This window comes from Pleuronectes platessa, chromosome 1 (assembly GCF_947347685.1).
Source record: "Pleuronectes platessa chromosome 1, fPlePla1.1, whole genome shotgun sequence".
In the NCBI taxonomy this organism is placed as follows: domain Eukaryota; kingdom Metazoa; phylum Chordata; class Actinopteri; order Pleuronectiformes; family Pleuronectidae; genus Pleuronectes; species Pleuronectes platessa.
The window spans coordinates 1291796-1344885 of record NC_070626.1 but is presented as its reverse complement, the minus strand read 5'-3'; the positions used below and the strand labels follow the sequence as shown (position 1 = coordinate 1344885).

At 42.5% G+C, this 53090-nt stretch overlaps 1 protein-coding gene across 1 annotated transcript; it reads left to right on the top strand.

The window, feature by feature from the left end:
* The first annotated feature begins 8229 nt into the window (after nucleotides 1-8229).
* Nucleotides 8230-41389, top strand: pdcd7 (programmed cell death 7). Its single transcript, XM_053418376.1, has 5 exons — nucleotides 8230-9317; nucleotides 12840-12978; nucleotides 13230-13460; nucleotides 13541-13625; nucleotides 39533-41389. Exons 1-5 carry the CDS (start codon nucleotides 8346-8348, stop codon nucleotides 40197-40199), a joined length of 2094 nt encoding a protein of 697 aa, XP_053274351.1. The 5' UTR covers nucleotides 8230-8345; the 3' UTR covers nucleotides 40200-41389.
* The last annotated feature ends 11701 nt before the right edge of the window (nucleotides 41390-53090 follow it).

The following is a 53090-nucleotide window of genomic DNA, read 5'->3' as shown; positions in this document are numbered from 1 at the left end:
ACTGACCCACAAGGCGTCAGCTGAGTCAAGGCTGGTTTATGTGAGGATTTGCCCAGCAACTATCAGAGGAGGAGCGAAACGGAGCGGCTCCTCATCATTTCCTGATTCCAGTGCCAAGAGGCTGGGACTACGCGTGCGCACCATCAAGGAAGACCCCCTCTCGTTATTGACCAATCCTGTTCTACCTATCAATCAATCCTTAACCCTCAGCAAGAGTAAGGAAAAACTACTAAAAACCCTTTTAACAGGGTAAAAATATGTAGAAACCTCAGAGAGGTAGTTTTCTTGATGATTGTTTTAACTCATTTGTTTGGGAATTATACCACGGAGCTAATTTACTATGTTTGACATTTTGCTTTTTTAGAGGTGCTATTGAGTCTAATGTTAATTGTAATGAGTCTGCAGAGCTATCGACGAGATGATCGATCTCAATGGAGCTCGGGTTTTTAAAGAATTTGTTGTTTATATCGACGTATAATACGGGTTTAAATGTAATTGGAATTATTTCCTTAAATTTAGCTACAGCATTCTCAGGTAGACATCTAGAAAATGAATTTTTGTATTAGTGGCATATATTCAGTTATTGAAAAATTGAAGGTTATTAAATTATGGTCTGATAGAACTGGATTGCGCGGAAGTACTGTTAAATGTTCAATTCCGACACCGTACGATAATACAAGGTCAAGTGTGTGGTTACAACATTGAGTAGGTTGGGGTACACACTGACTGAAACCAATTGAGTCTAATATCAAAATAAATGCTACGCTAACGCTATCTTTATTAATGTCAACATGAATATTAAAGTTACCAACAATAATAATTGTATTGGTCTTAAAATATGATTTGCTGTTGGTGTTTCCTGGATTGGCATGGAAGACTAAGAACAAGACATTCAAATGAGTTATAGCTGAGTTTAGGTTTAGGATTAATTGATAGACTTGAGTTAAAAATAGCATCAACTCCATCTCCTCGCCTGAATTCTCTGGCAACGTGGGAATTTTTATGACTTGGGGGAATAGATTCATTTAGACTGACATATTCATCAGGATGCAGCCACGTCTCAGTTAGGGACAATAAATCTATGTTGTAATCGGAGACTAGTTCATTAACTAAAATGGCCTTAGTTGACAGTGATCTAATGTTTAAAAGATCACATTTAAAAGTCTTAGTTTCCTGTGTTGTTTCAGAGGTTGTGTTAATTTGTATTAGATTTTTGTATACCTACTGTTATAAAATATTACAACCGCCGTCTGTTCGATGCGACTTGTACCTGCCCCGTGCCGCTAGAGGGCCGAGGGTTGTGCTTTAGGTGCCCATTGCTTTGCTGTAACTTTTCTTCCATTTTCATTGCTCCTTAATAAATACTTGATTGGACCAAAACAAGACCGGCTCTTCTCATATTTGATATAAAAGAACACAGAGACATGCCAGATAAGTGATTTTGAAATGTCCATCACATCATTCCTGTTTTCTATATTAGTGTTTATGTAAATAATGAAATCAATAGTAGTGTAATTATTTTGACAATTTCAAATAAATGTACTCAGGCTTGTTTAATCAAAAACTCTTTAATATAACCTTAACTTCTACTTCTACTAGTCGCCCCTCTGGCTGTGCCACTGCATCCAAGCGCATTCCGCAGCGTCGGGCAATAAGAGATTCTGCTCCTCTGGTTATTTCTAATCACTCACATGTTGCACTTGTCTTTATAAAAACCTGCTGAATTCATGTTTATGTTCATGGGTAACTGGACATCGCTTCTCCTGCAATGATGAAGTTAAACGCTATGTTGCGTCATTATCTGCAGAAAGAACTTCTATCCTGTTTCTGCCAGTCTCAGTCTCTAAAACGATCACAATAATTTAGTAATTAATTGATGATGTTGTACCTGGTATTTGTAAACTATAGTTCGGCCTACATCTTTAACCAAATCTTGACCACATGTTTCTTTGTTTGGCTAAGCTGGAGGAGGTGAGGTCAAGACACCACCTCTAAATTTAAGGTTAAACTTAAAACATTCCTTTTTGGTAAAGCCTATTATTAGGGCTGGATCAGGTGAGTCCTGAACCATCCCTTGGTTATGCAGCTATCGGGCTAAATTGCTGGGGGAATTTCCATCATGTACTGAGCACTTCTCCCTTTTATTTCTGTCTCTGCCCCCACACATCCAGATCTGCAAGATAATGTAACAGTTCTCAGGTTGAGATCCCATAAACAGATAAGATTTCCTGCATAAACAGGAGAAAGAATGAAACAGGGGGCGGGTGCTTCTGTCCAGTGCCACTTCACTCAGTAGAATGTATTCACAAATATTCAAAATAATAATTTACCTTCTTTTGATCATGTTTCTGTATTTTGTTCTATGTATTTAGTTATCTTTGCAATACAAATATCCAAATACATATCTGCATCTTTCTTTACACTTTCTTTCAAACGGCTGACATAAAAACACACATTCTCAATTTCTCTGTTCAGTGAATTCAACGAACTATTGTATTAATGACATTCTCTTTATGTCTATTACCTGAGTTATTCTTTGTGTTCACAGCTATGGACTAATATAACATTACTTGGAAATATTTCCCTTATGTAGTCTCACTTATAAAGTGCAAATAAAACTGTAATACTGAAAATAAAAAATAAAATTAGCACAATGCTACAATATAAATGCATGAGCTGAGCTAGGACTTAAACAACATTTTACAGAGAATATGTATGTATATGACCAACTTGTATAACCAGAAAAAAAAACTTTAATAACATTTTTACACTCTTATTGTTTTCATTATAACTAGTCAGAGCTGAAACCTGAGGGTTCACAAAAGTATTTATGGTCTCTCGTTCCTCTCTCTCCCATTCTCCTTCAAGTCATATTTGAACTGTGGCGCACATGTCAGTTGGCTCCTAAATGGTGGAATGAGCTCCCCAATGACATCAGGACAACAGAAAGTCCAGTCATCTTCCGCTGCAAACTAAAAACACATCTGTAGCGACTTTACCTTGAATTTAAAAAAAAGCACTTACTTATAGCACTTTGTAGTTTGGCTTTCTTGAAGAAATTGTACTTTCTTGATCAGAATCAGAATCAGAATTATTTTTATTTGCCAAGTATGATTGCACATACAGGAAATTGCCTTAGTGTTGTTCGTTGGTGCACTGAACATAAAACAACAATATAGAACAAAATATATACAGTAACAGAGTTATGGGCACGTGCGGTGCTAAGGTGCAGAGATTGGTGATAGTGCCAATAATATATCAAGTATAAATTATGTGCAAGGAGGGGGGGGGCAGAGTCAGTGTGATGCAGGGGGGCTTGTTTGTGAGCGAGGGGTAGGGTCAGAACTGGTCCATTGTCTTTCGAATCTGCAGTAAAACTCATTCAGGTCGTTTGCTAGTTTGAGGTCTTCGACGGAGTGGGGGGATTTGGTCTTGCAGCCGGTGATAACCCGAAGGCCTTTACAGACTGACGAGGAGTCGTTGGCTGCAAACTGTTGTTCCAGCTTCTTTGAATACTGTCGTTTGGCCTCCTTAACCTCCTAGCCAAAAGAATATTTAGCCAGTCTGAAACCATCCATGTCCCCACTCTTGAAGGCCACCTCCTTCTCCAAATGAAGCTGTTTGAGTTTTGCTGTAAACCAGGGCTTGTCGTTGTTATAACTCACCCTGGTGCGTATCGGAATACATCTGTCTTCACAGAAGCTGATGTAGGCCGTCACAGCATCTGTGTATTCGTCCAGGCTGTTAGAAGCAGTTCTAAAAATGTCCCAATCAGTGTTGTCAAGGCAGTCACGCAGCTCCTCCACAGCGTCTCTGCTGCTCCAGTTCTTGGATCTCAGCACAGCAGGTTTAGAAAGTTTTAGTTTCTGTCTGTCACTTTTGTAGTGCTGCTACACGTTAATTTGGGTATCTGGCATGTCTACGACCCCAAAACTCTGGAAAAAAACAACTTACGCGATGTGTTTTGGTTCCTCTGTCAGAAACATCATGCTTGAGTGACTGCGAATGAGCTTCCGTATGCTTCCCTTGTCACAAGCCAAGTGGGATTCTCTCTTACATGGCCTTGCCCCCCCATCTCACCCCCCCCCCCCCCCCGCCCCACTCAGCTGGAATAGTTGGCTAGCAGCATGAAACTAATGAAGCAATCAGGTAAGCTGTTGTCGGCTGCACAGATCTGCACGGATCTGCACAGATCTGTACAGCCGACAGGGTGCAGTAGGGTGAAGCTCAGGTCCTGCACATCTTACATTCAACTGAAAAACAACATTTATAACATGAGTATATAATAAATAAAATGGAAATAGCCCCGCTAATTCACCGTTGGAAGATCCAGAGGGGAAAACACAATTACATACAATGGCGTCATTTTCCACAGTGTAAATCCTGACTTGCATCAAGCGCTTCAGCCTAATGTGCAGTGACTGCCTTGTTGTAGAGGGAGCTCAGGCTGTGAAAACACAATGACGAAATGGATCAAATAAAGTAAACCTAGACAATATATTTTATACAGCACTGCACGTCTCTTCTTTATAATTACCCTTGCTCCGGTTTGTGAAGCCTGCTATTGCCTCAGAGGTGTGAAGAAATCAGGACAAAAAGTCACGTTTATGCAAAAACTTAACAAGAACAAACTCTTAAGTTTAACCAGTTCCTACATATTTAAATATAAACTAGTCGGGCTGAAGCACTCAATGCTCTCTTCTTCTTTTAGCAACTTTCTCTCTAATACCAGTTTTTTCAAGCTACTCAGATCGGCGAGTTACTTAGCTTAGCAGTTAGCAATGGCGTCACTCTGTAGCTTAGCTCTTATCGTAATTATGGAATTGTGCACCCGTCTTTTACGCTTTGACTCCTCCACACTGGGCCTGCGGCTTTACTTTCCAACGCAGTCATCATCTCCTCCATGGAAAACAGTGTAGTTTTCACTTCAGCCAGTTTTTTACACCGAAAACAGCATCATTCATCGAACCAATCAAAACAACAGCCAGGAGTTTCTTGTTCGCAGGAGAAGGACAGTTCATTCATGATGCTGTGATTGGTCTTGATCTTCAGGAATGGACGTATTCACGAGCTGAGTGTGATGTTTTCAGAGTAAACTTCACAAATGACCTTTTCACTTTTGAAGCAGCAGTTATAACAGTTTTAAAATTGTACTTTACATTTATTTAGGATGAATATGTGACTGAGGACCAGTTTATTCTTTCTGGTGTTAAGTTAATGTACTTACATAATTCTTGCTGTTCTGGGTTTTTAGCTTCATAGTTGTTTGCAGTTATTGTCGCTTTGCATAAAAGTTTTGAGTGAACTGGAATACTGAGAAAGTACAACAATAGGACACTTGAAGTTCAAATTATAAGAAAATTATGAGTTTTATTCCAGTAATTTTGGAGGATACATATTTGGGCCTCTGTCACGTGATGACATAGCTGATATGCTTTATGTGAAGCACACTGTTTTGTCTCAGCAGAATAACTGTACAGTTGTGCCGCTCTCTCCATTCCAACAGATTTTCTTGGATGAGCTTGACAGACATGCAATGTTAATAATGTATCATCAGATGTTACCTGAAAATGTTATCACTGATTACACTCATTATAACATACTTACTTAAAGGGGAGAGCGGGGTAATGTGAGACATTGGGTAATGTGAGACAACCCCTGTATCTAGGCAACGGTACACATTATGGTCATGTGACCATTATGTTTCGAAGCCCCTCCCATTCCACCCTTGCCATGAAGGAGAAGTTGGTGCTGGTGCTGTGTTATTATGTTTTTTCACAAAAATGTGTTTTTTGCATGAAAAAGTAAATTTTCTTGCTTTGAACTTAATCAACTGTTGTGTCAAAACAAATTGATTCAGGTAGAAAAATGTATATCATACATGTTGATGAACTTCCAACATATAAAACCATGTGATTGATGCTAGCTGAAGATTAGCCTGAATTGCTAAGAGATGTTGTTTTTTCAAAAATGTTGGCTGTGGGGTAAAGTGAGACAAATGCTGTGGGATAAAGTGAGACATGAAGCACAAGTTAAGTTTAGTCTTAAACATATTTAAGTGTAATATTACATTACATATGTTTTATTTTTTAATGTCATAAACATTGTAGAAAAGCCATCATGGCAAGAAACTACACCAGGAAGACAACCTGGGGCCAAAAAACCCTTGCAGAGATTGAGAGTGCAGCCGCTGAGGTCATGCAAGTCCTTAAGAAAAGCTGGAAGGGATAGAAATATTGACAAGACAACCATCAAAAGATTCATAAAGAAAAAAGAGAAAGGGGATTTAAAATCAGTAGCCTGGGGTGCAGTAGCTGAGGCAAAGAGAATATTTACAGATGAGATGGAGGAGGAGCTTGCCAAACACTTGAAACAACTAGCTGACCAGTTCCATGGTTGCTTCAGTTAAGTCCCGTGAACTGGCATTTGAATACGCAAAGAAAAACAATATCCCTGTCCCTGCCAAATGGATAGAGACACAATGTGCAGGTAAGCTACGGTGTGCAAAAGATCACATGAATCATAATAATCATAAATGTGCTTAATTGACCAATCCCCATGATTCTGTCACTAGTCCGATTTTAGTTTTGGAATGTGTGGTTGTCAATCTAGCAGTCAGGATTTTAACTAATACAACATGTGTTGTTATGGTAGTTATAAAGTGGAAAAAGTAAGTGGATCACTTTACCCCCTTGATTTCTCTGGTCTGTCTCACTTTACCCCTTAGCTGGGGTAAAGTGACAATTTTTTTTAAAACAATCATATAATCACTGCCCTTTGTCCTGAAGACATTCTGATCATTTCCATTGCTAGGAAACATCCTGAATTAATGGGAAATGTGTACATTTTACCGATATATAATTTTTAGCTCCCTTAGGCAAATCTATTCAAGCTACAATTTATGATCTATAATTTTAGTAAGACATACGTATTTATAGGATAGATTTTCTTAAAACGGAGTTAGTACCTTTTAGATGGTGTCACTGTACCATTGAGTGAAACTATCCTGATTTGCATTGCAAAGATCACATTTCTGTAATTTGCATGTGAAATTCCCCTCATAGACCTAGGAGCAGTGGAGGTCAACTGTCAAGCTTCTCAGGCCTGTATAAAGCCGACAGAAACCGGAACCCTACGTCAGAAATTGACAGGTGCAGTAACCGACAAAAACTCTTCTTTTCATGCAGTTTAACTCTCAAACCCAACCGGTCAAGGCAAATGTCCGCCCACATTGAGTCACGCCACGAACCAGTAACAATATTTCACGTTATCCTGGACTGTAAAAGACTTTAAGACTAAAAGACCTTAAAAACAGGGTTTTTAAACTGTAGTGAGAAATGGTCTGAAAGGGCTTTTATTTGTGGTGCTGGTTATAAAGCAGAAATTTGGCCAAAAAAAATGGTATAAATGAATTTGAATTTCATGGTTGGGCTTACGGACACTTGGATGACTCCACAGAGGGAGTATAGAGGCATTTCAAGTTTATTTCTGTTTTTTTTCAAGATTGAAAAATTCATTATTTATTTTAAATGTATTGAATATCGTTTTGTGGACTCAAACACTTCACCGTGCCCTCCATCATCAATCGGTGAGTAGATAATAAGTGATAAAAAATGTTTTTAACTATCCCTTTAAGTAGCGAAAAGGTTTAGCCATTCTCAGACATAACCTGCTGGTGAAATCTGTTCATGCTTTTTGTATCATAACGGGTCAAGTTGACTGTTCAAGGCAGGCCAGAACAACCATCAGGCCACCAGGAAATGTTCCAGTCCTCCCAATGTGCAGTCCGCCACTGTTAATGTATTATAGAGAAGTGCTGCACATAGTTGAATGTGTGTGGGAATGGGTGGATGCAAAACTATACTTTAAAGTGATTTGAGTCGTCATCAAGACATAATAACACTATATATAGAGAAACCATTTACACTATTCAACTTCAGACATTTCGTAAGATTTTGTAAATTGTTTTGGGAAAGATTGAAGAGAAACTCATATGTGGTTATTTGCATTCAGTCTGTCGACATGCTTGTGTTGCATACTGTAGACCTACAATATATTGATTCAGAATAAATTTTATCTATTTGATGTGAGTAGAGGTTAGCTGCATTTTCTTTTCTACTTCTACGTGAGTTTTTGAAATGATGAGACTAGACGTGACAAGCCATTGGCTGCAGTACCAACTTTGGTCACTATAGGTGGTCGGCGATGTAATCCAGTCAAGGGTAGAAGTTGAACTGAAGAAGAAAATTGTTCGGCATAGCTGCCTTGCTAAAGACGTAGATAGGTCAATGGTGAGCGTAGATTGTATATAGTGCAACGCGAGTGTTGCTTAGAAACTCTCAGACATGGACAACCGATGTCTGCACCGGGTTCCGTCAGAAAATCAGGAGCATCCTGTCTATTCTGGCGGCTATCTGGAGAACTCATACGTCGACAACAGGCACCCGTCTGCGGCTCCTGAACCGACTCAGTGTTTTCCTTCGCTGGGACTACAGCCGGATCACGCCGCTCCTCCATGGACTCCTTCACCAGGATTTGTCGCTCGCAATTTCTTTGCGCCGTCTACCAGAGTAGAGGGTTTGGGAGTGTATCGCTTGGACCTTCCATATGCATTTGACCCCTCCGTCCCTCCGCCTTCCTTCGGCTGCCCTCCACCTAGACACTTGGTGAACATAGTACCTTCCGCCACGTTAAACGTGTTTAGCAGCCTCCCGCAGCTTGGAGTTGGACCTCCTGCCAACTCCGATGGTTTCCGGTCAGTGTTAGTTTCCGATGAGAATCGGCAGCAGGAATATGAAGCTTACCGTGAACGGGTACGGGTCGTGGACCTGAGAATGAAAACAAAAACCACCCTTCAGAGGAAGCAGGATACACAGTGGTTCTGGCGGTTCTGTCAGAGCAGGGCTAAACTTTCGAATACCACACAGATCCAGCAGCAGCATCGCCCCCCCCGCTGTGACCATGTCCTGAGAGAGTCTTTGTACGGAGCAGTTCAGCTAGCTTCAGCGATTGAAGAAATGCATCATTTTTTGAAAGATAACGTGGAGAATGACTGTGTATGGACAGAGTCACAATTTACTGTTTTAAAAATGAAACGTGAGTTCCAGGAAATAGTGAAACTGTTCAGTGACAGAGACTGTTTAAAGAAATTTAAAGCTAAACTGAGTCGTGTTGCTCAGAGGAGAGCCCGGAGCCTGAGGGCTAGTAACCTGATGCAGCAGGAGGAGAGAGACCGGTGGGAAGACATTTCTGATAAAGAGGCTGCTATAGACATATGGAGGATGAAGCAGATAAATCAAGTACAGGAAAAGATGAAGGTAAGATAACGTGTCAACATAACATTCAAATATGTAGTAACTTCAACTCCACAGCAAGCTTGTGAGCAAAGATTGTTGAATTATCTTGTGAAGTCAAAGGCGGATATCACCTCTTAATATCATTGTAAATGTATCTTTAATTGTACAAAGTATGATAATATTGTGGCGAGCTTGTGTGAGAATGAAGAGGCTTGCACAGAGAACTTTTTCACAATACTTCACTTACATTCCATACGCTGCACGACAGCAAGCTGAATGGTTCATTCAACATAAATTTGAAGACTTCTCACATGACTGGAACCCATCACAGACACAACATCCCATAGTCCATAGAACACAACACTAACCAACCAACAAACACAAATAGACAAAACCCACATGAACCAATTATGAAAATCAACCAAATATCTGCCAAAACAGCTGCACACCACCAAAACACAGAACAGTCCCGTGAGCCCCTGCAACATGCCTTCAGAGCGACTGGCTCACCGTACGCTCTGATCGTATGAAAGATGTTTAAATATTGAATCCCCCTCTCATAACCCAGTCCAGTGGTGTTGTGGTCCCTGGAGAAGTTGGTATGATCTTAAAGGGGACATATTATGAAAATTCCACTTTTGTAGTGCTTCTACACGTTAGTTTGGGTATCTGGCATGTCTACCGACCCAAACTTGAATGTCTCATACAAACCATAGTACTTTTATTAGAAAAGAGGGCATGTTCCGCCTGTAGTTTATTAAGACAAGGAGTTGACACTACTGTAGGGACAAAAAAAAAAAGATTAGGTCTGGGCGGGGGTTAATTTGGCCTGTTACACCTGTACAGATTCATCAATCAATCAAATTTGATTTGTATAGCCCATATTCACAAATCACAATTTGGATTAAAAGAATTATGAAACTTATTTATGATCCCAGAACCTGAGAGAAGCAACATACACTGACTCTGCTACTTGGTGAGCACATCTCTCTCTCTCTCTCTCTCTCTCTCTCTTTTCACGGTCCAAACGTGTCAAAAGACCCAAATTAACACTGTAAGTGGACTTAGTGCAGCTGTGCACGAGTCCCTGGCACTGCTGACAGGCTGTGACTGTTTATTTATCGGAAGTCATATCGTCAGCTGCATAAAAGCTTATAAGTGATTGACAGAGTGTATCTTATCAACTGTATCTGACACAGCTAATTCAAGTCTATAGCTTATACAGTTTGTGAACCTCTCAGTCAACCTGACAGCTACTCTGGACTTTTTGCCTAACATGACGCTGGCTCAATCAGATACAAATGTCACCCAGTTTTCCTGCAGACATTCTTCTGCAAAGCATTACTAAAACAAGTGAGTAAACCCTTGACAATGCCATCTGCTCTGATTTTCCAGCTCGACAGTTCTCCTTGAATGAATGCATTAATTGAAACTGTCATGACAGCTTTGTGACTTCAAGAAGAGCCCTAATCAATAAGGACAGCTAACTTACCTGATGATGCTATTTTGGTTCTAACTCTTTGTTCTGGCAATGTGTTAAGTTATTTGTGTTGCACTGTACGGTGAATTAAGGGTGGACAATTTAGCCTAAAAATTATATCACTATATTTCAAGGATTTTTACGATAACGATATGTATCATGATAAAGAAAAAACTGTTTTATCTGTGATTGCAGCTTCTTATTGAATTATTGCAATAAAATCAGTTTGAAACCGTTTTACACCACTGATATAATGCTAATCATGCAAATACACCCTTTTAAAAGAGCAATGAACTTAATTCTTAAGAATATTCAGTCTGACATCGAGATTTGAATTATAATTATAAAAACATCCTTAATAAATAAAACATAAATAAAATCAATCCCACGCAACCAAACAATAAATATTTAAAATTTATTGTGGAATTTGTGACTTTAATTATTATATATATATATATATATGTATAAGTGCTGTCAGACGATTAAAATATTTAATCGCGATTAATCACATTTATGTCATAGTTAACTCAAAATTAATCTTGATTAATTGCAAATTTGTATCTATTCTTAATGTCCCTTCATTTTGTTTTCTTCCATAATTGTTTTTATCGTTTTAATGCTCTTATCAACATGGAAAAGTGGATTAGCTTGCTTTATGCAAATGTTTTTATTTTATTGAAAAACAACATTTCCAAACAGGGCGGTACAAAATAAAATTATAAAGTGCACATTTCAGGTAAACAAGGACTCAGCCTATAGTGCAGTTAAACCATGGCTTAATATTTTCTTTTTTTCTAGTTTGCTGTGAACATAGCAGTCAGGCCTCTTATTTTCAGCCAGCTTTCAACCAGCTACTCAAACAGACAAGCAACAAAATAACAAACAAACAAAATACACAGGCAAGTGTCGGCCTACTTTGAAATATATTAAACACAGAACTTTGTAGGGCTATTTGAGTCCTCCCCATATTTGTCGAAAATGTATGAAATAAGAAGTACCCTATTTTTAAATAAATGAAAACATATAGCTGTAGCCTAATAGCTTAAAAATATATATTTTAGTTGGCGAAATATTAAAACAAAAAGCGAGAGCAGGTCAGACTGGAGGCGGTCACAGATAATGAAGCTCGTTAAAAACCAACTGCAGCTTCTGCTCGAATCAAGAAGCTGAGGCGCTGATCTCTGAGCAGCTGAGACCAGAGAAATCTCACTGTGTCTCTCTGAGCGGGGGCAGGGGGCACACACACACACACACACAGACTCAGACTCGCCCGCTCCTGGCCGTTAATAAAGCGTTTAACTGACAGCACTAATATATATATATACTCACATTAGCATTTTAATGCCTCCGTGCCGGCTACAGACAGTGGCCGGAGGCATTACTTCTTCGGATTGTCTGTCCATCCGCACATACGTCGGTCCAATATCTCAAGAATGCCTCGAGTGAATTTCTTCAAATTTGGTTCAAATATTCACTTGGACTCAAGGATGAAGTGATTAGATTTTGGTGGTCAAAGTTCAAGGTTAAGTTGCCTCACAAAGTACATTTTTTGCCTTGTGAACGCCATTATAGTGTCATTTTGGATTCGGCACAAACATTTATTCAATGTTAATTTCATTTAATTTTTTTGAATGCAGTATATCAAGATAACCCAAAGATAAATTATTCACATGTGGCACAAACGTCCACTTGGAATCAAGGATGACCTGATTCGAATTTGGTGATAAAAGACCAATGATCATGGTCATTGCCACCTTACAATGCACATTTTTTACCTTGTTTAAAAAAGTTAAATAAAGAATATATATGTTACTGATCTCCAATCAGTTAAGTATCTGAAGTACAGAACTGAAGTTCTCATTCGGTCTTACAGATAAAGTGATTGCATTTCAGTGGTCAAAGGTAAATGTCACAGTGACCTTATATGAATCTAATAAAAATAAAGCTTGAATATGTACACAGAAACTGCATTGGTTTGCGGGGGCAAACAACCGCTGTGCATTAATTCTAGTTCTGTCACAAAGATGATGAGGAAAATAAAGGTTATTGTGTTTGTGTATCAGGAGCAGGAACTGAAGCTGAATGCAGACCTGGTCCTCTGTGAGGTGAGGAAAAAACAGGCAGATGTCAAGAGGATGCAGGACATTCTGAGATCTCTGGAGAAACTGCGCAGGCTAAGGAAAGAGGCAGCATCCAGGAAAGGTAAGGGGAACGTCTATCCTGTCTTCATCCCCTCCAGTCCCTTCATCAGTCTGTTGTGATGGAGAGACAGAGAGTCGAGGTGTTACTTTTCAGAGTGAGAAAATTGTTTTGTGTCTTCTCAGACTGCATTAAAAATATATTTACTCAGGAAATCTCAAAGATAAAGTTTCTCAAAAGGCAGTCGTCTAATTCCACAGAAAAACAGAGACATCCCTGTGGAGCATCCTGAAAAGTTTGTATGTGTGTTTAAGGTATCATCTCAGAGCAAGAATGTGATAAGGCATTCAGCAGTCGACTGGAGGGGCTGAGGAGTGTGATGAAAAGACGGACAGTGGTTTACTCGGCAGAGGAAAAAGCTCTGATGGTGATGCTGGAAGGAGAGCAGGAGGAGGAGAGGAGGAGAAAGCAGGAGGGACGAGTGAAGGAGGAGAGCGAGACACAGTTAAAGAACAAACAGAGAGTCCATGCCATTCTATTTGGAGGTAATATATTTTACCAACGCCATGATTGAGTCACATGTGTGTGATTATTGTTAATCATTTTTTTATTGTTTGATTCCTAGATGATGATGTTGATGCAGTCCTGCAGCCATTCAGAAAATACTATAACCAGGCTCAACGCTCACTGCACGCTTTAATACAAGTCAGGTGAGGCACATTAAGTCACTTATATATATATTATTAGTCACTTATATTCCGAGACTGACTTACAAGTAAAGAACATACATTTCTGTCAATGACCATTTTTCTATGATTAAGAGCAGCAACACAACATGAACACACTGACAACAATGTTAGACATAACCTAGCTAACACGGGCTGTAAGAGCTCAGAAAACAAAGACAGAATGGAAAAATGCAACAACTTTGGTCCTAATTTAATTATAAGGACAGGAACTTGATTGTGTAGTTTTGTCAGAAGAAAAACCCTGAAGCAACAAAATCATTAGGAAACAAAACCTAAAGAAACACCATAAAAGGATTGTTCACCGAAAATTATAAGTCACTCATTATCCACTCACCACTATGGTGATGGAGGGGTGGGTGAAGTGTTGGAATCCACAAAACACTTGGAGTATTACGCCGGGTTCTCACCCGGGGCGGAAGCGACGCGGAAGCGGGGAGCCAAGACAGGAAAGCCAGCTGCCTCCCATCCACCCCCCTGTTAAACCTTTGTGCTGTTCACACCGGACGCTGAAGCGCCGCACTGTGCCAAGTTTGCCTCGCGCAGTGCAGTGATCGTTTTGGCTTCGAGTCAATTTTTTACGCTCGCAGCGAGCGTATCGCGCCAGGAAACACACTGAAAATGATTTTAAACGATATTGATGACATATTTTATATGATATAAATGATCAAATATGCATCCCATACTTTGTATTCCCCTTCTGTTGTCCTGGAGTTTTAATTTGACCAATTTTACCAATCAATCAATCAAATTTTATTTGTATAGCCCGTATTCACAAATTACAATTCATCTCATAGGGCTTTAACAGGGTGTGACATCCTCTGTCCTTAACCCTCAGCAAGAGTAAGGAAAAACTACTAAAAACCCTTTTAACAGGGTAAAAATACGTAGAAACCTCAGAGAGAGCCACATGTGAGGGATCCCTCTCCCAGGACGGACAGAAGTGCAATAGATGCCACGTGCAGGAAAACATCATCAAGATTAAAGTCTTCAAGATTAAAGATTAAAGTCTCTAGCAGCATTTCATGAGGGTAGACATCCCGAAGGAACCCCAACATGACATGCCAAGCAGTCCCGCTTCAATCACAGTCCATGATCAGCAACCATCCAGACCACGATCCACCATCCAGACAAGACACCACTCCAGTCCTCAGTCACTGTCCACCGCCGCCCACCAGGACCCATCACGAGCCACCACCGCGGTCCTGGTCCACCGCCCATGCCCAATGCCAACGCGACACAGGGTCCGCCACCAGCACCACGATCAGCCCACATAACTCAGAATCCGCCACACTGGATCCAACACTGCGACCCCCGGTGCGCGATCCACAAACCGCAATCCATGGTGCGGCCACAGAGGCCCTAGATCTGCGGGTGATAAAGCAAAGGGATTCCGGGGAAGGGGGATAGGGATGGAGAAGAGGAAGGAGAAGCTGGAAAGAGAAGCTCCGTGTGTCATGTGTCATAAAATAGAAAAAGTTACGTTCTTCCGCACTAATTAGCTCTAACTATAAGCTTTATCAAAAAGGAAGGTTTTGAGCCTACTCTTAAACGAACAGATGGTGTCTGCCTCCCGAACTGAAAGTGGTAGATGATTCCACAGCCGAGGGGCTTGATGGCTGAAAGCTCTGGCTCCTACTCTACTTTTAGAGACTTTAGGGACGACAAGTAGGCTTGAATTCTGGGAGCGGAGTGCTCTAGTGGGTTTATAAGGTACTAACAGCTCTTTAAGGTAAAAAGGCGCTATATTATTAAGGGCCTTGAAGGTGAGGAGAAGAATTTTAAATTCTATTCTAGATTTAACTGGAAGCCAGTGTAGCGATGCTAATACTGGAGAAATGTGCTCTCTTCTCTTTGTTCTCGTCAGGACACGTGCTGCGGCATTTTGGACAAGCTGTAGAGTCTTTAACGACTTACTGCTGGAGCCTGATAATAATGAATTACAATAGTCCAGTCTCGATGTAACAAAGGCATGGACTAGTTTTTCTGCATCTTTTTGTGAAAGGACATGTCTAATTTTTGAAATATTACGCAAGTGGAAAAAAGCGGTCCTAGAAATTTGTTTTAAGTGACTATTAAAGGATAAATCAGGATCGAAGATCACTCCCAAGTTCCTGACTGTTTCATTGGAAGCAAGGGCAATGTCGTCTAGCGCAGCTATATCATTAGATAATGTATCTCTAAGGTGTTTGGGGCCAAGTATTATAACCTCTGTTTTGTCTGAGTTTAATAAGAGAAAATTGCGGGTCATCCAGGTTTTTATGTCCTTGAGACATGTTCGAAGTTTAGTTAATTGATTACTTTGCTCAGGTTTTATTGACAAATATAACATTATTACATGTCCCCCTCTGCCCAGCCACATACAGTGGATATAAAAAGTCTACACACCCCTGTTAAAATGCAAGGTTTCTGTGATGTAACCAAATGAGACAAAGATAAATCCTGTCCGAACTTTTTCCACCTTTAATGCGACCTTTAACATGAACAATTCAGTTGAAAAAAGAAAATCTTTTAGGCGGAAAAATAAAAAACTTACACTAACCTGCATGCATAAGTGTGCATGCATTATTTTATTTTTTTATTTTTATTTTTTCCTTCTAAAAGATTTCAGTTTGTTTTTCAATTGAATTGTTCACGTTATAAGTCACTCTAAAGGTGGAAAAAGTTTGGACAGGATTTATCTCTCATTTGTTTATATATTTTATATCCACTGTACAGCCACACAAGCAGCCATATTGATAACAAGAGAGAGGGGGGATGCCTACGTACGCTCCACATAGGCTTGAGTGGAGAATACGTAATTTACCTTCGACACCCGACATTGAATGGAGCAAACAGCGGAGAAGTTCTTGAAAATGGCTGACATTTAATTAATAATTGAAGTAGAGAAGTACAGTTGGTGGACTAGTGGCAGAAAGTTGGACTATGGGCAGAAAATCCGACGGTGGTCTCTGGTTCGACTCCAAGGAGTGACAACAAAACAACATACCTGGATAGACAACACCTGGATCTGTTCCCCACTGTCAAAGTGCCTACCCCACCCCACTGTCTAAGTGCCCCTGAGCAAGGCACCTTACTCCCCCAACACCTGCTCCCCGGGGCGCTGTGCATGGCTGCCCACTGCTCTGTGTGTCCTCCTGTGTTCACCAGATGGGTCATAGCAGAGAAAAAATACCCCCTTGCATGACGTGTGTGTGTGAGCATGTGTGTGGGACCAATAAATATGCTTGAAAAAATTATGTGATATTATTAGCGCGGCGCATCGCTTCAGCGTCCGGTGTGAACCCGCCGTTGTGGGTAAATGGCGCTGTAGCCAAATCCAATACAATTGAAGTAACTGGTGAGTGAAAAATAACATAAAATAAACATAAAATCCTCACATACAGACACCACACACACTGCATACAAGCGCTCGCCCAAGGGTATGCGGTAGCATCGCTACTTCCACTAGAGGGTCATTTAGCCGTAAACATGGTAGTTTTGAGTCAAATCTGAATGTCTGGGCTTAAGGACACTTTTTATGTTTGAAGAAACTCACACCAGTTGGGTGAACTATCGCTTTAAGGTACCACACAGCAACTGAGGAAATGCATTATTGGATTTGTTGTGATTTGAAGACTCAATTTGGTCAATATTGATACATTTTCAGTCAGTGGGGCAAGGCTGTGTGTCTCCGGACTGAGTTAAACACATTTTCTACATCCTCAGATAAACTACAGCAGTGGTTAGCTTCATTAGATCATTTTGAGAATTAGAAAACATTTATTTCACCATATTAGATTCACGGATATTTGCGAGAGCTGATATCCGTTTCCTTGGAAATTCAAAAAAGGCCTTTTTGCATTGCTTACCCTTACCATTCCCTCCCATCACTCTCTCTCCCCCAAACAGTCTGTCCATCCCATTGTTGTGAACACAATATGTCAAGAATGCCTTCAAGTTTGGTACGAACGAGGGGTGCATGATATAAGGAAAACAGGCGATATGCGAAGACAATATGACTTGTGATAAATAAAATGCTTAAGTATACAGCATTAAAGTCGTTCTGCTTTGTTTTCACTGCTAATACAGATCTGATATAGTAAGTGGTCGATGCACACACTGATAAAATAATGAAAAGGAGCATCTCCATACCAACATGTTGTTCTTTCCTCCCAAATATTTTTATGAAGTTTTCACATTTAACACATTACACAAATATACCACACATCCCCTCCCAACTTCAAACTCAAGTTCCATGCCTGAGGGAATATCAAATCCCTGGAATGATACTTTAAGGGGCTGGAGGTCTGGTTCATTATAAACAGATATATACATTAGAAAGAGAAGAACAAATAAATCAGATAGAAAATACATTGAATTAGAGAATAATTTGTTCATACAAAGTCTATTACTGTGGTTTGTGTTGATTTTTCAGGTGGTTGAACAAGTTAGTTCAGGGGTGGGCAATTAATTTTCCCGAGGGGCCACATAAGAAACATGGACAGTTGTGGAGGGCCAGACCAATAAGCTGAACTCAATTCTACTCATACTAATTTGATAAGCTTCTACCGGTAAGAGTAAATGTTATGGTTAGGTAATGAAAAAGTGAGGCAGGCAAAGTAATAACGCCAACAATATAGCACACTTTAATCAACATTTACAAGAACAGTTGTGAACAAAATTTTTTTTTTTGCAGTAATCCAAAGATCAGCCTTAAATTAACTGTATACAAAGTGCTATTACTATTTACATATAGTCTAATCACCTCATTTGCTGGTTGTTGTTTTTTTTTCCTGTTAAGTGAGAGAAATCTAGTCTGTTTTGGGCATGAACAAGTGTACTGAAGTCAGGTTGAATATCTGAGGTGGAAATGCGAAGGACAGCTGACAGGTGATCATCAGTGAGAGAGGATCTGTATCTGGATTTGTTAAACTTCATCACAGAAAATGTTTGTTCACATATGTCAGTAGATCCAAAGCGAACCAACATCTTCTGAGCATGCCTCCTCACGTATGAAAAGTTCACCTCTTTGAGAGAAGAATAAAACTCCAGCAGTGATACTGACTTAAAGCGCTCTGCCAGCAGTGTACCTGCGGAGGTGATCCACTGATGGTGTGGCTTCTTTCAGTGATGGCATGTGGTTGAGAATGTTACCCTCCAACTGGCTTGAAAGAAACTGCAACTTTCTCATGAAAGTCTCACCAGGCTGTACATTTCATGTGCAAATAGGCCCTTGCCTTGCAGCTTGCTATTTGGCTCATTCATTAGTGCAGTGACATCAACAGCAAATGCAAGATCTTCCATCCAGTCTGCATCTGAGAGCTCTTGGATGTCCTTGCCTTTCTTTTCACAAAATTCTTGAATCTCTGCTCTCAGGTCCCATACTGTTTTAAGCACTTTGTCCAGACTGAGCCATCTGACAGCTGTGTGGTAGCCTATGTCCCCATGTTCAGTCTCATGCTCCTCCAAAAGTGCAACAAACTGTCTGTGATTCAATGCTCTTGCCCTGATAAAGTTAACTAATTTAGTTACAACATCAGTAACATGATTCATTTTTAGCACTGACTTACACAACACCTCCTGATGTATAATACACAGGGTTCATACACATTTTTAACCCATGGATTTCCATGACTTTTCCAAAACTCAGCGTAAATGAACGACATGAAAATATGAATATAACAAATCTCCATGACTTCTCCAAAACCTTTGGGATTTAATTTTTTTCAAGCACTTTTCCAGGACTGGAAATAAACATTTAACAATTCCATGACTTGTCCAGGTTTTTCATGACTGTGGGTTAATTTCCCTCACTTTATCTTGCATCCGCTTCAAATGTCGTCCCTTTTATTGACCGCATTGCGGCCAGCTCCTCAGTAATCTCAAAGTCTTTCGTCATCCAACGTACAAAGATGAGTAACTGGGCTGCGTCGCGGACATCACAGCTCTCATCCAGAGCCAAGGAGAAAAAGTCAAATCGACTACTTTCTTTAGCAGCTGAAGCCTGAGATTTCCCGCGATGTCCTCGATCCTTCTCGTTACGTTTCGTCCGTAAAAGTCTCTCCGTGCTTTGTCTCGTAGTGGCGGTTCAAATTGTAATCCTTAGAAACAGCGATCTTTTCTCCACAAACTAAGCACACGGCTTTCCCTTTGACTTCAGTAAATAAATACTTAGCAGTCCATGTCTAGTTAAAAACTCTATCTTTCTTCTCTTAACGTGGGCCGACATTTTTGCGGACTTTAACAGCTAACTCACATCTCTTCTTAACTCCGTTCGCCAACACATCATCCGCTCGCGGCATTCAGGATGTACGTCAGGTAAATGTTAAAAAAAGGCACCTTCAAAATAAAAGAAATGTTGTTGTATGCTTTGCATGATGTTCACTTATTTACGTGTGATTCCTAATATTCCGTTGACCTCACGCGGGCCGGTCACAGACAGCCAAAGGGCCGGATGCGGCCCGGGGGCCGTACAATGCCCAGGTCTGAGTTAGTTGTATTGCTATGCGGCGCAGACACAACTTTAACACACTCTGTGCATATGATTTGTTCTTGGTTAACATCACTTTCCCTAAATCCAAAAAACATCCAGACAACGGATGATGATCCTTTTCGAGGGACTAGCTCTTCGCCTTCTGCTCCTGACATTTGATTTACCCTTCAAACGACACCCGTGACCGTCTGCTCTCTGTTCTGTTGTCTGTCTCTCTACTCTTCTACTAATACCGGAGTCGCCTGCAGACAAAACTTTTTTTGAGGCTGCCGCTGCAGGGTGCGTGCATGGCACCTCCCATATCCTTCTCCTCCTGGTGGTTGGCTGACTGTTAGTTGAGGAAGCACTTGATTTGATATGTAGCAGAACATGCATTTTAAACATCAATATCGCAGACAATCATGCTCATTTAATTGTGGCAGCCAAAATCGTGATCGCGATTAAAATTAGATTAATTGGGCAGCTCTACCACACCCTTTGGAACTTAGTATTGGAGCTATGAACTGACTAGATCGTTTCAAGTTTAAGACATACCATGATGTCCCTCAACCACTGAGCGTCGGTGGATGGAACAGCATCCCTCTATCTAAGAAGTATCTCCCGCCTGGCCAGCAGGGAGTTAAAGGACAATGTACGAGCCTCAGTTGGGTTCAGACATGTGTCGACATCTCCGGTTGGGCCGAAAAGTGCGACCAGACGGTTAAGGACGACATTGAGCTTAAAGATTAGAGACAGAGTTTGAAAAATATCCCTGCAATATTTTCCTAGACTTGTCCAGAACATGTGTATAAGGGAGGCCTCACCTGCTTTACATCTTTCACATTAGGGTAGAAACGAGACAATTTGGCTTTGGACTGTGCACCACCTTAAACTGTAGTAGACAGTGACGGGCACAGAGGGATGATGTATTAACCAGTTTGAGGATTGTTTCCCATACAACTTTTGATATTGAAGAATAAAGGTCCTGCTCCCAGACGGTTACACTTTCTTCTTAGAGGAGCTCTTCTAATATTTGTCAGCTTGTCGTATATAACTGAAATAAGACCTTTTACGCAATGGGTGTAACCTAAGCAACACCTCAGCGGCATTGATTCATGAAAAACTTGGCATCCTAGAGTTGGGAAAATGTCTTGTCGGCAGATATCTGAAGAAGTTAGTGTTCGGAATGCCTTATTTTTTAGAAGGTTGCTTGAATGTTGCAAATCTTTTATTCATAATAATATCCTTAAGACATGTGATAACCTTCCCCTGCCCCTCCCGAAACGCTGAGTCAATTTCTGATGGTTGGAAAAGGTATTAGGATAGAATAGGACCTGAGAGAAAGAGAACATGACAGCCAAAGTGTTTCCTGAACTGAGCCCACGCTCTCACTATTTGTCTCGCAACTGGGTATAAGTTGTCTGGAGGAAGGGGGACTGAGAATCCAAGCAATGCTAAAATAGAAAGTCCCAGATCGCTGTGAAAGTGTGACTAAAACATGATCGTGCATATTGTACATATTTCACATTTTATTTTGATTTTATTTTATATATTTTGTAAATATTATAAGCTTATGTTTCTAATCTTGCATGGAGCTATTGGAACAAACACAATTTCCCCATGGGATCAATAAAGTACTATGATGCCAATGTAAGTAAAGGCATTCTAGACTATCTTAAAGGGAAGGGTGTGTACTTCAACGCGATAGACTCATCATTCACATGGAAAACATTTGTTCAGATTTAGTTTATATCCTGAAAACTAGCCGAATTGGGCGAGTATTGACAGCAACGAGGTAACTGGGCTAGATACGAAGAGCAAAAGATCGTCTGCATAGAGGGACAATTTATGTTCAACCCCACTCTTCCAAATCCCTGAATTGTCTGGGTTACTGCAGAAAGCGATTGCTAGCGGCTCAATGGCCAAATCCAAAAAGTAATGGGCTTAAGGGGCAGCCCTGATGAGTGCCTCACTGGAGGTCGAAAGGCCCGACTAGTGGGAGTTTGTGAGGATTGAAGCCTTAAGGCCAATTTATGCTTCTCCGTTTTGACGGACACGGACAGATAGGACCGCCTTCTTTACCGTGGAACGCCCTCTCCGGGGCTGCTCGGAGAGCTTTTCGTGCAGCTCAGATTTTTCTAACTACACGTCGGCATGGCGGAGAGCCCACGGATAGCCCTTGGCTGTGATTAGTCAGCTAACGGCAGCATTTCGGGGACGACATCATTTCCGGACCTCAAACTTCCTGTTTCATTCCCTAAATCACAATAAACCTAAATCACAACTATGACTCTATGATTAACGTGACAAGTGTGTTAAGCCAGCGGCGTTGTCCGGCTGACGGTGGCTGGTTAGAGCACTTACGGCATGTGTGTACGGCCACATACGGTTATAACAAACTTTCATAACGGGGCTAGCGGGCTAGCCACCATGCTAACTGCGGTGGGAACAGCGCAAAAAAACACTGACTTTAATCCCACGGCTGTCATGACACTGTTTCTCAAACACCGTCAGGTTAGAAGCTGGGGGGGAAGACTGCTGCCTCCGTGTAGCTTCAAGCTGTTGCAGCTGTTGAATTAGCAACGCAGTTTGGAAACAAGACCGGGGTACTGCTGCGCTAAGACACGATAACATAAGCATTATGACCCGCTGGGTGTCACTTTATTTCAGCAAAAACTGTTGCGTCATCAACAGCCTTTTTCTGTTAGTTGCCATCATTCACTGTGTGTGAGGAGCCGGGGGGACGTAAATAAACCATCGTGGACTTCTTCTATATACCTCATGAGGTAGGCTTCTCTAAGCTCGACTCCCGTTGCGCCAACTACTGTTCTGGCGGTTGTTTTCAGAACAAAAAGGCTTATATAACTCTCATCTCATCATCTCATCGTCATCCGCTTATCCGGGGTCGGGTCGCGGGGGGAGCAGCTCAAGCAGACTTCCCTTTCCCGGGCCACATTGACCAGCTCTGACGGGGGGATCCCGAGGCGTTCCCAGGCCAGTGTTGAGATATAATCTCTCCACCTAGTCCTGGGTCTTCCCCGAGGTCTCCTCCCCACTGGACGTGCCTGAAAAACCTCCCAAGGGAGGCGCCCAGTGGGCATCCTTACCAGATGCCCGAACCACCTCAGCTGACTCCTTTCTAAGTAAAGGAGCAGCGGCTCTAATCCGAGTCCCTCACGGATGACTGAGCTTCTCACCCTATCCCTAAGGGAGACGCCAGCCACCCTTCTGAGAAAACTCATCTCGGCCGCTTGTACCCGCGATCTCGTCCTTTCGGTCATCACCCAGCCCTCATGACCATAGGTGAGGATAGGAACGAAGATCGACCGGTAGATCGAGAGCTTTGCCTTGCGGCTCAGCTCTCTTTTCGTTACAACGGTGCGGTAAAGCGAACGCAATACCGCCCCCGCTGCTCCGATTCTCCGGCCAATCTCACGCTCCATAGTACCCTCACTCGCGAACAAGACCCCGAGGTACTTGAACTCCTTCACTTGGGCTAAGGACTCATTTCCTACCCGGAGTAAGCAATCCATCGGTTTCCTGCTAAGAGTCATGGCCTCAGATTTAGCGGTGCTGATCCTCATCCCAGCCGCTTCACACTCGGCCACCAGCCGATCCAGTGAGTGCTGAAGGTCACAAGCCGATGATCCAATGAGGACCACATCATCCGCAAAAAGCAGTGACGAGATCCTCAGACCACCGAACTGCAACCCCTCCCCACCACGACTACGCCTCGATATCCTGTCCATGTATATCACAAACAGGATTGGTGACAAGGCGCAGCCCTGGCGGAGACCAGCACCCACTGAGAACGAAGCTGACTGGCTGCCGAGGACCCGAACACAGCTCTCGCTTTGGGAGTACAGAGATTGGATGGCCCTGAGGAGAGACCCCCTTACCCCATACTCCTGCAGCACCTCCCACAGTTTCTCCCGGGGGACCCGGTCATACGCCTTCTCCAGATCCACAAAACACAAGTGGACCGGATGGGCATACTCCCAGGCCCCCTCCAGGATCCTTGCGAGAGTGAAGAGCTGGTCCGTAGTTCCACGTCCGGGGCGAAAACCGCATTGTTCCTCTTCAATCTGAGGTTCGACGATCGGCCGAACCCTCCTTTCCAGCACCTTGGAGTAGACTTTACCAGGGAGGCTGAGAAGTGTGATACCCCGATAATTGGTACACACTCTCTGGTCCCCCTTTTTGAACAGGGGAACCACCACCCCGGTTTGCCACTCCTTTGGCACTGTACCCGACTCCCACGCGATGTTGAATAGGCGTGTCAACCATGACAGCCCCTCAACACCCAGAGCCTTTATTATTTCTAGCTGGATCTCATCAATCCCTGGTGCTTTGCCACTGCGGAGATGTTTGACTACCTCAGTGACCTCCACCAGGGAAATTGACGACGAAACACCATCAACCTCGAGCTCTGCCTCCAACATAGAGGGCGTGTTAGTCGGATTCAGGAGTTCCTCAAAGTGTTCCTTCCAACGTCCGACGACCTCCTCAGTTGAGGTCAACAGAGTCCCATCCTTACTGTACACAGCTTGGATGGTTCCCCGTTTCCCCCTCCTGAGGTGCCGGATAGTCTTCCAGAAACACTTTGGTGCCGACCGAAAGTCCTTCTCCATGGCCTCTCCGAACTTCTCCCACACCCGCTGCTTAGCCTCCGACACGGCAGCAGCTGCAGCCCTTCGGGCCTGTCGGTACCCTGCAAACGAGTCAGGAGTCCTCCAGGATATCATATCCCGGAAGGCCTCCTTCTTCAATCGGACGGCTTCCCTGACCACCGGTGTCCACCACGGTGTCCGAGGGTTACCGCCCCTTGAGGAACCTAAGACCCTGATGCCACAGCTAGCCGCCGCAGCTTCAGCAATGGAGGCTTTGAACACCGCCCACTCCGGCTCAATGTCCCCAACCTCCACAGGAATGCCAGAAAAACTCCGCCGGAGGTGTGAGTTGAAGATACCTAGGACGGGGGCCTCCTCCAGACGTTCCCAGTTCACCCGCACTACTCGTTTAGGCTTACCAGGTCTATCCGGAAATTTCCCCCATTCCCTGATCCAACTCACAACCAGATGGTGGTCGGTTGACAGTTCCGCCCCTCTCTTTACCCGAGTGTCCAAAACATGCGGCCTCAGATCAGATAACACGATCACAAAATCGATCATTGATCTTCGGCCTAGGGTACTCTGGTACCAGGTACACTTATGAGCACCCTTATGTTCGAACATGGTGTTTGTTATGGATAATCCATGACTAGCACAGAAGTCCAATAACAAACGACCGCTCGGGTTCAGATCAGGGAGGCCGTTCCTCCCCACCACGCCTCTCCAGGTATCTCCATCGTTGCCCACGTGGGCGTTGAAGTCACCCAGCAGAACTACGGAGTCCCCTACTGGAGCCCCATGCAGGACTCCATTCAGGGTCTCCAAGAAGGCCGAATACTCTGAGCTGCTGTTTGGTGCATACGCACAAACAACAGTCAGAGTTCTCCCCCCTACAACCCTTAGGCGCAGGGAGGCGACCCTCTCGTCTACCGGGGTAAACTCCAACACCGCGGCGCTCAGCCGGGGATTTATGAGTATCCCCACACCCGCCCGGCGCCTCACGCCCTTGGCAACTCCGGAGAAGAATAGAGTCCAACCCTTATCCAGGAGTACGGTACCAGAGCCGAGACTGTGCGTGGAGGTAAGCCCCACCAGATCTAACTGGTAGCGCTCCACCTCCCTCACAAGCTCCGGTTCCTTTCCCCACAGCGAGGTGACGTTCCACGTCCCCAGAGCCAGCTTCTGCCGCCCGGGTCTGGTCCGTCGAGACCCCTGACCTTCGCTGCCACCAATGTGGCTGCGCACCCGACCCCAACGGGTCTTCCCACAGGTGGTGGGCCCATGAGATGAAGAGAGGGGGGGTGCCACGTAGTTTGTTCGGGCTGTGCCCGACCGGGCTCCATGGCAAACCCGGCCACCAGGCGCTCGCCATCGAGCCCTCCGTCTGGGCCTAGCTCCAGACGGGGGCCCCGGGCTTCCTCCGGGCCGGGTCACATCTCCTCTTCTGTCGATATTCATTGAGGGTTTTTGAACTTATATAACTATAAATCAAAAAGTGTCCGTCCGTCCGTAACAGACTCGGAGAAGCATATATCGGCCTTTAGGCCACAGACATAATCATTTTATCCAATTGATGAGATTGCAAAGAATTCCACTCCACACGGTCAATGCCTTTTGAGCATCCAGTGAGTCCTCAACTTCTGAATTGCAACAGAGGTTTAGGACAGAATATCAGACAGGTGGCGTGTATTAAAGTATGAGTAGCGGACAAAGCCAGTCTGATTTTCTCATACGATTAATGGTACTACGTTCTCCAAACGGCAAAAAAACTTTTGCCAAAATCTTGCCGTCCACATTTTAAAGTATATGGGCCTATACGAGGAGCACTCATTTGGTTCTTTGCAATAATACCTGCTTCTACCTGCTTCTTAAAATGATGGTGGAAGTTTAGCTTGTTTAAATTAATCTGACAAAACTAAACTTTGTGATGGAAATTTTACCTGGTGAGACATCTGAAATAAGAGGTTAGAGAGAGTGATAGTATATCAGAGCAGTGATTTTCAACCAGTGTGCCGCGGCACACTAGTGTGCCGTGAGAGATCGTCAGGTGTGCCGTGGGAAATTATCTAATATCTAGTGTTGCACCGAAGTATCGGCCGAACATCGGTAGCGGCAGATATTTGCCTCGTTTACCGACATCTGCACATCGGTAATAAACTTGACTTTCACCGATATCATTGGTATTTGTGGTTAAACTGCTGGGCAGGTGCCGCGGCTGGGGGAGCAGTCGCCCTCCTCTCCACGCCGCTGGAGACTCGGCGTGCGGCACGCCTCGACGTTTTTTTGGGGGGGGAGGTCCTATTCCGCTGTGCCTCACGGCGTCAGTGGTGCGGGGTGCTTTCTTTCTCTTGGACCGTGGGGCGGTGTCCGTCGCCGGTGCGGAAGGCGGGCCGTTGGAGGGGACCGGGTACGGCGGTCAGCGGCAGCGACTCTGGACGCGTGTCGGGCCCTTCTCGCGGATCACCTCAGCTACGGCGCCCGTTGGGGGAACCCTCCGTTCGCGCGGGGGGCCCCTTCCGGCGGTGCGCCTCGGCTGGCGCCTAGCAGCCAGAACTGGTGCGGACCATGGGAATCCGACTGTTTAATTAAAACAAAGCATCGCGAAGGCCCATGGTGGGTGTTGACGCGATGTGATTTCTGCCCAGTGCTCTGAATGTCAAAGTGAAGAAATTCAATGAAGCGCGGGTAAACGGCGGGAGTAACTATTGGCACTCAAAACAGGTCAATCTGTTTTAGACAGGGTTAAAAGGTCCTGTTTTAAATGATCCTTGTGGTATTTTGACCAACATATGTTACAGACATTTCAATAAGACCCCCAAGGAACCATATCAAATGTGATAAAATGGGTATAATATGTCTCCGTTAAATAAAGTTTAGTTAAATCAAAGATTGTTTCATAAATCTGATTCAATTTGTGCTCATTAAAAGGTAAGAGTAAGAAAGGGCTGAAATAATTTAAAATAGTGCTTTTTAATACATATAGAAATTATATTACTAACTATATGTATTATATGTACTGTGTTAGTCGATAGAGTGTCATTTTGGTTGGTGGTGTGCCCCAGGATTTTGTAAATGTAAAAAATGTGCCGCGGCTCAAAAAAGGTTGAAATTCACTGTATCAGAGTGTTGAGAGAATAGTAAAATCCCAGGCGATGAGACACAGACACAGACACATGCTGAAGGCCTCCTGGCCAAGACCCAGACACAGGTTGAAGGCATCTTCGACCTCTTGGGTGAGGGGGACATGCACAGTCTCAGATTTGTTGCCCGGATGTCATCTTAGCAGTTACACAAGCAGAAATGGAATTCATAAGCAGAGATAATATATAGTGTGATATAATGGTAACATTTTATATTACAACTTAGTTGAGGGGTAATCAGGAAAGAAAATAATTTAAAGAATTCTACAGGAAATCCATTGTGTCCCGGGTTCAGAGGCTAGACTGGTACCAGCTGGGTGGGGCTGAGAGAAGACGGCGATTCCAAGATGACATCATACGGAGAGAAAGTAAAAGAGAAAGAGAACCTTTGGTAACCTTCAGTTTTCATAAAATCTCAAACAGTGTTTTTCCATTCTGGGCTACTAAAAGATACATGGCGGCCTCCAGAAAGAGGACCTGCCCTGATGTAAATATAAAGTATTTCAGTATAAAAGGCCCATTCTAGGCTAAACAAAACAACAATTTGTATAATTGAGCTGACACACACTCATGGAAACATCACTAGGATTATTTTATGTAAAAAAAAATGATTTCAGCAGATTTACTCAGAGTTCCAGGGTTAGGCGATGAAAGATCTAACACTGGATCCAAACACAGAATGAGAGAGTATGCGTTCAGATCCTTGGCCTGAAAGGTAGAGTGAAAGTGCTGCTCCGTCATAAAATGGATACATAAGGGAAGTATTAAATCTGGAGCGTACCATGGAAGACCAAGGCTTGTAAAGACCACCAGGACAGGGGAGAACACCTTAACTCTAACATCCCGCAACAAGACAGCTGCCAAAAAACACAGCAGCAAGCTCTTTAAACTACCCGTTGTATACCAAAAATCAATCTTCCTGTCTCTCTACACACCATCTTCAGCTCTGTTTTTGTCATAATAAAAATAAAAACCTAGGTTAACCTTTCAGCTTTGCTGGGAATATGGCCTTACCAGGAAGGGAAAACTGCCATTTCATTTCTCTGTGAGTATGAAAGAGTATATACAATAACAATAAAGTAGGAGCATAAAGATGACACTCACATAATACAGTAAAACGCAACACTATTCACCGTCCGAGAGACGGGTGTGTGACCATGATCCTCGACCGTGAACTGGACTTGTTCAAATTTAGTTTCGAGCACATTGAAGGAGGTCCTGAAGTCTGCGGCCAGCGCCTTGCGGTGCTGGTCCAGTAGCGTGGAGATAGCCTCAACTGTTAAGCTAGCTAGCTGCCGCTCTTCGAAGCCATTTGGAGGCGCACCTCTATAGTGTAGCCGAAAAGCTTTAAATAGGGAACACTTTGGTTGTGAAATTCAGGGATAAAGGGGTGAAAGATGAAAGAAGGCAGGAGCACCAACTTGTTGCTTTTACTCCATGCGACTGCAATCTGGAAATCACAAAAACATGGTTTTATTGAAAGAAATCCACCTGGCTATGGACACAGGGACTCCGTAAAGCTCCACAGCCCGAGGGGATGCACAGGTCCACAAAGAGTCTGAGATTATCCCAAATAAAGGGATTCCCCGGAATCCCTTTGCTTTATCACCCGCAGATCCAGGGCCTCTGTGGCCGCACCATGGATTGCGGTTTGTGGATCGCGCACCGGGGGTCGCAGTGTTGGATCCAGCGTGGCGGATTCTGAGTTATGTGGGCTGATCCTGGTGCTGGTGGCGGACCCTGTGTCGCGTTGGCATTGGGCACGGGCGGTGGACCAGGACCGCGGTGGTGGCTCGTGATGGGTCCTGGTGGGCGGTGGTGGCTCGTGATGGGTCCTGGTGGGCGGCGGTGGACGGTGACTGAGGACTGGAGTGGCGTCTGGTCTGGATGGTGGATCGTGGTCTGGATGGTTGCTGACCATGGACTGTGATTGCAGCGGGACTGCTTGGCATGTCATGTTGGGGTTGTCCTTCGGGATGTCTACCCTCATCAAATGCTGCTAGAGACTTTAATCTTGAAGACTTTAATCTTGATGATGTTTTCCTGCATGTGGCATCTATTGCACTTCTGTCCGTCCTGGGAGAGGGATCCCTCACATGTGGCTCTCTCTGAGGTTTCTACGCATTTTCACCCTGTTAAAAGGGTTTTTAGTAGTTTTTCCTTACTCTTGCTAAGGGTTAAGGACAGAGGATGTCACACCCTGTTAAAGCCCTATGAGATGAATTGTAATTTGTGAATACGGGCTATACAAATACAATTTGATTGATTGATTGATGATAAATTACGTGTGCATTATAACAGAATGCATAATCGATTCGTTGGCGTTTTTGGGGGATCTACTAAAACAAATGCGTGAATGATAACAGGTGCAAACATGGTAGAGGCAGTAGCATTTAAATGAGCGTTTTGCATGCGGTACTAGTTTCGGACATGGATCATTGTGAAGAGCAATTATGGCAAGCGCAAAGCGAAATTTAATGCCATGGAATTTGAGGTGTTAGTGGAAGAGCAAACAAACGTATTGTTGAGCTACAGCAAAGAAATATTACCATGACTCAAAGAAACTTGATATGGGAGAGTATCTGCTAGAAAGTAAAAATGCTGTGGCTTAAACAAAAAACACAACCGATGAAATTAAGAGAAGATGGCACTACATAAGAAGAAGAAAAGTTAAAAAACAGCTCATAACTAGGGCTATGTTGTAGCACTGGCGATCCAAGCACTCGCATGTTGAAGCTTGTTGCCGTCGGTGGAGAGAGCGATCGATGACCAGGCGCACGTCTCCGCGTTGCATGCGTTTTACGCATTGCGGCAAGGATAAACGCTACACTTCCTGCGTCCATCACGCGATGTCGATCCTTGCCTGCTAATTGCTCATTACAGGCCACGCTATCAAATAACACATCCCACTGTGAGAATTTTATGTAATTGTTGTAAAACAAAGCTAACTTCCTGTTGCCAGTAGGTGGCACAATCTCTATTGTTACATACAGAAATACAGATCTGTTCAAGTAGGTGCTCTCCTGTAGCGGGAGCAATTTTGTGTTAATTGGAAAATGTTACCACAACTTAATTTCCACACTGATCAGTAGGTGGCGCTACGACCCTGAACTAATATTAATATATATAGCTGTTCAGGTCAGAATTGTGATTATAGGTCAGGAGTTCGGAGCTGGTTGGATAATGCAAAGTGGATTTACAAAGTACTTCCTGTTTCATGGCGAATCAGTAGGTGGCGCTCTGACACTGAGGAAATATTGACACATAGAGCTGTTCAGGCTTGGAGTCTGATCATGTGACAGAAGTTTGGTAGTGATAGGACAATGCACAGTGGAGTAATGACAACATCAATGTTTACACGGTTTGAGGAAATGTCACAATTCTGACCATGATCCAATGACTTGACTGAGCTCTTTTGAGCTGTATATTGTAAAGAAGCCAGGAGCAGTGCATCAAAGTATAAAACATGTCACTACCTGTAACCACCAGGGGGTGCTGTGTTTTCAAGTAATAATTTCTGTGTAGATGTCATCAGGCCGGGACTGTTTTCTTACATGTCTAGTTTGGACTCGATTGGACGATGTATGTCCGAGATACAGAACCTCGTGTTTTGATGGCGTTTAATCAAACTTTGACGCATCGCTAAGGTCACACGGTGTGATGAAAGATCAATCTCTGAATCAGTTTTTATCTCCATCTTGTTGGATGACACTCATCAATTTGAAGTTGATCTGAAGAAAGCCCTGGGACGAGTACATCAAAGTAAAAGTGTGGAATATGGCCAAAATGGCCACCAAATCCAAAGTGGCGGTTATTCCTGTTATGTTTTTCATAATGCCCCTTGTGACTTTAGTTATGACTGGTCACGATAAACCTATGTTCCGATTTTGGTGAAGATCGGTCAAGGGGAAACCTAGGGGCTGGTTCCAGGGAGCGCTGTTGAGCCATTTTACCACGCCCATTTCAAATTACTCAAGAATACGTACATTCTCACCACTTTCTAATTTTCTGCAAAGTTTGGTAAGAAGTTCAGCATGTTAAAGCCCTCAAAAAGTCAATTCATTTGGCAGAGAATAATATGAATAATCCTTACAGTTTCAATAGTTCCTCTCACCATTCGGTGCTCGGGCCCTAATAATCCTTACAATTTCAATAGGGCCTCTCACCATTCGGTGCTCAGGCCCTAACTAGGGCTACGTTGTAGCACTGGCGGGACCGAGCACCTGCATGTTGAAGCCTGTTGCGGTCGGTGGAGAGGGCAATCGATGACCAAGCACACGTATCCGCGTTGCATGCGTTCTGCGCACTGCGGAAAGATAAACGCTTCACTTCCTGCTTCCATCACGCGATGTCGATCCTTGCCTGTTAATTGCTCATTATGGTCCACGCTATCGAATTGCATATCACACTGTGAAAATTGTATGTAAATCGAATGATGGTTGTAAAACAAAGCTTACTTCCTGTTGCCAGTAGATGGCGCCATCACTATTATTACATACAGACATATAGATCTGTTCAAGTAGGCGCTCTGATGTAGTGTGAGCAATTTCGTGTCAATTGGACAATGTTACCACAACGTAATTTTCACACGGATCAGTAGGTGGCGCTATGACCCTGAACTAATATTAATATATGGATGTGTTAAGGTCAGAATTTTGATCATAGGTCAGTAGTTTGGAGCCGGTTCGATAATGCAGAGTGGATTAACCAAGTACTTCCTGTTTCATGGCAAATCAGTAGGTGGTGCTATAACACTGAGGAAATATTGACACTTAGAGCTGTTCAGGCTTGTACTCTTATCATGTGACAAGTTTTGTAGTGATAGGACTATGAACACTGGAGTTAAGACAACATCGTGTCCTTTATGTTTACACGGTTTGAGGAAATGTCACAATTCTGACCATGATCCAATGACTTGCCTGAGCTCTTTTGAGCTGTATATTGTAAAGCATCCAGGATTAGTTCATCAAAGTATAAAACATGTCACTTCCTGTTGTCACCAGGGGGCGCTGTCATTCAAGTCTTAATTTCTGTGGAGATGTCATCAGGCCGGGTCTGTTGTCTTACATGTCTAGTTTGGAGTCGATTGGACAATGTATGTCCAAGATAGAGAACCCTCGTGTTTTGATGGCATTTAAAATCACGGCAATTATTTTCAGGCTGTGTAAATCTTAACTTTTTTGTGCGGTCAGGTAGAAATGCACGATTTGCATATTCATTAAGGCAAACGTACTAAATGAACAGTGTGTTATTTTTCACGCAATACTGAGTGTGCATCGTTAGTAGATCGGCTTTCATGTTTTCTTTACGGGTGAAATGAAGTTTGCACACATTTTTACGCATGCAAACTGTTGGTAAATCAAGCCCTACGCCCACTTACATGATTGGACCTTGAAAATGTTATGTTTTACCGTTTTTTTGGCTCTTGTAGGTGTTGATATCTTGATGTCAATTGGATAGTCTTTCTTAAACATAACATTCCATAGCTTCCTTGGACTAGACAACTGAGTGTCAAGCTGGACCTAATCAGTCTTCCCTTCAGGCACCTCGTTATTATTTTGCCTTTTTTTTTTTTGAAGTAAATCTGGGTGAAGATCGGTCCCAGACAGAGGTAGGCATTTCAGGGTCTCAAACGGCGAAGTTGCCTTTCAAGTAGGGCTACAACGATCGACTATTCTGATAGTCGATCAATTTATCGATTATTGAAACAATTAATTGACTTATTGTCTATTAATGCGTGCATGCTCCCAGATAGCGCAAAAACACACAGGCCCCGGGGCGCCGCCCCGCTCACTCGCTCAAAGAGACACACAGAGTGCGATCAGAGCTCGTTTACGTGAAGCAGCTGGTCAGTGACTGACCGGCTGCTTCTTATCAGTGGAAACCGTGAAAACAGAGTTTCTCTGGTCACAGCTGCTCAGAGATCAGAGCAGCAGCTTCTTCATCAGAACAGACGCTACAGTTGGTTTGTACAGAGCTTCAGCTTCTGTGTCCGTCTCCAGTCTCCCCTCTTGTTTGTTTTAATATTTCGTCATCTAAAATATGCGTCACATCCTATTAAGTCTACGGCCCGGAGCTCTTCCCTGCAGGTCGCTAATCTACAGTTTCCGACACCCGGCCTCAGTAAACTAACCGGGGATAAATCCCAAAAAAGAAAAGTCTGCGAGGAAAAAAGAGAGTTTAATTCTGCATGGACAGATTAATTTGCTTTCACTGCCAACTATGTTTGCTTACATTTATGCTTAATATATGGCGAGGAATTAGCAAACAACAAAAAATGTTATGCTTAAGACATTTCCAGAGCATGCACACAGCATCTGCTGAAAATAACCAAGCTGTAGATGAGCAAAAAAAGCATTTTTCTGTGATTAATTTATTTCAAAGTAGGCCTACACATGTATTTTGTTCTCCTCTTCATAAGAGTTTGGTGTTTTCCTTTTTTGTAACAGGTAAAAATAGCAGGTAAATGTCAACAGTTTTTTATTGTCGTTCTATAATTTAATAAATGCAACAAACTATAGTTTTTATATATATTGTATAACTATAGATATATAACTTTATAACCTGTGTTATCAAATAATAATTGTGGCTCCATTTTTTTCAGGCTATATTAACCCTAAAACACTAATGTACAATTAGTTACACCATCACTAACGTCGGGTACATTTTACCCGTTATAATATACCCGATTAAAAAATACTTCTCATCAAAATATATGAATGTACAACAATACATTGCAATTTGAAGTAATCTTTTATTTTCCCTAATACAACACCTCATAAAACCAAAAAAAGGTATCATGGGGGGACCCTATAAAAAGGCTCTAAAATTAGTGAAAATGTTTTTATAGAGCTGGGAACTTATTCTTCGATCCAGCCGTTCCTGGGAGATGTCTGGTGAAGGCACAGTCTCCCTGCATCATTTACAAATTATATAATATTCAACAAATACTTTACCCTCTATCACTAACGTCTGGTAAAAATCACCCGAACACGTGCCAATTGAAAAAAACAGGGATGGGAGCAGGGAAACTAGCCTACCCTCTATGACATCAGTGAGCAGACTGCAGCTACCCAATGAAAATCCCATGACCACACTCGCTTGGGTAAAAAACACCCGACGGTAGTGTTCTAGGGTTAAGGGTGAAATTCTCTCATATTTAGACTTTCTGGTATGCGATGGTGTTGCAACGGATGCCGCTGTTGTGCTATGTTTTGTCGCAATTGCACATGCGCGACTTTCAGAGATAGGAAGGGAGCGAGATGGCTTACTCCTCAGCTATTTCCATCAGCACCTTTGGTAAAATTACGTTTAGTTTAGCTTCACGGCATGAAAAAAGTGCGCTATGACGTATCCAATGAATCATCGACTTAAACATTTGTAGGCGACTATTTTTGTCATCGATTTTTGTCAGCTATGTCAATTAATCGTTGCACCCCTACTTTTAAGTTGCCTCGAGCCCAGCTCGCTCCAGAAGATAGTTAGGTAAAGTTGTGATTAGGCAGGATCTAGGGAATGTTTGTTGTTGTTAAGACCAGACTTAACGCTGATGTTTGCTGGTTGTTTGTGTGACAGCAGTGGGATGGAAGCAAAACACTGCCGCATTACGATCCCTTTCCTGTGGAGTCATCTCCTGGCTCCAGGTTTGATGCTTGATTAAAGGTGCGCTGGGCTCATCTTCAGTTAGAGGAGAGAGATTCCACTCTGGAGGGAGTTATGGTTAGAGACTGCTTTTAAGATTTCTGAATAAGCGCTGCAGTCAAATTCTGTTGCATCTCTGCTGGTACGCAGTTAACGTCAGGTTCTGCTGCATTTGATGTCAGTAAAAATTAAAAATTTAATTCCGTGAGTCATATCGCAATTGCTTTGCATTGGTCATGACGTGATAAGACATTCGGGCCAAACTACGTAACTGTAAGTTGGTAGATAAAGCTCAGGAAGCTTGCTCTTCACTTTTAGTGGAAGATAGTCTTGTCTATAAAAAGGTTAAAGGTGCCATTATGCGAGCGTATGAGCTATGCCTGAGGCGTACAGACACAGATGATTTCAAACTTGAGAGAGAGCTTCTATTTGTAACCAGCGCAGCTTTTGGAGTCTTCACGGTAGTGGTTTAGTACGGTGGCCCTGAGAGCTCAACGAACAGCAACTTAAGAAAACACATGCAAGTTGACAAAACACAAGCAAAGTAAGAAATCATCTTCATCAATTTCACAACACAACACAACACATTACAGAAACGCGCAGCAAATAGACAAACGCCCCGCAAATAGACAAACGTGCTGCAAATAGACAAACGCGCTGCAAATAGAGAAACGCGCAGTAAATAGACAAACGCGCAGCAAGTAGAGGAGAAAACACAACGGAAGTGTTTCCAGAGGACAGCTAAAAGTGATGGACACTGGTGCCACAAAAACGTCCAATACACCATACAAATTCGGTTCCACACAGGGTTCGGCCACCCGCGGCTCTGGAGCCGAACGCGGCTCTTCAGCCCCTCTGCAGTGGCTGTATAGTACAGTGTTGTGCATATGTTTCGCGAACGCTGAACTTAACGAATCAGTTTTCATATTATTAACGTGAACGTAACGATGAATGTGAGTGAACGTCACGTAAATTTTTTAAATCATCACCGTATCAGGCCATCGTGAAATACCAGGAGCGTGAGCGTGTGCGTGTGCGTGCGTGTGTGTGTGTGTATGTGTGTGGCGGCGCTCCGACCCCGCCCACTCACTCGGAGAGACCCATCTGATCACGGAAGATGTTCCGATCTAGAGACATGCCGTCTTCTCCTGTTAAACTGAATAAACAGCGCTAACAAGCAAGCCCCTGTTTGTGAGGCAATATATTGTCCATAGTGTGCAGGGGTAGGAAACCTTTACTATCAAAAGAGCGAGTGGGCGGGGTCGGAGCCCCGGGACCAGGGACCTATACGGTCTATGCCCGGGACCGGAGCGCTCGCTACACACACGCACACACACACACACACACACACACACACACACACACACACACACACACACACACACACACACACACACACACACTCGCCCGCTCCTGGTATTTCATGATGGCCTGATACGATGATGATTAAAAAAATTAACGTGACGTTCACTCACGTTCATCGTAACGTTCACGTTAATAATATGAAATCTGATTCGTTAAGTTCAGCGTTTGCGAAACATATGAACACCACTGAACTGTACAGTCACTGCAGAGGGGCTGAAGAGCCGCGTTCGGCTCCAGAGCCGCGGGTGGCCGAACCCTGTGTGGAACCGAATTTGTATGGTGTATTGGACGTTTTTGTGGCAGCAGTGTCCATCACTTTTAGCTCTCCTCTGGAAACACTTTTGTGTTTTCTCCTCTACTTGCTGCGCGTTTGTCTATTTGCAGGGCGTTTGTCTATTTGCTGCGCGTTTCTGTAATGTGTTGTGTTGTGTTGTGAAATTGATGAAGATATTTCTTACTTTGCTTGTGTTTTGTCAACTTGCATGTGTTTTCTTAAGTTGCTGTTCGTTGAGCTCTCAGGGCCACCATAGTTTAGCGGATGAGGAAACGCACAGACCAATTGCATGCAAGATAAGCCATCCCAATTGAAACTACTCAGCCAATCAAGTCTGTGCATTCCAGGCGTTCTACAGGTAGGGAAAACAAAGGGAGAAATACAGACGACTGAGCCGGAGAAAGTTGAGAGACAGATGAGTGAGACGGAGAAAGGGAGAGAAACAGAGGAGTGTGAAGGAGAAAATGCGAGCAAAAGACGAAAAAAGTGGGGGAGTAGGATATAAGCAGCGTTGGGCAAGTTACTGAAAATTAGTAATTAGTTACTTGTTCCTTCTTTTAAAGGTAATTTAATTACTTCAACAGTTACTGTATATCAAAAGTAATTAGTGACTAGGGAAAGTAACTTAAGTAAATTTTATGTCTGCTTCTTAGATGTAATGAATATGAACAGTACTGAACAGTCAAACACAAACATATTTTTTAGACCTATTTATTGTAATAAACAACGGAGCGGACAGATTTAATAGACACACCAAATCTCTCGCTTCCGGTCTGAGCCTGAGACATAAACACCTTCTGTACAGCTGCGTCTTCATGACAGTAACAGCAGGAAACGACAGGACGCCAGCTGTACGGTTTCCATATCTTACGGATGGTTTATCCTTGTTTAACACCCCTCGCCGAGCGGAATGAGGTACGAAACTGGTTTTAGTCCCTTTGCTACAGGTAGCGCGGAACGGGAGTCACTGTCGCGTTAACCTGTCAAACTGGTCTCACGCGGTTATTTGTTTTTTAGCTGATGTTTAGATTGTTAAGATGTGTTGAGATTTATTATCTGTAAAATTGGTTGAGACTTTTGAGTCAAGATGTGAAACAGAACATTTTTAATTATAGCTTTTGCTCTCTTTATAAACATTTTCTGAAGTTTAGCCCTTTTTTCGAACTACACAATTTTTATATTTTATTTATTTCTCTTATTTTGAAATGCAGCCCTACTTTTATTTAGTTAATGAGAGAACATTATAAATATCTGCAATCATGCATGTGTGTTCAGTTCTACGTAGCGTGACAATAAATATTGTCAAAAAGATTTTGAATCATACTGAATTCATTTGATTTGTCAGTCAGGTAGTGAGTACATGTAGATGCTGATACAACTACTAGACTACTTAAATATATATCAAACTAAATAGTTAGACATTATGATCCTCAAGACCTTTGGTTCACGATATTTTCTATAACTGGACCTCTTTAAATTTTAGTTGAATACCCCTGGTGTAGAGCATAAGGCTAATGATTTGGCCTCTGTTGTTGAGCTGATGATGTTGGAGGACCACATAATTGTGTGCCTGTGCGTACTATAATTTTTTTAAATGAGCAGAAAGTGACCACCTTGATTCTACTTAATGTGACTCTTACCAGAAAACTGGTGGCACAATCCAATGTCCTAATCCTGGTAACTTGATTGCAGACTGTGCAGCCTGCAGGCAGAAGCAGCTGGTGGCCGTTTCCAAGCAGCAGCCAAAGGGATTGGGGTTAGTTAAAACGGTCACTATGGTTGGCCCGGCCGCCGCTCCCAAAGTGCCAGATGATTTTGGTTTAAACCTTTCATCTTTTAAAGATTTGTGTCTCTCAAAGGGGAGGCATATGACCCGCGCCCATTGACGGTGCTATGCGATACCGGCGGCTCACAGTCCTCACAGCTCTCCACCGTATTTATGTACCGACCAAACTGGTTTCTTCCCAGTGGCCATCTGCTCATTTTTTAATGTTGATGGTGTGGATTTCATCATGGGAAACAATATAGCAGGAGGTAAAGTTTATCCTGCCCCTGATGTTTTATTGATATTCTAACTTAAAATATTATGATCTGGCTCAGATTTTTCCCGATTTTTTTAAAGTTAGCGTTCTGACTAGAGCCCAGGTCAGTAAAAAGGCACAGGATGTTGATTTATCTGAATTGCTGTTTGCTTCAGTTAAATGTGTGTCTCTAAAACAGATTCAGGCAGCTCAATGCTGGAGTAATGAATCAATTAGCACTCTCCACAACTGCTTTGAAACAACAGATTGGCAGATGTTCTGTGTTGCAGCGGATGGAGACATTAATGAATACACAGACAATGTCTCTGCATATATCTCCAAATACATCGATGATGTCGTCCCTAGGGTCAGTGGTAGGACTTTCCCAAACCAAAAGCCCTGGGTAAATGGTAATGTCCGTGCTAAGCCCAGAGCACGGTCCTCTGCCTATAACTCTGGTGACTCGGAGGATTTGAAGAACACCAGATGTGACCTACGGAGGGCCATCAGAGATGGAAAAAGAGACTACAGAGACAAGCTGGAATCCAACTACCTCAGCTCTGACCCCCGGCGCTTCTGGGGTGGCCTGCGACACATCACATGCTATAAAGGGAGAAATAGCAGTGATGATCTGGCCGAGGACCGAGAAGACAGCACTCTGTCCCTGACCGTGGCTGACGTGAGGCGAGAGCTTCAAAGAGTGAACCCTCGAAAGTCATCTGGGCCCGATGGAGTTCTAGGCCGCGTCCTCGGGGGGTGCGCCCACCAGCTAGTGGAGGTATTCACCTCCATATTCAATATCTCGCTACATCTGTCAACAGTCCCCACCTGCTCCAAGCAGGCCACCATCATCCCCATACGTAAGAAACCATTCATCACCTGTTTAAATGACTACCGACCTGTTGCACTGACCTCCACCATTATGAAGTGTTTCGAGCAGCTGGTCAAAACCCGTATCTGCTCTACACTTCCGAACACCCTAGACCCCTTTCATTTTGCATACCGCCGAAACAGATCCACAGATAAATGGTAAATGGCTTTGTATTTATATAGCGCTTTTCTAGTCTTGATGACCACTCAAAGCGCTTTACAGTACAGTTCTACATTAACCCATTCACACACACATTCATACAGTGCATCTATTTGCAGCACTTAGTTATTTTATGGGGGGCCATTCGGGGTTCAGCATCTTGCCCAAGGACACTTCGGCATGCAGGTGGGTCAGACTGGGGATCAAACTGCCGACCTTCAGGTTGGAGGACGACCACTCTACCACTCAGCCACAGCCGCCCGCAATGAGGCCATCGCCCTGACAACGCACACCCTCTCCAACCTGGGGAAGGGTTACACATACACTACCGTTCAAAAGTTTAGGGTCACTTAGAAATGTCCTTATTTTTCAAAGAAAATAGATAACATTAAATTAATCAGAAATACACTCTATACTTTGTTAATGTGGTAAATGACTATTCTAGGTTGAAACTGTTTTTTAAAGAAATATCTACATACGTGTATAAAGGCCCATTTCCAGGAACTATCACTCCAGTGTTCTAATGGTACATTGTAGGAATGCTTCGATATGGAAATTCTTGGCCGATACCGATATTTAAAATAACAATCTGGCCGATAGCCGATACCGATATTTGTTTATTTTCTTTTTGTTGTTAATCATTCACCCTTTTGTGCCAGAAAAATAATTAAATCATTATTTAGAAAGCACTATTTAAAAAAATGTCAGCCCTTCATCACTCTTATCTTTTAATGAGCACAGATTGAATCAGATTTATGAAACAATCTTTGATTTAACTAAACTTTATTTAACAGAGACATATTATGCCCATTTTACCGCAAGTTGAAATGGTGCCTTGGGATCTTAATGAAATGTCTGTAACATATTTTGGTCAAAATACCACAAGGGTAATTTAAAACAGTACCTTTTTACCCTGTCTAAAACGGCCCTGTTAAAGTATCATTATAGAGAACGCTCTTCTCATTGATTTACGGTAGCAGTATTGCCCGTTTATTAGATGTGTTACGGCTTCTGTGTGTATGACGTATGTTGTCAGTTCCCTTGTTACCTGTGCATGAGACGGATGAATAGAGCCGGTGCACATGAGAATAAAGTACTTAAACAGACGCTACGCTCATACTTTTTTACACCAAGTTACACTGCGTGAGTCAAGATAACTTAACAAGCCCTCCTCAGTTTTACCTGTTTTTAGTGTCGGGCAGAAATCACATCGCGTCAACACCCACCGTGGCCCTTCGCGATGCTTGTTTTAATTAAACAGTCGGATTCCCCTGGTCCTCACCAGTTTTCAGTCAGCTGCTGGACGCCAGCCGGAGGGTTCCCCCAGCGGTCGCCGTAGCTGAGGTGATCCGCGAGAAGGGCCCGACACGCGTCCAGAGTGGCCGCCGCTGACCGCGTACCCGGTCCCCTCCAACGGCCCGCCTTCCGCGCCGGCGATGGACACCGCCCCGCGGTACAAGAGAAAGAAAGCCCCCCCACCAGTGACGCCGTGAGGTGCCACCGGATGAGCACCTCCCGGTGCCGCACACTGAGCCTCCGGCGGCGCAGAGAGGAGGGCGACGGAGGGACTGCTCCCCCAGCCGCGGCACGTGCCCAGCGGTTTTACCACAAATATGAACATCGGCCAATGATATCGGTGAAAGTCAAGTTTATTACCGATAAGCCGATATCAGTAAACGAGGCGAATATCGGCCGCTACCGATGTTCGGCCGATAAATCGGTGCATCCCTAGTACATTGTGTTTGCTAATCGCATAGAAGACTTATGGGAGATTAGAAAACCCTTAAAAACCCTTGTGCAATTATGTTAGCACAGCTGAAAACTGTTTAGCTGGTGAGAGAAGCTATAAAACTGGCCTTCCTTTGAGCTAGTTGAGTATCTGGAGCATCACATTTGTGGGTTCGATTATACTCTCAAAATGGCCAGAAAATTAGAACTTTCATCTGAAACTCACAAGTCTATTCTTGTTCTTAGAAATTAAGGCTATTCCATTCGAGAAATTGCGAAGCAACTTCGCAAACTTTCCTACAACGGTGTGTACTACTCCCTTCAGAGAACAGCACAAACAGGCTTTAACCAGAGTAGAAAGAGATGTGGAAGATCCCGGTGCACAACTCAACAAGACGACAAGTATTGTCTCTAGTTTGAGAAATAGACGCCTCACAGTTCCTCAACTGGCAGCTTCTTAAAATGGTACCCTCAAAACGCCAGTGTCAACGTCTACAGTGAAGAGGTAACTCCGGGATTCTGGCCTTCTAGGCAGAGTTGCAAAGAAAATATCTGAGACTGGCCAATAAAAAGAAAAGATTGATATGGGCAAAAGAACACTGGACATTGGACAGAGGAAGATTGGAAAAAAGTGTTATGGACAGACAAATCAAAGTTTGAAGTGTTTGGATCAAACAGAAAAACATTTTTGAGATGCAGAACAGGCGAAAAGATGTTGGAAGAGTCTGCAATGCTGTAATTGCTGCAAATGGATCATTCTTTGACGAAAGCAAAGTTTGAAGAACAAAATTAATATTTCAAATAAAAATCATTATTTCTAACCTTGTCAATGTCTTGACTATATTTTCGATTCATTTTGCAACTCATTTGATAAATTTAAGTGTGAGTTTTCATGGAAAACACGAAATTGGCTGGTGACCCCAAACTTTTAAACGGTAGTGTATGTGAGGATGCTGTTTGTAGACTACAGCTCAGCATTCAACACTATTGTGCCTACCAAGCTGGGCCCTAAGCTCAGGAGCCTGGGTCTTAAAATCTCCCGGTGCAACTGGATTCTGGACTTCCTGACAAGTAGACCCCAGGTGGTGAGAATGGGCAACCACACCTCCTCTTCACTGACTCTGAGTACCGGGGCCCCTCAGGTACCCGGTAATCATCCTTAAATTTGCGGACGACACTACCATCCTGGGTCTCATCTCTAACAACGATGAGACCGCTTATAGAGATGAGGTAAAGGGCTTGGTAACATGGTGCCAAAATAACAACCTGTCTCTCAACGTCTGCAAGACCAAGGAGATGATCATGAACTTCAGGAAGCTGCAGAGAGGGGGGGTCATGATCCCATACACATCGATGGAGCCGTAGTGGAGAGAGTCTTTAGTTTGTTTTAGGTTGTGGTTTTGAGTTCAAGTGTTACTGCTGCTAGTCAGTGTCGATTTCCTCTTTTAGCAAGTTGTTTTTAGTTCATTATTATTCTTGGACCCTTGGACTTTACTCCAGGAACATAACAACCGTCAAGGAATTTCAGGCTTTTTCTGCCTTGCCTAGCCAACGCAATGTGGGTGACGAACAAAACATACAGTCAAAGTGTTATTTTGACAACTTCAACCTGAGCTCTGATAGATATGACTGTGAGACAATGCAATGCTCTAGGTTTAATCTTAGTGGAAGTACACATTATTTTATGCTATCTACCATAACGAACGGCTTGCCATCCCTATTATTTGCAATATTTTTCGCCCCGAGAAAGTTGGCTGAACCATTCCCATAATGCACTTGTCTTAGTATTCGTGTTAGAATTATCTACATTATCTTTTCCCAGTGTCTTAAATTTGTTCATACTTTCTTGAGTCTGCCACCTCAATGCAGGAGCCCAAACATTAGTAAGTGTGCTGCTCTTCCTCCTACACTCTGTGCTGTGTAACTCTATTCCAGCCACACGATTGGTTCGGCACAGCGCTATGCTCATTATCGTTCGCTGTTTCACCAAAACATGGATGAGATGAGTTCCATCAACGTTATATCGTTTTATTGGCCAGCACTACTTGCAATCAAAGATTTATTCAGTATGGGCTAAACACGTATCGGCTTAACCTGTATGTTGGACGCTTTTCATTGATTAGTCACACATGATCAATTAAACATGCTTAGCTGAATGAGTGCATTTCTTTTCGAGTTTAATTAAACTTTTTAGAGGCTGTGTTTAAGGTCATACATAGTGTCAGATGCTTGTCAAAGGTTTTTCTAAAACCGTTTATGTAAGAGGGCAAGAGAAAGAGACAGGAAAAGAGCAAGCGGGACTATGCAAGTGCTGCTCTGAAAAAATAATAAAATTATCATTATGTGATGATCAGTGTTGATATTGTGGCATCATGGGGGGGTTGGTCTGTGCTGTTACTTTCCCTCAGGTTCTGATTCTATCATAAATAAGTTACGCATATCTTTTATAATCAACCACTCATAGTGATGAATTTTATCCCGGACAAACATGTTCACTAGAAGTTTCCACAGTAGAATTTTTCACTTCCTCATTTTATCGACACTGTGTTGCAGATGCATTCGTCGTCAAGCCCTCTCGACATCTTACCCAAATCAGTCCTAAAAGAAGTAATCAGTACTATTGGCCCTAGACTTCTTAGAATTCTCAATTGTTCTTCTGTCTAAATCCCTGAATTTTTTTTTTTAGAAAGCCACCATTCAGCCTTTATTGAAAAAAGCCAAATTTAAAGGCAAAATTCTTAAAAAGGTGGTTTCGACCCAACTGCTAGATATCTTAGAGAATAATAAAAAATGACAAATTCCAGAGTGCAAACGACACCTTATGGAAACCGCCCTCCTTAAAATTACTAATGATTTATCAATTTCTGCCATTGCTGGTGATTGCACCGTTTTACTGCTCCTTGACATCAGTGTTGCATTTTACACTATTGATCATAACATTCTGATCAATAGGCTAACGCAATGCGTCGGCATATCGGCATATTCAAGTTATATCTCTTAGATAGATAAATGTCAGTTTCCATTGGAAATAACCCCTCATCCTTGGCCCAACTGCGGAATGCCACAAGGTCCATTCTTGGTACCATACTATTTTCGCTCTACATGCTCCCATTAGGAAACGTCATCAGCCGTTTTAATGGGATATCATATCATTCGTATGCGAATGACAACCAAATATAGTTTGGACTGTAATATGTTTTTTGTATTGTTTTTTGAAGGAGAGAGTGGGATGTGTTTACGGTTGAAGCGGATCATCCTGATGGATCTCTGGTTCCTCAGAGCTGGATCCTCCCAGACCCCCCGTCACACCAGGACTGGGTTTCCACTCTGCACACATAGTGAGACAGATCACTGTAAGTAATGTCAATAAGAGACAGAATTAAACTCACAGGTGTCAATCAAAGCTCCCATCCCTTATCCCTCCTATGGAGGACATGGAAATAAGACAAATCTACTTGCATCAGACTGGACCAGCACACTCTAACTGTATTAATAAATACCAAGAATAATTCCATATACTGTTAGATGAAGAGAGGCCTGAGTTTTCTTGAAATAATGACAAAATTGACTAAATAATTACCAAGTTGTCAGACCAAAATTCTGTATTTCAGACCTAAAAAGTGATGATGTGATAACTGCATTTAACTCACTACAGCATAGTGAGGAGAAAAACAGTGTCACAATGTTCATGTGATAACATCCACATATGTATTAAGGTCTAATGATGGCTCTGGACTACCTGATGAGATGCAGTATTAACAGAACCCAAGTGGAGACCAACTAATAGTGTCATTCTATTGTGATATATTCTCTCATAAAAAGCTAAATCCATTCATATTTTTTTTTTTTCACGAATGAACAGATTAACTTTGGTTGTACCACCCTAGTTATTGTTAGTGTATTTAAACTCATCTTTACCACCCTAATACAATTGTATTGTATTGTTTACTAGTGGGGTTTTAGCCTCAATGGTTCCTGTCTTAAATTTATCCAGTAACCTGCCTTTCCTCCCTACCAACATTTTTTTTTTTAACTTTGTAACAAGTCTTTAAGTTACTAGTCAACACACCTTGCAGTTTGTCTTAATTAAGGCGGGGTTCTATCATGGTTACAATTCCCTTAAGACTCAATTCTTTTAGCATATAAATTCTGACTCAATGAACAATGGGCAAAATGGATAGAGAGCATGCCCTGAAATGGCCAGTTAAAGGTTGTTGTTTTAATTAGCCATTGCAATGAGATGTCTATAGGTCTATGCTTCATTACCTTGCATGCAACAGACTGTTCTTTTCTTCCCTGTGTGTGTGCTTGTATGAACATAAGCAAAATAAAGATGGTTAAAGAGTGACCAAGCTCCTTTATCCTCTTTTTTTCTTGTTTTGGTGTTGTAAAGAAATAACTGGATTTGCCAGTCTGCACGCAGCAGGTAGATGAGATGGCGTCAAGGGTCCACCAGGTGCCTTGTAGGAGTAAGCTATTATTATATTATATATTATGTTGTCACTGATATTGACACCCTTTGCTGTAGATCAGTATGGAAACACATTATGACTCACCCGTGGTAAATCACAAATGAGAATCACCTGTGATAAATTGTCTGTGCCCATGTGACATTAATTAGCCAATGAATTATTACATCCGTGTTTTTAAAAAGCCACTTGTTATTCCCTGTTCCTTTGTGACAATGGTGAAGACAAAGGAGCTGTCTGAGGACATCAGAAGGGCTATTACTAGCATACACAAGACCTCCAAAGGGTATAAGGCCATCTCCAAAGACCTTGGTATTCCTGTTTCAACAGTGCGTAATGTTATAAGAAGTTTGCCAAGAATGGAACTGTCAAGAAGCTCCCTGGGCGTGGGTGTAAGAGAAAAAATGAAGAGAGAAGTCTTCTGAGGTTGGTGCGAATGGTGGGAAAAACCTTACCTCAAACATCCAAAGACCTGAAGGCCAACCACGAACAGTCTGGAGTCATGGTTTCAACAAGTACCATACCTCGCACACTAAACCAAACAGGGCTTTATGGGCGAAGGCCAAGGAAGACACCATTGTTGAGGAAAAGACATAAAAAGGAACGACTGATCTTTGCCAAAGAGTACCTGGACAAACCGCAGTCCTTCTGGGAAAATGTTCTGTGGACAGATGAAACAAAGATAGAGCTTTTTGGCAATGCACACCAACAGTTTGTTTACAGACGGCGCAATGACGCCTACAAGGAAAAGAGCACCCTACCAACAGTTAAGCATGGTGGAGGATCCATAATGCTGTGGGGCTGCTTTGCTGCATCTGGTACTGAAGGCCTTGACTGTATCACAGCAGATTTTAGAGCAAAATGTCCTACCCAGCAAGACAAAGACCCAAAGCACGCAGGAATGGTTGAAAAGGAAAAAATGGACTGTTTTAAAATGGTCAGCAATGAGTCCTGATCTCAATCCGATTGAAAATCTTTGGGGTGAGCGGAAATCTGCTATTGGGGATAAGAGTGGGAGAAAATACCAGCTGAGAAGTGCAAGAAGCTTATAGATGGCTACAAGGAACGTTTGTAGGCTGTCATCACTGCCAAAGGGTGTGCAACCAAATATTAAAGTGGGTTGACGTTATTGCTGCACGTGATGTTTTTTCTGTTTCTTTTTTGAAATTACAATATGCAAGTTGAAAAAACTATCTTTTTGTTAATTTACTTTGGACCTCCAATTAAAAGATCCTGATGATATAAATTTGGTACATTTCCATTTATTTCTGAAGATATTGCACAGGTTATGCAACAAATTTAGGGGTGCCAATAGTGGTGAGCAGGACTTTATCCACATTAAACGGGACGGGAGGCTGATGATTCCAGAAATATAAAATTTATACAAGTCTGACACATGATTTAAAGAGACTGATCCAACAGCATAGGATCATGTGCAAAGTATAGAGTACTGGCATGTACTTGATATAAATAACAGATTAAAGAGAGAAGTTAAAAGCGCAAGACCCAATTTAACAAAGCTAAATTATGTGTAAAACGAGAACAGCACACTATAAGAATCCTAACACTGGTGTGATTGCACCAGTGGATTTTCACTGGAAGCGATATTATACAATGAAATAACAGAAGAGGGCCTCTAGTTTACAGAGCCATTAACTCACCAATATTCAAGCCATTACACCAAGATTGCACAGTACCCGTCAACCATATTCTACGTTGCCCATAGAATAAAGGACAAAATAAAATAAAAGAAAGAATCCAGAAACAAAACAAATTAATCAGAAAGAAATCCTAAATAGAGAATTTTTTATGACAGCCCTTCAATTCATTACAATAAAGCAGAGATCCACGCCGTCCTTATTGTCTTGACAAGTAAAGAATTTTTCCCATTAGTTTGTGTGTACACGCTGACTGGAGGAGATTACAGCGTGCATTTAAAGTGACGGTGATACACACACAGACACACAGCTGTACTCCGGGCTCGCAGCGAACAGTTGGCGTCCACACCTGCTGTGCCCACGCTTCACTTCCTTACAGGACCGGCAGTTGAGAGAGAGAAAGAGGGAGAGAGCTACTAAAGTGTCCCTAAATAAACTTCGCAGACTCCCTGCAGTTGTGGGCATCGCAGTTGTCAGGTAAATTAGAAGTGTGATTTTATCTCTACAATGACATATTAACATAACTGGGAAAGTAACGCTGCTAAAATTATCCTGTTTTAGCTAAAGCTTTTTTTAAGGATTAACCCCACACACAAACAAGCTCAGAAGACCCGTTTCTTTAGCCTGACATCTGGCCTGACTGGTGATGTCCATGTTTTTAGGATGCCACCTCAACAGGCATGACCTTCATACCACAGCTCCCACCTGCCGCTTCTGCAATGGAGGCCCTAGATATTCCATGTCCCTGACCTCCTTTGGGATGAACAAAAGCAAACACTACCTCCTCCATCAGAGCAAATTTACATATAATTCAATTAATCAGTCTTTGATCATGAAGTCATGAAACTCGTTTGAATAGATAGAACACAAAATGTAACATCTCATTACTTTGAGATAGTATCTCATAATTATGACTTAGTATCTCATTATTATGACTTAGTATCTCATTATTATGACTTAGTTTCTCATAATTATGAGATACTGACTGTGGGCGGGGCGCAACAGAACAGGGAAGCCATAGTTGAGCTGCTGCGGCCAGGACAGCCGTCCGTCTCGCGGAAGTGAGCGACTATGCATCGAGGCCGAGACATAACATAATCTATTTTAATGTTTTCTGCTACGTTCATTGTCTTAGCGATGTGCTGCTGCTGCATAATTATAACCAGCTGCTCCAGAACAGACGCTCATTAAAAGTCCGGTCGACCTGTACAGTGCTGTGAAAAAGTATTTGCCCCCTTCCTGGTTTATTATATTTTTGCATATTTGTCACATTTAAATGTATCAGATCATCAAACACATTTTAATATTAGACAAAGATAACCCAATTAAATACAAAATGCAGTTTTTAAATGATGATTTTGTTTATTAAGAGAAAAAAGCAATCAAAACCTACCTGGCCCTATGTGAAAAAGTAATTGCCCCCCCTTGATAAATCATGAATGAACTTTGAGTAACCCCATTTTTGGGAAAGCTGAGTTCACTTTCACTAACCACATCCGGGCCTGATTACTGCGAGACCTGTTGAATCAAGAAATCACCTAAATAGAACCTGTCTGACAAAGTGAGGTGGCTAAAAGATCTTAAAAAGCAACACATCGTGCCGCGATCTAAAGAAATTCAAAAACAGATGAGAAACAAAGTAATTGATATGTATCAGTCTGGAAAGGGTTACAAAGCCATTTCTAAGGCTTTGGGACTTCAGCGAACTACGGTGAGAGCCATTATCCACAAATGGAGAAGACTTGGAACAGTGGTGAACCTTCCCAGGAGTGGCCGGCCTACCAAAATTACTCCAAGAGCGCATCGACGAGTCATCCAGGAGGTCATAAAAGACAAGAGATAACTGAACGGAACTGCAGGCCTCACTTGCCTCAGTTTAGGTCAGTGTTCATGATTCAGCGATAAGAAAGACACTGGGCAAAAATGGCATCCATGGGAGAGTTCCAAGGCGTAGGCCACTGCTGACCAAAAAGAACACTAAGGCCTCGTCTCACATTTGCCAAAAAACATCTTGATGATCCCCAAGACTTTTGGGCAAATATTCTGTGGACTGACGAAACAAAAGTTGAACTTTTTGGAAGGTGTGGGTCCTGTTACATCTGGTGTAAAACTAACACCGCATTTCAGAAAAACCACATCATACCAACAGTCAAACATGGTGGTGGTAGTGTGATGTTCTGGGGCTGGTTTGCAGCTTCAGGACCTGGACGACTTGCCATAATTGATGGAACCATGAATTCTGCTCTCTACCAGAAAATCCTGAAGGAGAATGTCTGGCCATCAGTTCGTGACCTCAAGCTCAAGCGCACTTGGGTTAAGCAGCAGGATAATGATCCGAAACACACCAGCAAGTCCACCTCTGAATGGCTCAAAAAAACTAATGAAGGTTTTGGAGTGGCCTAGTCAAAGTCCGGACTTAAATCCGATTGAGATGCTGTGGCATGACCTTAAACAAGCCGCCAAGGGTGGCACAACCAGTTATTAGGTTTAGGGGGCAATTACTTTTTCACAGAGAGCTAAGTAGGTTTGGATAGATTTTTCCCTTAATAAATGAAAACATCATTTAAAAAATGCATCTTGTATTTACTCGGGTTATCTTTGTCTAATATTAAAATTTGTTTTGTTAAGTGTGACAAATATGCAAAAAAAATAAAAAATTAGGAAGGGGGCAAATACTTTTTCACAGCACTGTATGTGTCGGAGTCTGTTTCCGCCTCACTTCCCCTCTGACCTTCGCTCACTTTACACTTTAACAATAAACACCAACACTGAAGCAGAGTATTAAATAAAAAGTGTCATTTTAATGATAAATGTGTTTAACAGGTAAATAAAATAAACAGAAAGGATCTCAAAAAGACTAAACTGAAAAAACAAAAAGCAAACAACTCATATACAAACAAACACAAGGTAATAATTAAACAGAAATCACTTTTCATACAGAGGCGGACAAATAAACACTTAAAATACAAAACCAATACAGGTTGGCCTGTCTCGATAACATATTTTTTAAAACATAAATAAAATAAACCACTCACAACCAAAACAAGAGATGTAATGAACTCTCTAGTCCTGTTAACAAATATAGCTCTAGAATAAATATTTAACGTTTGGCACAGCATATATGTTACCATCTCAGTAACTGTGATTGGATAATTAGATTAGTATTCCAGCTTTTCCTCCATCTACTTTGTTTTTGTTAATTAATTGCCTCGCAGGATCAGATCAAACTGTCTTACCAGATGTTCCCCACCCCGGCTCTAATTTAACCTTTAAAAGCCAAACACTCAATCTTGTATAATTACTAAATTATTGGAGAAATTACCAGCTGACCCGGGGCTTTAGACCTTCACACCCCTGGTATAAGAAACCTTTAATAATAACATAAAGTAGGAACATTAACAACATTTTTAAACAAAAGACAAGCTCAAACATAAAGTTAATCTGGGAATTAAATATTTGAATTGAATACTAATTGTTATATATAAGTAATCCCCAAAAGATAACCGTCCTGTAAATCATTTAGAATATCTTAATTTTTTCAGAAATTAAAGCAACAAAGGAGAACTTATTAGGCTAAAAATCCACTGTCTGATTATTAGAAATCACACTTGTAACAGAAATCATGGAAAGCAATAGTGATTTTTCTCAGGTAGAAACTGATATGGAATGCCTCACCCACAGGGTGAAGTCCTGCTGTCTCCATTGTCTTCTCAGAAAGATTACTTTAAATTTACTTTTACCTATGAAATATCCAATCAGTGTCAGGCTTTGGGTCAGGTATCTCATCAGCCACACTTATATACTTGGAGGTCTGTAATCCGCCTCATTATTAAATATGGGATTCAACATTTGAGAATGCATCAAACCCGTTACATTTTAACTGATTCAATCAAAGGTCTTTGATTTTTGCATGTTTCTCTTTGCTCATAGGAACTCAAAAGTGCATGCTTTTAGTCAAGTCTGCTTTGTTAGTCTCTCGCCCCTTTTAACCATGTCAGTGTGATTGTCATCAGTCATTCTGCTTAGCAGTTCTTTTAGCTCTTTTATTCTATTTGTTTGTACTTCGAATAGTGAATACGACCTTAGAGAGACCTTCTTTGTGTGTGGCAGTCATTGTCGACTGTTTATTTACATATAATGATGGCCATCAGGCACAAGGAAGTGAAGTTGTTTTTGATGGTGCGAGTGATGGAGTGAAGCGAGAACTGCACATGTTCGTGTAAATGTAAAAAAAAGTTGTAAAACGACGAAGAAGTTCCTTGTCCTCTGTAAGCGAGGACTCTACAGTATAAATAAATAAATGTTTATAAATATATTTATTTCCTTATTTATTTATTTCTGTATTTATTTATACATTTATTTATTTATACTTAAGTCATGTAAAACTTCTTAAGTTTGCTGACGACACAACCCTTATTGGATTAATTTCCAATGGGGACGAGGCCGCCTACAGAGAGGAAGTAAACAGCCTGGCTTCCTGGTGCAGCCAGAACCACCTGGAGCTGAACGCTTTAAAAACTGTAGAGATGGTAGCAGATTTCAGGAGGAGCCCAGCTCAAACCGTCCCTCTCACCATGTGCAACTCCCCAGTTAAAACAGTGGAGTCATTCAGATTCCTGGGGACGATCATCGCACAGGACCTGAGATGGGCGGAGAACATCACCTCCATCATCAAGAAGGCCCAGCAGAGGATGTTCTTCCTGCGGCAACTGAGGAAATTCAGCATGCCGCGGAAAGTGATGGTTGACTTCTACACAGCCATCATTGAGTCCATCCTCACCTCATCCATCACCGTCTGGTTTGCTGCCTCCACTGCCAAGGCCAAGGGCAGACTGCAGCGGATCATCCGGTCAGCTGAGAAGGTCATCGGCTGTGACCTGCCGGCTCTCATAGACCTGTTCCACTCCAGGACCAGTAGGAGAGCCCGCAAGATCATTGCTGATCCTTCCCATCCCGCTCACCACCTGTTCCAGAGACTACCGTCCGGAAAAAGGTTCCGGGCCATCAGGACTAAAACCTCGCGTCACCTGAACAGTTTT

Excerpts from the sequence above, each read along its gene's own strand:
- pdcd7 (XM_053418376.1), top strand. The coding sequence starts at position 8,346 with ATGGACAACCGATGTCTGCACCGGGTTCCGTCAGAAAATCAGGAGCAT. Across the intron at positions 13,461-13,540 it reads CCATGCCATTCTATTTGGAG|ATGATGATGTTGATGCAGTC; the intron begins GTAATATATTTT and ends TTTGATTCCTAG. Across the intron at positions 13,626-39,532 it reads CACGCTTTAATACAAGTCAG|GGTCAGTGGTAGGACTTTCC; the intron begins GTGAGGCACATT and ends TGTCGTCCCTAG.